Source organism: Camelus ferus, chromosome 10 (genome assembly GCF_009834535.1).
Source record: "Camelus ferus isolate YT-003-E chromosome 10, BCGSAC_Cfer_1.0, whole genome shotgun sequence".
NCBI lineage: Eukaryota > Metazoa > Chordata > Mammalia > Artiodactyla > Camelidae > Camelus > Camelus ferus.
The window spans coordinates 29,666,347-29,719,524 of record NC_045705.1 but is presented as its reverse complement, the minus strand read 5'-3'; the positions used below and the strand labels follow the sequence as shown (position 1 = coordinate 29,719,524).

The window sequence follows — 53,178 nt, the reverse complement described above, 5'->3', positions numbered from 1 at the left end:
AGAGGATCTCAGATGTAGGCCTACCGCTGGAAGCTGTATGGGCTGGCGGGGTGGGGGTGGGGGGTTGCTGTGAGTGACTTACAGGACGGACAACCCATCTCCTACGTCATCATCGTCATCAATATCACCATCATCTACCGCACTCTATATATATACATCGTTAGAACATTCTACTTCACCTGCTATTTATTGAGTGCATTTTATATGCCAAGCAGTGTGATGATACCTTTACAGGACTGTGTCATTTACTACTCTCACCTCAGCCAAGTTGCATTCATTTCAACAAACCCTAGTGAAAGAGCTGTTATTCTCATTTTACAAAGAAAACTGAGGCTGCTGCCGGGTAAGTGACTTGTTCAGTATCAGAAGTCTAATAAAAGGGTTCTACCCGATTATTCTGAATCGGAAGCTTCTGCTTTTATCCACAAAGCCATACTTCCCTCTGCCCTGAGCAACCTGGCGTTTACAAGTGGTAGAGTTCAAAGGGTGGGGAGAAGTGCCCTGATGTGCAGCAGCAGAGGGGTTGGGAGTGGGGACTGGAAATGTGGAGGTCGTGGGTTGAGCTAGTGACTGTGCCATCAGATGAATTTTTCTTTTAATTCTATGTTTAGTAGACTCAGTAGTACCTCTTTATGCAAAGCACTGACCTGGAGTCTGTGTGGGATTCAGAGATGTGGAGGACTGTCCCCTCTCCTCCTCAAGGCAGACAAGTGGAGCTCTCTTATTCTTCTGGAGTCTAGCAGAGAACTTACTGGTTGAATGAATGAATGACAGGAGAAGCATATGAACACCTCAATGAAGCCTTGATGGTGGGCTAAGCTAACCTAGTCAGGTTGACCCTCTGGGGTTATCAAGTGAAGAGTCTGTCTCAATTTGGCTCTTGGTTGTGCCCATGCCCAGAACCCTTCCTGAACTTGGGAAATAGCAATGAAGAAATTTAGCAATTCCGTCAGCAATTTAGTAGCATCAATTGGCACAACTGTATAAGCCAAAGTGTTGCTGCAATCCTAGGCTCTCTCATTGTCATTTGCTTTGTACAAATTGTTCCCTCAAGCCTGGATCACACTCAGCACCCCACCCCCTTTTACCTCCAGTTTGTTCTGTGTCACTGCTCTGTGTCACTGCTCACTTGCTGTCTGGTCACTGCCTGCATAGTGCCTCACTCATTCTGTGCTTCCTCTTATCACTGGCCTTAGTCCATGGTACTTGAATTTCTTTCTTGTCTGTCTGCCTCATTAGACTATAAACTCCTGGAGGGCAAGGGTCGTGGCTCATTTACAGCTGTATTTTCAGGGTCTAGCTCTAGTGCTTGGCACTTAATGCTCAAGGATTATTTGAATAAAAATTGGACAGGGGCTAGAATTTCAGATTGGCAGAAACCTTTAATGATCTATACCAGTCCTAAACCTGTCCTTATTTGGGGGGGGGGTAGGCAGTTAGGTTTACTTACTTTTTAAACGGAGGTCCTGGGGAATGAACCTAAGACCTCGTGTGTGCTCAGCATGAGCTCTACCACTGAGCTCTGCCCTCCCCACCTTTGTCTTTATTTTTGAATCCCATCGCCAAATGCTTGCTGAGTGAGGAGATGCTACAGCTCATTATTTTTCTTTTAAAAAAAACTATGTATGTATTTAAATTGAGGTATAGGTAGTTGATCATTACTTTTCTTTTGAAGCTTTTTATTCCCCTTTCTCTCCACAAGTTTGATGCTCTACTAGGAATGGAACAGAGAGTGGAGGGAGATAGTCCTTCCCTGTAGCCTCAAAGATGGGTATTCTCTTTTTCTCCTCTGAACTCCCATGATGCTTTCTGTATAGAGTGTGAGCTCCACGAGGGCAGGGACTGTGTTTATCTTGCTCAACAGTGTATTCCCAGCCCCTAATTTGGTACCTGATATGTAGTAGGTGCTCAATAAATATTTGCTGAATGATTGTCATTTATCTCTTTCTATCCTATTAGGCTCTTATGAGAGGCAGTGTGGTATAATGGTTAAACTCAAAGTCTTGCACTTTTGGACTCACTGCGTTCAAATTCTCATACTGCTTTTATTTTATTCTATGTGACCTTGGGTAAACTAGTTGACCTTTCTGTTCCCCCCTTTCTTAATCTTTACAGTAGAGATGATAGTAGTAGCTAGGATATAGTAAATATTTAATAATAATCAGCTACTGTTATTCTGGGCAGCAGGAACAGTGTCTGCTTTTGTCTTGCCACACTTCGCCCTGAGTCTTTACATATGAGTGCTCCATAAATTTCTGAGTGAATATAAGATTTTAATCAGTTTTTTAAAGTCCTCAAAATTATACCTATAATGAAAAACAAAGAGAAGTAATCACTACCAACCCCCTAAATCAAACAAATCAATTATTTTTTATCTTCATGTTGCCTCCAGATTTTGTCCATCAACATCAGAGTCCTACAGCTGTAATCAAGGCAGAGATGCAGTGTTACATGCATTTTTAAACAAAATATTAAGCATGTTTCATATTGCTATGTCACTGTGTTTGTTATTTTAATGACTGTGTAGTTCCTCAGCCAAGTTGATAAAGATGAATTATTTTATTGAATGATTGAGTATTGTTTGGATATAACAACAGGGAAACATTCAAGAATCAGGAAGTAAATCTGGCACTTGATAGAATTCTGGAGTGCAAAGTCCACTTTTAGATTTTACAGTTCAGAAGGGACATAGAGATATTAGAGAGAGACCAAAGAAAGCTGTAAATCTCTAAGTAGGTGAAATATAATCATATACTATTACATCTTTGAGAAAAATGAGAACTGTGCTATACATCTTGTTATTTCTTCATTTATATATCTACACCCTGTTACTTACAAGCATCTCTGAAGAGTGGTTGCCATGAGGATGCCAAAAAGCCCTTGTTTCCACTAAGGGCAGAACAAAAGAATGTTTACGCTGTAAAGAGTAAGAGATTTAAGGAAGGACTTTATACTAAGTGATATAGGAATGAGAGAAATTAGCCAAATAGCTGGGGGTTTCTTTCTTTGCCGAAGATATTTAAGAAGACAGAGGTCAGTTCCGTTTTGTCTTTTTGTTGTAGTCTTACATGGAGACTGGATTAGGCAATTTTTTACATTCCCTAAGAACTACGCTTTGGGTAAATATTTGATGATTGGTTGAAATGTAACCAGGGGTAGGAGGGAGGAAGGGATGTCCCTGGCGAGTTTAAGTAGCCCGCGCCCTCTAGTGGTCAGACTGGGAAAGAAGCGGCCGCTGTGCTTCAGGCTGAGCCGGGAGCATCCGGGCGCATCCTGGTCTCTAGTTAGGCGCAGTGTGCAGCCGCAGCCTTTCTATCTACAATTGACTCCAAAGCTTAGAATTTGAAAACTGGTGGCCAGAGGGGCAAACTAGTTTTGGAAATTAGGAATTTGAGGCCTTTTGCCAGGTTCACTGCCCCCCAGTTTGCTTCAGGCTCCACCTGAGTTGGACTCTGGGAAGGTGAGGGGACATGAAAAGAACAAGAAAGTGGTCATCTTCTTCAGAGTTCAGGCAAGTAACAGGCAAGGGAAGACGCCAGGGTGCAAGTAAACAGGTAGCCCCTTGTTAGTATTACTAAATCTAAACTGCACCCTCAATATGTAAATGAGTGAAACTGAGGCTGCCCTGGTTGAAGCAGAAATGGGGACTAGGAGCCCACTTGACTCCCCCTTCTGCTCCAAGGGGGCTCCCTAACCTTCCTAGAGGCACTAATCTCATCTAGTTTCCTTCCCCCTATTTTATAGATAAGAAAACTTAAGGTATGGGAGGTGGGGGTGACTTTGGACGCACAGCTGAAAACCAGTGTATCTCAAAGACAGTGGAAAGTGGACCTTGCTTCACAGGGTTATGTTAGGATTAACTGAGATGAAGATGTAAAGAGACTCGCTCAGGCCCTGCATACAGCGGGCCCTCAATACATTCCTTCCCTCCCTCTGATGCAGGGGAATGAAAAATGAGATAAGGCAGGGACCCTGTGCATAGCGATCTGGAGAGGAAGCAGAGAGAGTTTCGCTAGCTGGACGGGAACTCGTTAATATAACTCTTCTGTGACTGCAGAGCAGCCTGGGAGCCAGACTGAAGGCCTGGTGGAAATGCAGCTGCCCCCAACCAGCCCCACCCTCACCCCACAGTCTCTCTCTACCTGCCTGGGGCTCCTCTAGGACTATTTCCTCCTCCCAAGACAGCCCTACCTGGACCTGATGGGGAGTGGGAGTTGTAGAAATAAACAAAGACCACCCAAATGAGAACAAACAGGATATTTACTCAGAGCTTGCTATATAGCAAGGGAGTCAGCCACCATCGCTTGTAATTTGGCAAGGATTCGAAGGCAGGCAGACGAGTAGGAAAGCTTTACAGTGAGAAAATGGAAGGCTTCAGGTAGGTCCTGATTGGGAGCAGTTAAACTGATGGGGAAACCGGAGGTAGGCTAATTAGAAGGGGGCAGGGAGTCTTGTGTGATTGGTTGGTCCTCAGTTGGGACTAGGGGGTAGAAGCCAAAAATAGGGAAGTGGGCAGTCATTCCCCAAATGACTGTTCTAGGTTCACTGATGCGGAGGTAGTGGTTTGGCTTCCAGGACTGATTGCTGCAGAAGCTGTGAGTCAGAGTTCTATTGTCATATATGGTTTGGCCAATGTCTGTTGTAATTCAGTCTCTGAGTGTTCCGAGAGGGAACCCAGCTATGTGATTTGGGACACAGTGCTAACTTCTTTGTGCCTTGGTTTCCTCATCTGTGAAATGGGGATGTTAATAGTACCTGTCTCAGAAGTTAACACATGTCAAGTCTTAGAAAAGCCCCTGGCATGTGATGAGTAGCTAACAAATGTTAGCAATAATAGTAACGGTTATTATTATTTTTTTAACAATGATGATGATGGTGGTGATGGTGCTCAGTAGAAAGAGCACTGGCCTGGGAGGAGGGGAGCGGGTTCTGCCCTATCACCCTGTGGCCTTGGGCAAGTCAGTCACACATTCCGAGCCTCAGGCTTGTCTGGACTCTGGGGCTGGACTCTGATTTCCAAACACATTCCCAGCTTGAACTTTATAAATTCCCCACTGGTGCTCAGCGACATCCTGCTGTTGCCCCTATACCAGTAACCACCAGCCTTTCTCCCCCACACCACCCACAGCCTTCCGTTATCTAAGCTCCTGGCACACCTGGACCAGGTGCTTCAGTGAAGCAGGCTCTGCTGTCCCCATTTTAGCCGGTTTCAGGTCCTAAATTTAGCCCTTTCACGGGAGCCAGTTTGCGGTGGGGGCAGGCGCTGGGAGAGGGCTGTTTCTGGTGAGGCAGCTGTGGAAGCAAATCAGACAGGAGGGCCAGGAGGGCAGAGTACCACACTCTGTTTTGTCCTTGGTGCCTCAGTCATTCAACCCTTTGGGGTCTCAGTTTTCTCATTTAACAACTAAATTTCATGTTTGTTGGCTCTTTAAATCATCTTGTTATCTCTCATCTGCATCAAAACTGGGGTCTTTGGCCCCGCATGGATTCAAACCCATCCAGACACACTGCACATCTTGCGCTTTTATGTGTGGACTGTTGCACATAAGGCTGTTCAGTTGTGTCCTGAGAGCTGAGGCCACCTGAATTTTGAACTATTTAGGTTTCTCTTAAATCTTGTCCAAGTGCAAATAACATTAAGAGTGTTGTCTCGGAAGCTGGTGATGGCTTTTAAAATAGATAGAATTAAGTCCGGATTGACCACGGCATTCAAGGCTGTTCACACCATGGCCCACCCTCATTTTCTATCCCTCCCCTAACCACCCCTGCCAAAACCTCTCACCACTCCCCAGATGTGCTCTTCCCCCAGCTTCACCTTGTTTTCTAGTCTATCTTTCCTCCTGGAGTCCCCTACTCAGCCAGTAAGACTCAGTTCAAACATTCTGGCCCTTTAGAAGACTTGGTCTCTCCATCTTCTGAGACCTCAGGGCAATATGTTATTACTTCCATTATTTCACCTGTTATTGGGGCCTTGACGTATATTTACATGCAAGCCCCTCGAAGCAGATTTGGATCTTCGTATCAGTATGAAGTATGTGCCTGGCACATAGAAGATGCTGAAAAAATGCTGGATATAGTTAAGGGCACTGTGGTTAAGTACCCATGTTCTGCAGGCAGAGACCTCCATCTGAATCCTACTGCTGCCTCTTCCTTCTGTGTACCTCCCTGAGCCTCGGTGTTCTCATCTGTAAAATGGGGGATCAGTGATGGCGCCTGCTTCAGAGCACACAGGAGGCTGATTTGAGCACTCAGCAGGGTCCTGCCTCCAGCAAGGGCCCTATAAATAGCAGTGATTACTAATACAAAACTTGAGATCTGGAAGGAGCCCTGGTATTTGGATCAACCCTTGGCCAGAGGGAGAACAGTCTCCTAGAAAGCTGTCCTGCTGGAACCCAGGCTTGGTGATGGCAGGGGTGAGCTTTCCCACCATTTACAGACCCACTGCTTTTCCTCAGAGCCTCGTTCCTAAATCCTGTCCAGACCCTGCCTGTTCCTTCTTTCACTCACTCCAAACATGCAGGATTGTCCTACTCCGATTTTTAAATAAATTGCACGCAGTTCAGGGCATTGGGGCTCACCAACTTCATTAGAAACCACCTGGGATTGTGGGGGGAGCTGCGAGGGAGGGGTGGTGAGAAGACTCACTCTCCACAGCCTTTTGCCAGAGGGACTAAAAACATCAGGAGTTACCCTGAAGAGCTGGGTGGAACAAAACGCCCAACAGAAGGGACAGGAGCGGGGAAAGCCACCCTGGGGCCAGGAGGGTACGGCGAGTGGAAGAGAAGTTTCTTTCAGCCCTAAACTCAGGGAAGATTGTAATTGTTGGCTTAACACTTTCATCAGGGTCAGGCTACAACACCTGCCCTGCAGGGACCTGGATCCTGGGGGGCCCCGCACAGCTGAGGTGGAAGGCTCTGAGCTGACCCTTGCGTCATCAGCCCCCTTGGGAGAAGCAGAGGCAGCTCCCTGGCTCCACTTCCGGGAGGCTGTTACCTGAACCAGGCAGCTGTGCCAGGTGCTGGGAGACCTGAGCGCCAGTTTCCCCACAGGGCAGAGGAGTGAGGCGGGGAAAACCCGTGTCAGGGACTAGGGGAGGGTGTTAATGACCCTGCTTAACCTGTGAAAGACACGCGGTTCTCCCACGTTCAAACAGTGGCACAGACAGTGTGGAAAGGGCGCTCTCCCACGATGGAGCCCATCCCCAGGCCGCTTCCCGGCAGCCCCTGCGGGTGCCAGGGCCAGGCTCGGGTGCAGCTGATCCTTCGCCCCTTTCCACGGGGCCTGCTGGTCTCAGTGCAGAGAAGAGGGAACATTTGTCTATTTCCTCCCTCAGCCCAGCCCATGCTTTCCTCCAAGGGAAGGCTGGTTTGTGGAGCCAAAGCTCTGTGGCTTGCCTGGGACGTAGAGATGTGAGGTTTCCCGAATCCCAACAGTTGGCCTGTGGTGGGGTCACAATCCTATCTCCCCTGAGTCTAGGTGAAGACTTAATGGCTTCAGCAATACTGTTCCTTAAAGGTTGTGGCCTTTCCCCAACCCTAAAGGTCATGTGGAGGTAGAAGGCCCTGGAAGAGGGGCAGGAAGGGCTGCTTCCCCTACCCTCCTCCCGGGGAGCTGGTGCTCTTCCGGAGAGCCGACTGGCTCTTCTTGTGGGGGTCCCTCCTCCCTAGGGGAGGACAAAATCCCAGAAATAGGAAAGGGGGTCAAGACAGGTTTGGCAACTTTCTGACATCACTTGGAAACACTGGTTCCCCTTCAACCACGGGATTCCCATCAGGTCTGTAAGGCCACCCTCTCTGGATCAGAGAGACAGCAGCATTGTGTTCATGGGCCTTCTACCTGGGCAGGCCAGGCCACCCCGGGGACTCCGGAGAAGCTCACACCTCCACGTTACTCTTCTCGTCCTCCTTGGGATGGGCTCCTCCTGAACCTTCTTCATCTCCCGGCCCCTGACCCAGGTATAGGCGGAGGAGCCCCCCAGCACCATCATGTTGCTCATCCACCAGAGGAAGCTCTTGGTCTCCTCATAGTAGAGGACGGCCAGCACCGTCTGGGCACAGGCTTTGGCAGTACCAGACACGTTGTGGGTCAGGGGACTGGTGAACTTGATCTGCAGTCCTGTCACGTAGCCGATGGCAAAGCCAAACAGGCCCCCCAGCGTCATCACGACCCAGAAGTGGGCGCTGCCCAGCTGGGGGAAGTCGCAGAGGGCCCTCAGCTCGCCCAGCAGCAGGAGCAGGGGCAGAAAGAGGACGCAGGCATTGACGTTGTTGTAGAAGGTCAGGCGCCAGATGCTGTCGTCCACCGCCGGGAGCACCTTCTTGGTGTAGATGGCGTTGAGTGAGACGCAGAGGCTGGCAAGCACCCCAAAGATGGTGCCCATCCAAGACAGGGTACCCTCTGCGCCCTCCTGGTCCACACCAAGCCAGAAGCCACCTGCAGTGGGGAGAGGAGAAGGGCAAGGGATTGAGGATGGGGAGGAAGAAGGACAGGATTTTGCCACCAAAGTTCACAAACTGTGTAATGCTGCCATGTGTCCAAAGTCTCCACTACAGGCCAAGCACCACACAAGGGCTGGGGAAGTGGCCTGGGACATGAACCCTTCCTCACGGAGCTCACATTCTGGCAGAGGAGAAACACATTAAAACGATTCATTTTCCAATCACTTCTTTAATTACAATTGTAATGAGGTCCATAAAACAGTACAGGGTGCTGTGAGAACCCGTAACTGGGTGACTGTGCTGGCCTGGGGCATCTGGAAAGCAACATTTACAATGAGTGCTGAAGGATGAATACCGCTACAGCACTTAGTGATGAAGGTGACCTTGGGCAAGTGACTTAAGGTCTCGGAACCTTGGCTTCCTGGTCCGTAAAATGGGAGCCTACAATGAGCTAGAATCACTTGGGGCCTGAGGTTTTTGGGGACAGTCACTCTTTCTGAGACTCTCATCTTCTGATACCTCCTGCTCACCGACACTCCATGGTGCCCTGCTGCCCACCTTCGAGTCTACATCCCACAGCCTGGCACGCTGGGCTTTCCACACCCCAGCCAGCCCTGTCTCTGTACCACGATCGCCCCTAGTCATTTTTCTCATCTCCCTGCTTCTCACACCAGGGCTCAGTGTCCTTGTTCCTTTCCTGCACCAGGAACACCCTCCTCCTCCCTGGGAGATTCAACTCATTCTTCAAAGTCAAAGCCAGCCTCTCCAGGGTCAAAGTCTTCTTGATCCCCCAGCACCCATACCTCTTCCTGGCCTCTTCCTGCCTGCGCTTTCCTTCAAGACCCCTTGCCTACCCTGGGCTGCTGGGCACCTGCCCAAGGGGACAGTACAGTCTCTTTAGTTAGACCCCACCTCCCCAGAAGGCAGGGGCAGAATCTCACACATGCTGTATCCCCACCGTAGCAGCTGACACCGTGGTTTTGGTGTCAGAGAGATTTGGGCTCCAATCGGGTTCTGTCATTTAGAGGCTGGTGCCCTGGGGAGAATTCACTTAACTTCTCTGGGCTCCCATTTCCTTCAGCTGTAGAGATGTGGGTCACGTTCCTGACCTCCTACTCCAACCAATCTACTGTCCACCTTGCCACTGGAATCATCTTCCCAAGGTAAGAGCTGCTCCGGTCTCATCCTGGCTTAAAGCCCCTCTGTGCTTCCCCACTGCCCTCAGCAGATAGTCCATACTCATTTAACTTGGGCAGCCTCATGGCTGGTGAGCCTCGCTCTGGCACAGCCATGCAGAAATGCACATGTTCTTTCTTCTGCCTAGAGCATTATCTCCTCACTCCTTCCTGACATCCATCTCGTACTTCCTCCAGAAGGCTGCTTGGATGACCTCTGCCCTTCTCCTCCCCCACCCCTCCCCACCCCCCCTCCCAACCCCACCAGGATTCCCGCAGCATCTTCCTGTCCCAATCACAGCTCTTACTCCTCAAATATAACTCAGTTACTGCCCTGCACCAACCCCATGCCCTCCGGGAGCAGAGGCGCTGAGTCTACCTTTTCCGAACTTGTATCCCCATAGCATGGCACAGACTTGGCCATCAATTAACATTTGTTGAATGGCTGAATGAATGAATGGAAGTTGTTCTGGAGATGGTTGAGGATGAAAGGAGACAAGGCACCAACTACATTGTAAGCATTCACTTGCAGTATTCTCTTTCTTGGCAGAGCCTTTGCAAACAGGTACCCACAGATCAGCTCTGGGGGCACAGTGAAGGCCGGGTCCTAGCCAGAGCACCCCCAGCCCTCCTGCTGGTTTCCTTCCGAGTCCAGAAGACTGCCACCTCAAGGTTCCAGTCTTAAAGCTCCAGAAGGAGCTTTTAAAGATACTGTGTGACCTGGGAGGCAGGGAGAAGGATGAGGCCTGGAGAGTCATAGGAGACCTATTGTCCCCCTCAAGGAGGAAGGAAAGGGAAACACTGTGGAGGGGGGCCAGGTACTGGGCCATTAGGCAGGCCAGTGAACGCACCTGCCCAGCAGCTATATCACCATCAGCTACTTTGATTACTTTTTTTTTGTAGATATATATTTTTTATTGAAGTATAATCAGTATACAATGTTGTGTCAATTTCTGGTGTACAGCATAATGCTTCAGTCATGCATGAACGTACATATATTCGTTTTCATGTTCTTTTTCACCATAAGTTACTACAAGATATTGAATATAGTTCCCTGTGCTATACAGTAGGAACTTGTTGTTTATTGCTTTGATTACTTTTCAGACTTGGGCCTAGTTTCCCTACCAACCTCACCTGTCTGTATGCAAATTCTCCCACGAGGAGCCCCCCTCCCCCTCCCTCTAGGGTCAGCAGGACTGAAGTGGAGATCCCTGGGGCATTTGGCTAAGTGAGGCCTGGGACCCCATACCAGCTCCCTTGGGGAAGAAGTGGGGAGCAGCTGGGCCAGATCTGCCAGGGGTCTTAGTGGCCCCTCCCACCTAGACCTGGCAGCCCTAGATTCCGAAGCTGCTCAATAAGGGGAACGTTTTCTAGGACAGGTGGCCTGGGGATGGCCCTTCCCTGTCAACCAGTGCAACCCAGCCTGGGACTCTGAGACACCAATGAAGAATATGTAGGTCAACCAAGATGAAATTTGCAGCACCAGGAAGAACCCAAACAGGTTCAAAGAAAGATCCCATTCCTGGATGACAGAGCCCCAGGAAGACTGAAGGGGTGGGAAGCTGGGGGTCCTCTTACCGAGCAGGCGGCAAGAAAATATTCTGTGATCATGGAAATGTTCTATCATCTGTGCCATCCAACACAGTAGCCAATGGCCACATGGGGCTCCTAAGCACTTGAAATGTGGCTACAGAATCAGGTCATAACACCTGCAAGTGAAGAACTGAAGTTTTAAAATTTCATGGAATTTGAATTGAAATAGATGCATGTGGTCAGTGGCTATTGTATTGGATAGTGCAGTTCTAACCTCTAGGGGACAAGAACAGAGCAGAGTGGTTAGAAACATAGGCCTGGGAGCCTGGCCAATCTGGCTTTGCATCCCAGCCTAGTTACTTCCTAGTTGTGAGGCTGTGAGCAAGTGGCTTAACCTCTCTGAGTGTCAGTTTCCTTGTTTGCAGGGAGTTGATCATGGTGATGCTGCCATCCAGGGGACCTCTGGGGAACATAAGGAGATGCTATATGTGAATGATTAGCACAATGTCCCCATCAATAATTCTTACTTCCTGAGGATCAGGTCTGGAAAGACAGCTAAGTTATATCAAAGCATATCTCTTCCCACTGTCTCAGGCATTACTGTAAGCGTGCAAGGTCACAGGGTGATGGTATATTTACTAAAAGATACAATGTCCTCTAGAAAGAGCACCAGATGGGGAGTCAGGACACTTGAACTCTTGAGAAGCAAGAGAGTATAGTGGTCAAGTGTTAAGGAGCCAGACTGCTTGAGATCAGATCCCACCTCTGCCATTTATTAGCTGTGTGATCTTTGATGAATTACTTAACTTCTCTGTACCTTGGTTTTCCTTCTGTGAAATGTAGATTATAATCCCATCTTGTGTGAAGGGCCCTGACTGGGCCCCTAACTTGCTAGGTGGCCTCCAGAATCTCTCTGGACCCCAGGCTCTTCCTCATAAGATTTTCACAACAAGGGAGCTGGGACAGATCAAGTCCAAAGGTGTTTGACAGGGTTGTTCTTTCGGGTTTCGGCCCCCATTCCTACCCCCACCCCCATGCCATTCCCCATGGCCCTGGCTGGCCACTCACCAATGATGATGCTGCAGGTGAGCAAGGCATAGAAGGAGGTGGTCTGTTTGAGCAGCAGGTAGGAGAGCAGCACATTGAAGACGGTGGTGAGTGAGCGGCCCACATTGTAGAAGGCCACGCCCACATACTTGAGGCAGAGGTTATTGAAGGTGATCATGCCGATGAAGACCACCGACAAGGGCAGGACACTGCGGGCCACCCTGAGGTCCAGGCGCAGGGTGGGGAAGTCCACGGCACCAGGGCAACAGGCGGCCAGTGTGCTGAGGCCCTTGCACAGCAGTGCAGTCACCAGGCATTGATAGAAGGTGACGAAGATGGGGGTGTCCAGCCGTAGGGAGGGGCTGTCCAGCAGGTACTTGTTAAGGAACACCATGGAGATGGACGTGACCCAGTAGAGAGAGACTACCAGTGCGATCTGCAATGCCCGCAGCACAAAGGGCTTCTCCTGGCTGGCCTCTGTCTCTCTGGAGGGGTCAGAAGTCCCCATCAGCGCCATGTGCAGGATCCTTGACCGCTTCAGAGAGGCCCTGTTCATGGTAGCAGAGGAGCTCGGTCACCCTACAGCCGGACTGATTTCCTAGAGTCCAGGATAGTGAGTTCACTTCTGCTTTCTGCAAGCTGAAGTCCTCAACTGTCACACGGGGGGTGGTCTGGAGGCCTCCCACCCTTCTCTTGGATGGAAAGGTTCTGCTCTGGGGTGAGCCCCACAACCTGCTCCCACCATGAGGGGGCTCATGAGACAAGACACGGGAATGAGATGAGGGATGGGGCTAAGGTTGGAAAGAGACGACCTGTTAGGGGAGAAGGGGCTGGGACCTAGCAGGGAGGAGTCACAGGAAGAAGGGAGGGGGAAGAGGAATGGAAAGAGAAGGGAGAGGAGGAGGAATGAAGCGCGAAGGTGCTAAAAAGGGCGGAAGCAGCATAGGGGAGAGAGGCAGAGAGAGGGCGGCACGGGCTTCTGTTGGAGAGAAGGGTTTGCAGGCCGAGAGGGGGAGGCAATGCAGGGAGCTGAACGGACGAAGCGCGTGCGTGGGGTTTGTAAAGAGGGGTGCAGGCGAAGTCAGAGGCGCTCAGGGCCCGGGTTCGAAGGACACAGGAGGAGGCTCGGCCGGCGCAAGCCCACGGCGAGCTGTCTTTCCGGGCGCCAGCCCCGGCTCGGCCCCGGAACCTCCGGACTTCCAAGGCCGCTCCCCCAGGCGAGGCGGGCCAGGAACTCATTTCCTGACACGCCCCGGACACCCTTCTTAAAGAGCCCGCACACCCGGTGTCTCCCTTAAAGCCACAGCTTCGGAGAAACGGCCTTCAGAGTCATGCTTGCGTCGACGCCCCGGCAGCCTCCCATCCCATGTGCGCTCCCCGCCCGCTGATGGTGGGGGAGGATCTCGGTAGACGAGGAAGGTTCCTGTGGGTGCTAGAGTCTCGGGCCCCTTTCCTGCAAACCCTCCCGCGGAGCCCCCCTCCGCCCCTGCTCCATCTCCTCCAGACCCTTGACTCCCCTCTACCTGGCCTATCTGCAGGTCCACCCCGCTCCTCATCCCCGGGCAGGGCTACTTCCCCAGAACCTTGGCACCGCTCCGCGTCCCTCGGCGTCTAGAGAACTCCCCCAACAGCCCCGCGTCCCTATACCTAACCCCAGCCCACTCCTCCAAAACCTAGTTGCAGTCCCCTCCTTCCCCCTACTTTCACCTCCCCTATCCTTCTCCGGAGCGTGAGACTTACAGCAGCTGCCCCCACCGCAGATTCGAAACCCCCCCAGCTCCCGGGTCCGAGCCTCAATGCAGCAACCCCTCCCCTCCTCGCAGAAAACCCTCTCGGTACGCCGGGCCCGGCGGCAAGCTCTGGTCCCAGGGCTGGTGTTCCCTGGCCGCGAAGGCGACCCAGCGCTCACCTCCACCTCGGCACTGGCTGCCCGCCCCACGCCACACTGCGCCGCACCTGCAGCGCCGCGCCCAGGGCCGAGCCCGTGGGAAACGACTTCCTGGTCCCATCTCCCGGCGCGGGCGCAGCGCCAACGTCGCCGACTTGCTTCCCACGTGGGCCCGGGGCAACGGCGGGGCACCCCAGGGACTGGCCTAACCTTGTCCCCGCGTTATCCCGCCGGTCGTGGGAGCAGGTCCCCTTCCCTTTTCAAGGCCACACTAGACCCCGTTATCCCGCCCAGGATTTCCCATTCCAGTTACCGTGGTTTGCACGTCCCAGGACCCGGCTGCATCCGTGGTCCGCCGCCGCGCACTCAGCTTGTGCTCCAGAAGTGGGGAACAGCCAGGATTCTTCCTGCCGGCAGTTAGTAGAGGGTCCCCCTCCCCCTCCCAGGGATTGGGCCTGGGCAGTCACTTCACCAGTCAGGCAAGGAGGACCGACCTCTTCCTGGTTCATCAGCGTTGGGTGGCTCACTTTCCCGGAGTTATCTTTATTGTAAAACCGGGGAGCTGGACTGTACCAGTCAGCCTCAACCTCCTTGCTCAAAACCATAGCTGATACGGTTGAAAGTAGGGACTACTACTTGTAATATTTCAAACACCATTTAATTAGTACCAATTAATTTATGGGTGAGATGTTTGAGATTTGCTTCCAAATTCCCAGAATACTCACTCCTCCAAAAAGAAAACCCCCAAAGGCTGATAGATAAAAGAAGACAGACAATTATTGAAGCTAGGCATAGGTACATGGAGGGTATAGGAGTCTCCTTACCTCTGTGCATCTTTGAAAATTTCCATCATAAAAAGGTAAAATCTGTGGTGTACATGACTTGCTAACTGCATAAACCCTTACCCCAGTTTAGCATAGCCCTTTGTGGGCTATGGGAACTGGAAGGGTTACAGGACACAAGCACTGTCCCACAGCCCTGGGGCAGGTGCAAACTCCCCAAGGGAGCTCTGCTCCATGTCTGTCCTCCTCCACTAACCCTCTGGCTCTTATTCTGTAACACCAGCATTACTCCTTCTTCCAGAAATGGGTCTTCCTGGTCTGGTCTTCAGGTGGAGGTTGCTATCTGATCACCTCGTCACGTTTGGGGTCAAATTACCCTTTTAGGGAAGGAAAGGCTTAAAGTGATTAAGCTGGCCACCTTGGAGAGTCTCATTCCAGGGCCAGACTTAAAGGTTGTGGGTTTCAGTTTATTAAGAGCAACCCTACCTGCTCTTCTCTCTTAGGCCTGATATTTCACTGTGACAAATACATTATTGACATACAGGGAGGGCGGACTTGTCTCTGAGAGGCCCTGGTTTCCTGGAAGGGCCTTCCCCCTTGGCACACTAACAGGTACTAGTGTACCTGATGAATGTGCTGACACCCGGATCCCCTAGTGCAGAGATACAGACTGCATACACACCAGAGGCATTTCACTAAAAGATCCAGAGACAGTCTATGCTGGATGTGTGGGGCACAGTCTGGGCTCTCCAAAAGGCAGGAGACCAAAGTGTATCCCTGTGTCCAATCTGCCCCTTTACCTTGCACCTGAAATTCCACCATTAGCTTCACTCCCTCGCATTAAGATTGCAACAGGCCAGTACAGTAAGTTTCACAGGTTCCAATCCTTTTTGTTCTTTCTGAGGGAAAGGGGAGGCGGGGGCGAGGGGGATGTTTCTTGGGGGTCTAAGGCCTCAGAAATTGTGCACTTTGCACAAACTGCTTGTACATTTTTCTTAAGGATTGTTAATTGTTTCAACCATTCGCAAAGGATGAAGTTTTAAGTCTTGTCAAGAGTAATTAGCCAGGGTGTGAACTTGGTGTGAGGTGGAGCATAAAATCATTAAGGTGGCAATTGGGCCCTTTATGGGCGTAATCTTATTTTCTTGCCTTGGCTAGGAGCTACTAATGATGTCAGAAGAAGATGATTTCTACCAGACAGGTGAACAGAACTAAACTCCCAGGTGTGAGGGACAATGGATTGGTACCTGTAGGGCCTGAGAACCCCTGGGAACACGCAGATATTGACTATCTCACTATGTGGTGGATGGTAACCAATTTTCTACCAGAATTCATTCTTCCATTGGTCCAAAATAATTGGATGGTTGCCCAGCCAGAGACCACATTTCCCTGCCTCCCTTGTGGGTAGGTGAACCATATGACTTTGTGGATGGTGAAGGGAGGGGAGTGGTGTGCTGTACTTTCCATGTCTAGGCTTTAAAACGTTAGATGGGTCTTACTCTGTGTTCTCTTTTTCTTCCTGTAACCCAGGACCCCATTGTGTCTGTAACCCAGCTGCGACCGCTGAGATGAAGTCAGTGTCTAGGGGATGTGGGAGCAATATGATGGAGAGAGTCTCTCTCTGGTCTCTGTGTGGAGCAGAGACACCTGCCAACTTGCCCTGTCCACCTGGAGACTGTTATACTAGAGGGAAATCAACTTACGTTCTTTCCGCACCTATACAGTGATGAAAGGGTCACTTTGTTATAGCAGTTAGGCCGTTACACATACTCACCAACTCTGTATTCCCTTTTCCTCACATATATGTGTATTCTCTAGGCAAACTTGAAAGCATGACATGTTAATCTGATCTCTCTCTCTTGCTTTCTCTCTATTTATCATCTGTCTATCCATCCATCCTAGACAGGACCTAGCACAATTCCTGCCCCAGTACCTCTTTGTAGAATGAACAGAAGTCAGACCACTGCTAAGAGTACCTGAAAATCAAAGCTGATTTAACATCTTTATTGGCCCTCTGCCTTGAAAAGCTTTCCTCATTCATCCCATATGGAATTCAAAATAAAAATTAAAACTAAACTGTTAAGTAAGTGTAAGCAGAGAAAAAAATAGTTCTGATTTTTTTTCATGATGATTAGAATGTTCTTTGGAAAATAATATATTCTTTCCAGGAAAAAAAAAATATGTCTTTCCATTGCCGGTACAGAGACACTACAAATTGCCTACTCCAAGAGTTGGCAAACTTTTTCTGTAAGGGACCAGAGAGTAAATATCTTAGACTCTGTGAGCCATATGGTCTCTGTCATCGCCATTCAATACAGCTGTTGTAGTTTTGTAAACAAATGGGTGCTGCTGTGTTTCAAAAAAAAAACTTTATACAAATAGACCGTGGGCTGGATTCGGCTCACTTTGCTGACCCCTGGTTCACCTTATATGAATTTAACCTTTCTTACTAACATTACCCATATACTGTTTGTATGTAAATGTGAACACCTAAGAACACTTATTCCCCAGTCTTCCTTGAAGCTAGATGTGGCCACATGACATATTTTGGCCAATGAGTTATAACCTGAGAATTCCTGGGAAGCATTTGCCTTCTTGATATAGGTGCAGTCTTGGTTGCGTCTTTTTCTTAAATGTTCTGTCTATAATGCAGACCAGAGGTCTGGAAGGGCAGCAGACATCTTGTAACCTCTACCAGAGACATCACCTTTATGCCCGGGTCTGGCTTCTGGGAAGCACCTAGATTTGGATGGTGCAGGCCTTTTTGGTTCTTTCGCGATCTAGAAGAGCCAAAAGCTTTACTCCCCAAAGCTCCTGTAACATGCACCTGGGTAATCTCCAAGCAGGAGTGGTGTTTCCCCCAGATTAGCATCTAACCCTTGGGGAGTAAGTTAGTCCCTTCTAGTGGAGGGTGTGCCACTGACAGCTAATGTTTCTCAGAGGGTGGCTCCATGCCCGGGTTTTCCATGTACAACATGGCAGTCCTCATAACAACGCTGTGAGGGGCAGCCTCTGGTTACAATCCCCACTTTACAAATGAGGAAACAGACCCCAGACATGTTGGATCACTAGCCCAAGGCTCCCCAGTGAGGAGGTGAGAGCTGTATTTGAACCAAGACCAATCTGACAGCTGAGCTAAAGTTTGTCCTGTTGCACGAGCCTGGCTCCTCCTGAGCTCGGGTTCCTGGTTGGTCTCCTGGGTCACTGGTCCTATGGGGTGACCCTGGCATCAGTGTCCTCTGTCCTGTTGCTGAAGGGCAAATGTGTGCCTAGGGCCGCATTGTCCACTGAGACTCGAGAGCCCTCTGGCTGATCCACTGTCCAATCTTTCTAACTTTTTCACCTATTAGCTTTATCTCCCACCTAGGTTGTAAACTCTTGGTGGCAGAGCGGAGAGTTATACAGTAGCTAATCATTTATCAGGCCCTGCTTTGTGCTATGCCCTGGCCTCAGTACTGCATGGACGAATTCTTCAAACCTCATGATAACTTTGAGAGGCTATCTTATTATTCCATTTTATGGAAGAGAAAACTGAGGTCCAGATAGATAAAGTAAGTCACCTAAGGTCATAGGGGATTGTAAGTGGCTGAGCTGGGATTTGAACCCAGGCCGACTGACTTACTCACTTAACTATTAATGTTATACTGACTCTCATTGTGTGTACAGCACTTTGCAGTTTGCAAAGCATTTTTACAAACATTAAAGAAAAATTCTCAGCACATCAGATCTTCAAGGTATGTTAGAGATTGTCTATTCTAAACCCCTTATAGAGAAGGAAATAGGTCCAGAGAGGGAGCAGTTCATGAAAAGGTGAGATGGGACAGGACCTCCACTCTCCTTACAGCCCCGCAAACTTCAAGCTCCTTCCCTGGACTGGAGCTCCATCCAGGAGCACGGGGGCTGTGCCATCGGCATCTCTAGTTCTTCAGCACCTAACACGGCACCTGGCACGCTGTAGGTGCTCAGGGAGTGAGTGTTAAATGAATGTGAGTCTGATTATTAGACACACCATTTCATCCCCATATGTCTTTGGTACCCCTCGTGGCATGTACATGATGCTTGGCATGTAGTTAGGGTACTGGGTTGGATTGTGTTCAACCCCCAAACTCATTTCCAGAACCTCAGAATAAGAACTTATTCAGAAACAAGATTTTTGCAGATGTAGTTAGTTATGTTAAAATGAATTCATACTGGTTTAAGGTGGACTCTAAATCCTATGACTGGTGTCCTTACAAGCAGGGAGATTTGGAGACAGAGGGGACACACAGGGAAGAAGGCCATGTGAAGATGGAGGTAGGGGTTGGAGTGATGCAGCTACCGGTCAAGAAACTCTAACGATAGCTGGAAAGCACTGGAAGTTAGGAGAGAACAGATTCTAGAAGGAACCAACCCTGGACACCTTGATTTTGGACTTCTGGCCTCCTGAATTGGGAGAGAATAAATTTCCATTGTTTTGAGCTAGCAAGTTTGTGGTCATTTGTTATGACAGCTGTAGGAAATTAATATGGTAGATCTGTGAAAAACAAAACCAAAAACTCTTGCTTGACTGATAAATCCCAGCAAGACCATGAGAGCAACAGCTTTTTCTCAGTCTTGACTGGGGGTGAGGGGAGGGCGGGTTTCAGCAGCTTACTGAATGCTTAACCTCCTCCTGGAGCGACATAGAGGCATAGAGGAAAGCTCCTTAGATTTCTGCTTCTTGGCCTGGTTACCTCAATCTTGAGACTTTGGATAATTTCTCTACCTCTCCAGATCTCAGTTTTCTCATCAGTAAAGTGGGAGGGGAGTCAAGCTTGCTGGTCCCTAAGGTAAAAGACTGGTTCTTGTCCTAGGTGGTATGTGGAGGGGCAAGGGAGAGCTTGGTGAAACAAAATGGAATGTACTGGCTCATGTCACTGAGAAGTCCAGAGGGAGTGGCTGGCTGTAGGTGCAGCTTGACCCAGCATCTCAAACAATGTCATCAACCAGATCCTGGTCTGGGCTCTTCTCCAAGTGTTGGCTTTATCCTCAGGCTCCATGAGACGGCAAAATAGCTTCAAGCATTCCAGACCTTACACCATTCGGGTTTTTTTTTAAAATAGACTTTATTTTTAGAACACTTTTAGGTTCACAGCAAAACTGAGCTAAAGGTACAGAGATTTCCCATAACCCCCCTGTCCCCACACATGCACAGCCTCCCCCATTAACATCGCCCACCAGACTGTTACCTTTGTTAGAATCAATGAACCTACACTGACGCATCGTTATCACACAGAGTCTGTAGTTTACATTAGGGTTCGCTCTTGGTGTTATACATTCTGAGTTTGGACAAATGTATAATGCATGTAGCTACCATTATAGTCTCATACAGATTTCATGCCAAGTCATAAAACACCACTCAATTTTAAGTCTGGTGGGGAAAAAAAAAATCACTGTTTCTCAGAAATCTTGAGGTTTACTCTCATTGGCCCAGCTCAAGTCACATGACCACCCTTGACCAATGATTGTGACCAGGTGGATAAATCTAACCTCTGGCTTAAGCCCTGCCTAACAAGCTCCATTCCTGGGACCCAGAAAAGGTGGTCTGAGAGCAGCAAAGCTTTGGCTGGGGAAGTAAAATTTAGGAGGTGTTGCCAGAAGAGGGAGGATGGACACTGAACTGGCAAACTGCCGGTGTCTGCTGTGGGGGATCTGTATTGGATGGGGAAGAGGGTATATGGAAGGTTGCCTAAACCTCTTCATTCCTCCTTTGTTCCTGTGGTTCCGCCTTGTTCCGTGCACTCCCACCCACCCTATACCTGGCTAACTTCTTGTCCGTAGGACTCAGTGCAGACATAACTTCCTTAGGGAGACCAAGAAATTAGATTAGTTCCCCCTGTTCTGCACTCCTGCCATTTCCCTTTGTCGATGAGGTGTGAAGACGGGATACACAGGAGGCATCTGTTCCGTTTTTGGGTAAGACCATCTTCATCTCTTTTTGGGAGTGCCCCTTCTTAGCCTCTTGCAGTCTTTGGGGAGCATCAGTCTACTGCTGGCTTTCCTCCAGCCAAAGGGATGGGTATGACCAGAAAGTCCATTGCTTAATTTTTTCCTTCTCTGAAATGGAAAAGAGACAACAACACAAAATCTAAAATTGGCTACTGCTGATTCATGGTGGCAGCAATGCCCAGAAAGCCCACTTACCATTTCCTGTCACTGAGACCCCTCAGAGCTGTCCTGCTTGATGTGCTCCCCAGCCTTATTCTTCAGTTTTCCCTTGGTTCTGCAAGCAGTCTTGGACTCTTCCAATGGCCTCTTTTTTTGCATAAGTTGGCTGGAGTCTATACCTATTGCTTGCAATCAAAGAACCCTAGATGCTACTGTGGGCACTTCCTTCTGTCCGAGAGGAAGGGTCAGGGCAGGAATCGGCCAGCTCCAGGGAATGAATCTAGCCAGCCTAGCCCCACTTCTCCCCATGTGCTAGATATCCAAGCACAGGGTGGAAGAAAGGAAAAGGGCAGGGCAGAGGAAGTGTAGATCAGGGTGTGTAAATACTGGTATGTTTGCAGAAGGGCTACCAGCAGGTGGATATAGGTCAAGATTGGCTTCTTTCTCTGGTTCTTTGCTGTAAACCTGGCAGGTGGGACATGCTGGTGAGGTGGGCTGTGTGGATACCTCAGAGTTGAAATTGGTTTAATTTAACAAACATCTTCTGATTGCTCTTTCTGCTCGATGCCCCACTGCACCCCCTCCCCAGCTCCAGCCCTGACCTCTCTGCTGGGTTCACTGTTCAATTCATATGATTTATGAGACACCTTACACCGACATGCTGATGGCATTATTGGGGTCATTAATGCAATCAAATCTATCTTGTACACTATAGTGTAACTGGTTACTTCTCTCTCTCCAATCAAGCTCTCTCTTGTTCGCCACCATATCCCTGGTGCCTAGCACAGAGCCGGGCACATAGTAGGTGTTCAATAAAGATTTGTTCACTGAGTGGAGGAAGAGCTGTCTCTGACATGATGGGAAGCCAACTGCCCTGCTGAGTTCATGAAAGAGACATCCCAATCTTGTGGAGAACCATTGTGAGTCAGCATGCACTGAAGTTCAGTTTCAACCTTCCAACTCAGCCAAACCCTTCTAGTTAATCTGGCTTCAGCCTTTGGAAAGTCAAAGAGTTGAATGCCTGTTTTTGTGTCATTCCTGAGATCCTTGAAATTGTGCAAGATCAATCCAAATGATCCTGTAATCAGGAAAAGGACCTCATATTTAACCAAAGTGAATACAAATAAGACAGGTCATATGGATTTATTATTAATATTGGAACATTTTCAAACATATATAAGCATTGTAGGAGTAACCCAAACTGAAAATTCTTTTGTGCTTTATATACTGAGATTATTTCAATCAGTTGGTAAATACACATATATTTATCATTCCAGGATAAAATGGTACAATAATTAGTGATAATGGATAACTTACTTTTATGTGCAAAATAATTGTAGTTTCAAATATTTAAATCAATAGGAAATAGACTGATAGTTCATATGAATACTAAGAGAGGGTGTTAGCTCGATAACTTTAGAAAAAACGTTTTATTCTTTTGGAACCAATAAATGTTTATACAAATTTAAATAAGAGTACTAGGAAGAGTAATAGAGATTCAATTATCTTTTGTATTTCCACTCTTTATGGAATTGTTTGGCAGAGTAGCATTTTTAATGTTAAACAAAATAGCTTTTAAGAACTTTATTTAACTTGTGGTTAGTTATTTAATTCCATTCAGACTATTAATCTTTTAAGAAAAAGTCCATTTAAGAATTATTCATATCTTGTGGGATCAATTAAAAGCAAAATGTCTGTTTTGCCTCCTCAGAATTTTACAGGGAAGAGACATTCTGGTATCAAGCACAAGAAAGTCCATGATAAACTAACTTCCATTCAGACAAGACAAAGAAGATAAAAAGTGTGAAGGAAAAAGAAAGGTGGTTAAAGTTAAAGAAGTATCTTGCACTTTTATAAATACAAATATCTTATTCTCCCACTAACCCCAGTAGAAAATGGGAGGCTACTTAGTGTGGCAAATGTGCAGCATATAATTGGGACAGCAGTGTAACTGCTGATTACAGGGAAAGCAGAATTCCTGCACATAATGTCCAGTCTCTTTAAAGTTAGGTTTATTGTGGGGAGAGGGTATAGCTCAAGCAGTAGAGCACATGCTTAGCATGCGTGAGTCCTGGGTTCAGTCCCCAGTACCTCCTCTAAAAACAGACAGAACCTGTCCCTGACAGCCAAAAAAAAAAAAAAAAAAAGTTAGGTTTATTGCGGGGAGAGAGTAGAGCGCATGCTTAGCATGCTTGGGGCCTGGGTTCAATCCCCAGTACCTCTTCTAAAAACAGACAGAACCTGCCCCTGATGTCCCCCCCAAAAAAAGGTAGGTTTGTTGAGGCATACATTATGTACAGAAAAATTTATATTTTAGGTGTACAGTTCTATGAATTTTGACAAATGTTTACACTTGGGTAACCACCACACTAATCAAGATAGAGATGGAGGGTATAGCTCAGTGGCAGAGCACATGCTTAGCATGCACGAGGTCCTGAGTTCAGTCCCCAGTCCCTCCATTAAAATGAACAAACAAATAAATAAATAAGCCTAATTACCTTCCCCTCCTTTGCCCCCCAAAAGATAGAGAATAGTCCTGTCATCTCAAAAACTTCCTTCTGGTCATCAGTGAATGGGTTTCTGTCCCTATAGTTTTGGTTTTTCCAGAATGCCATATAAATGGAATCAGATAGTATATAGCTTTTTGTGTCTGATGTCTTTCACTTAGCATAATGCTTTCAAGATGCATCCATGTTGTCTGTACCTTAATTTGTTTATCCAGTCACTGGCTGATAGACTTCTGGGTTGTTTCTGTTTGAGGGGGTGGGGCTTGAATAAAACTGCTATAAAGATTTGTGTACAGGTCTTTGTTGGAGGTCTGTTTTCATTTCTCTTGGGGAAATACTTAGGAGTGGGTTAGGTCTTATAGCAAGTGTGTTTTAACATTTAAAGAGACTGAGAATTTGTTTCCCAAAATGGCTATACCCACCAGGAATGTACGAGAGTTCTTGTTGTCCTGTGTTCTTACCAGTGCTTGGTTTATGCCAGTTTAGAATTTTTATCCATTCTAATAAGTGTGTAGTGATCTCTTACTGTGGTTTTAATTTGCATTCCTCTAATGGCTAATGACGTTGTCTTTTTATGTACCTATATGCTATTCGTGAAGTGTCTGTTCTCATCTTTTGCTCGTTAAAAAAAAATATTTATTTATTTAATGGCAGTACTGGGGATTGAACCCAGACCTCACGCATGCTAAGCAGGCACTCTACCACTGACATTTTGCTCATTTTTAAATTGTTCTGTTTGCTGTTCACTGTTGAGTTGTGAGAGTTCTTCGTATATCTAGATAAAATCCTTCATCAGATATATGCATAAAACATATTTTTTTCCAGTCTTTGGCTTGTCTTTGCATTCTCTTAGCAGTGTCTGTAGAAGTGCAGACGTTTTAAAATTTGATAGTCCAGTTTATTAATTTTTTCTTTTATGATTTGTGCTTTTGCATCTGATTTTTAAAATCTTTGCCTAACTCAAGATCACACATATTTTCTCCTGTGTTTTCTTCTTTATGGTTTAAGGTTTTCCGTTTAAATCTATGATCCATTTTGAATTAATTTTGTATGTGGTAAGAAGTGTGAGCCAAGATTCTTCTTATTTTTTTACATAGGTATGTTGAAATGTTCCAGCATCATTTGCTGAAAATATGTTCTTTCTTCTTTGAATTATCTCGGCACCTTTGTTGAAAACCAATTGACCATATGTATGTGGGTTTATTCTGGACTCTATTCTGTTCTAGTGATATATATGTACACCACCCCACATATATATATCCTTTTACCATAAACATAAATAATAATAATATAATTATATTTATATAATAATTAAATAATATAAGCTTTTTTTTTTTTTTAGCTTTGCATTAAGTTCCAAAGTCAGGCCTCCAACTTTGTCTTCTTTTTAAACAATACTTTGACTAGTAGGTCCTTTGCTTTTCCATATAAATTTTAGAACAAGCTTGCCAGTTTCTATTAAAAAAAAAAAAGAAACCGCTGGGGCTCATTTGAGATTGTATTCAACACATAGATAAATTTGAGGAGAACTGATGTCTTAATTTTAAGTCTTTTAACCCATGAACACACATCTCTCTATTTGGGTCTTCGTCTCATCAGTGTTTTGTAGTTATTAGCATACGAAACTTGCATAAAGTCATTAAATTTATCCCTGATTATGTCAGGGTTTCTGTTACTACTGTAAATTTCAATTTCCTCTTATTTATGTCTGCATATGGAATACAATTGATTTTTGTATATTGATCTTGTATTCTGCAACCTTGCTTAACTCATAAGCTCTAATAGCTTTTTAAAACAGCTTTATTCAGATATAAATCACACATCATCCCATTTGCCCTCTTAAAATATACAATTCAATGGCTTTTATATTCACAGAATTGCTCGACTATCACCACAATCATTTTAGAACCTTTTCAGCACCCCAGTGAGAACCGCTCATACCCTGTGTTAACAGTCACTTCTCATTTTCTCCGGTCCCCTCAGTCTTAGGCAAATAATAATCTACCTTCTATCTGCATAGACTTGCCCATACTGAGCATTTCATATAAATGTATTCATACAATATATGGCCTTTTATGATTGGTTTCTTCTACTGAACATAATTGTTTTCAAAGTTCACTCATGTTGTAGCATATATCAGTACTTGATTTCTTTTTATCAGTACTTGATTCCTTTTTATGGCTGTGTATTAACCAGAGGAGAAACAGAACCAATTGTACATACACAATATATATATATATATATATACATATATATATACACACATATATATATATATATATATATATATATATATATATATATATATATATAGAGAGAGAGAGAGAGAGAGAGAGAGAGAGAGAGAGAGAGAGAGAGAAAGAGAGAGAGAGAGAGAGAGGGAGAAAGATAGGAGATATGTACTATGAGAAATTGGCTCATGTATGCATGGAAGCTGAGACGTTCCATGATCTGCCATCTGCAAGCTGGAAACCCAGGGAAGTTGGTGGTGTAATTTAGTCCAAGCAGGAAGGCCTGAGAATCAGAGATGCTGATCAGAGAATCAGAGATGTAAATCCCATTCTGAGGGCAGGAGAAGATGAGATGTCTCATCTCAAGCAGTGAGGCAGAAAATAAAAAGGATGAGGGGCAAATTCCTTCTTTCTTCATTCTTGTTCTATTTGGGCCTTCAGTGGATTGGATGGTGGGCACCCACATTAGGGAGGGCAAACTACTTCACTGAGTCTGGCAATTCAAATGCTAATCTCTTCTGGAAATACCTTCCCAGACACACCTGGAAATAATGTTTAATCTGGACTCCTTGTCACCAGTCAAGTTAACATAAAATGAACGATTGCAGGCTGAGTAACATTCCAGTGTACGAATATACCACATCTCATTGATCTGTTCATCTGTTAATGAGCATTGTGTTGTTTCCAGTTTTTGAGTATTATAAATAATGCTGCTATGAATGTTTGTGTTCAAGTTTTTGTGTGGACATATGTTTCAATTTCTGCAACTGTTGAGTAGAGTTTTCTATATAAGTTGGTTTTATCTAGTTGGTACATAGCGTTAAGTCCTATATTTCCTTATTAATCTTCTGTCTATCTGTTGTTGCTCTATCCATTAATGATAGTAGGATGTTGAAATTTCCAACTATTATTGTAGAATGCTGTTATGGACTCATGTTTTCACCCTCTGCAAATTCGTATTTTGGAACTCTAGTTCCCCCAGAGTGGCTATATTTGGAGATGGGGCCTCTAAAGAAGTAATTAAAGTTAAATGAGGTCATAAGGATAGGGCCTTGATATGATAGGATTAGTGCCCTTCTACGAAGAGACACCAGAGAGCTCTCTCTCACTGCATGCACTCAAACAAGAGGTCACGTGAGCACACAGGAGATGGTGGCTGCCTACAAGCCAAGAGAAGAGGCCTTGGAATGAAAACTACTTTGCTGGCACCTTGTTCTTGTACTTCTCAGCCTTCAGAGCTGTGAGAAATAAATTTCTGTGGTTTAAGCCACCCAGTATGGGGTATTTTGCAGTAATAGCCTGAGCAGACCAGTACAATGATTTCTCCTTTTAATTCTGTTAGTTTTGCCTCATATTTTGGGGGCTGGGTTTTTTAGACATGTATATGTTTATAATTGTCATATTTTCATGGTGGATTGACTCTTTTATCAATATATGTCCTTTGTCTCTTGTAAGTTTTTGTCTTAAAAACTCTATTTTGAATATTAAAATAGCTACCCCAGTTGTATTTTAGTTACAATTTGCATGGAATATCTTTTGCCATCCTTTTACTTTCAATCTACTTGTGTCTTTGGGTCTGAAGTGAGTCTCTGGCAGTCAGCATATAGTGCATACTGTTCTTTTCTTTTTTTTTAGTCCATTTTTTCCAATCTCTGCTTTTTAATTGGAGAGCTTAATCTATTTACCTTTAAGATAATTACTGTCAGAAAAGACTCCTGTCATTTTGCTGTCTGTTTTCTATATGTCATATATCTTTTTTGCTCCTCAATTCTCCCTCTATTGAATTCTTTTGTGATTAGTTGGGTTTTTCCCTAGTGTGCTATTTTGGTTCCCTTCTTTTTTTCTTTTTCTGTACATATTTGAATTTTTTCCTTAATGTTTACCCTGGGGATTGCAATTAAAATTTTATTAAATCCACACTAAATCTAAGCATCTAAACTAAATACTAATTTAGTTTCAATAGTATACAAGAACCCTGCACCTCTGTAGATCTGTCTGCTTCTATTTATGTTATTACCACTAATTACATCTTTATACATTGAGTGCCCATTAACATAGATTTATACTTATTGTTTTATATATTTGTCTTTTGACTCTTATAGGAAAAGAGAGATTATAAATGAAAAATGCAAACATACTGGCTTTTATATTTACCTATGTACCTACTTTTACTATTGTTTTAAAGTTTCTTTATATGGCTTTGAGCTGGCATCCTTTCATTACAATCTAAATTACTTCTTTTAGCATTTATTGTAGGACTGATCTACTAGTGACAAATTCCCTCAGTTTTTGTTTATCTGAGAGCATTTTAATTTTTTTTTTTCATTTTTGAGAGACAGTTTTGCTGGACCTAAGGTTCCTGGTTGACAGTTTTTTCTTTCAGAACTTCAAATGTTATCCTACTGCTTTCTGGCCACCATGGTTTGTAAAGGAAAAATCAGCTGCTAATTTTATTGAGGATCCCTTGCATGTAATGAATCACTTCTCTTTTGCTGCTTTCAAGAGTCTTTGTCTTTGCTTTTTGACAACTTGACTATAATGCATCTTGATGTGGATGTCTTTGATTTTCTTGCTGGGAGGCCACCAAAATTCCAGGATTTGTAAATTCTTCCCTTTCATCAAATTTGGAACATTTTCATCCATTATTTCTTCAAGTGTAATTTCTCCTCCTTTCTCTATTTTTCTTTTGGGAGTCCCATTATGCGTATATTGCTATACTTGATGGGGTTCTACAGGCTCTGTTCATTTTTTTTTTCATTCTTTTCTGTGTCTTCTCCTCAGATTGGATAATTTCAATTGACCTGTCTTCAGGATCATTGATTCTTTCTTTTGCCTTCTGAGATCTCCTGCTGAATCTCTCTAGTGAGTTTTCCATTTCACTTATTGTATATGTCAGCTCCCAAATTTCTGTTTGGTTCCTTTTGGTAATTTCTGTCTTTTTATTGGTATTATCAATTTTGTGGTGCATTATTCTGATTTTTTTTTTTTTGTTGTTGTTCTTTGCCTACTGTCTCCTTCACCTGTCAGAGCATGTTTAAGACAATTGATTTAAAGGCTTTTTCTAGTACGTCTAATGGCTAGATTTTCTCAGTAACAATTTCTATTAATTTCTTATTTTCCTGTGAATGGGCCATACTTTTTGTTTCTTTGTATGTCTCTCTCTTTTTTGTTGAACACTGGACATTTTTAATAGCGTAATGTGGTAACTCTGGAACTCACATTCTCTTCCTGGAGTTTGTTGTTGTTCCTTGTTGTGGTTGTGGTATTTCATTGTTATGTTAATTTGCAATCCCCTAATGACATGTGGTGCTGAATCATACCATTATTTCAATGATTGTTTACCATCTGTATATCTTCTTTGGTGGAGTGTCTATTTAGATAATTTGCCCATTTTTTAGATGGGTTGTTTGTTTTCTTCTTGTTGACTTTTAAGAGTTGTTTGTATATTTTGGATACAAGTCTTTTATCAGATATGTGTTTTGTGAATATTTCCTCCCATTCTGTGGCTTATCTTTTTTTTTAACAATCTCTATTGCAGAGCAGCAGTTTTTAATTTTAATAAAGTCCAAAGTATCAATTTTTGTTTCATGAATTGTGCTTTTGGTGTTTTAATTTTGATGCACAGGAATTCCTGTCCACATTTGATTGCTGAAGAAACAGGTTTGAAGTGATCTGCTTGGGGTCAGTCAGTGCAAACTCCACCCTTGTTTCCTCATTCAAGGCATTCTTTACCTGTCACACGGGAGGTGGCAGCAGTGGCATGTGTGTGTCCACATGCATGTGCATGCCTGCAAATATACAGGTGTAAACACATTTGATGTTCTTAACAAGCAGATTGTTAGATAAAAAGCTATTTGATTGACAGTGAGATGCAATTTCTTACCTCCTAGAATAAAGGAAAAAATTTAAAAGCTGACACTACAAAATGTTTCCCAGAATAGGGAGCAACTGGAATTTTTATACAGCTGGGGGCAAGTAAAATAGTATAGTCACTTTGGAAAATAGTTTGGCAATTTCTTATAATAGTTAAACACACATATTTCACATGACACAGTGATCTCATTGTTAGATATTTACCAAGAGAAATGAAAAATTATATTCAGACTAAAACCTATGCAAAATATTCACAGAAGCTTTATTCATAATAGAAAACATTGGAGACAATCCAAGTGTTCATCAAGAGATGAATGGATAAAAAAAAGAGATGAATGGATAAACATAGTGTGGTATTTTCATACAATGAGATACTACTAAAAATGAAATAACTGCTTGGTTTAAGCAACAAAATGAATGACTCTCAAAAATAATTTACTGAGTGAAAGATGACAGACACAAAAGAGTATGTAATGTGTAAGCCCACTTATATGAAATTCTAGAATAGACAAACATAAACCCTGATTATAGAGAGCTGACCATTGGTTGGCTGGAGGTGGGTGGATTGGTTACAGAGAAGCACAAAAGAAATTTCTGGGGGTGATGGAAATGTTCAGTCTTTTATGTCAATATCAATCAATATCTTGATTTTAGGGTTGTTATACAGGTATACATATTTGGCAGAACTTAAACTCTACACTTAAAAATCTGTGCATTTTATTGTATGCAATTATACTTCAATAATGCTGGTATAAAAGAAGTTGGTTGAAGTGGTATTTCTAGCCCTTGTTTTTTTAAGTTTTATCAATGTTTATGTACCTCAGGGGTATCCCTGAAACTTTAAACTTGTATTTTAGCTTTTATTGTCATGTCTTTACTTTCCATCCTCACCTCCAGTCTTTTGGGCTTTTAATTTCTAAATAATTTTCCGGCAATTATGCCTTTGCCTGACAAAGTTATAACAAATTTCAAAGTTTTTCTTCTGGGTTCCAAGTGAATCAACTGAAAGGAATTTGGTTGGAAATGAATGTTTACAGCCATCGCTTCATGTCTTGATAAGGTCATTGCACCCTGGGGTGATTTTGCAATTTTCATATGCATTTTGAAAGCAATTTTGTCTGCCTTCTAGGTTATTTCATTTTAAAAATTCGTTTTCAGTCATCCATGCCCACTTACCTATTTAGCTATGTTTTTGCAAATTCCACAGAATATTCCTACTGTCTTAGAGAAGAAGACAAAATTGACAGTTCACAGAAACATTGCCAAACAAACAGAGCAGGCATAATGGGCTGCAAATAGATCAGGATGTTAAATTAAAAAGCAAAAATCTGAAGTCTGAAAGAGGACTATAAAAATGCAACTATACTGCAACACGAATGCATAAAAAATGATTTCACTAAGTTCCCAAATTTTGTCACTAGCTTGCTATGCGACCTTGGGCAAGTTTAAGCTCTTTCGGCCTCATTGCTTGGCCTGAAAAGTGGGGGTAATAATCCCTTATGGATTATCACGAGGATTAAGTGAGAAAATTCATGTGAAAGGCTAGAGCCCAGCGCCAGGCATATAGTAGGTGTTTAATAAATATTTGTAGTTAGTATTATTATTACCTCCGTGATGTGTAATTATATTGGAAGAAAAGAACAGTGAGTGGGCATTTTGTCAACCTTTTTGATCTTTTCTCCTGGGGTCGTACTGAGGGTGTGCTTGGCTGGCTGAGGGTTTAGAAGGTGATTTTGTTGCTGGATTGGTGTAAGGAAAAGGAAGGGTAGTTGCAGGGTTGAGGAGGCTCAGAGGCTTCATATTAAGAGCACTTTAGATCTTAAGTCCCTAAGTCCTGAATTCTTCCGTTTAGTTGCTCAACAAATGTACTGATGCCTCAGTGTCCCATGAATACAGGTCAAGGATCTTGCTCACAGGCTAGTGGGGTGCTGATGCCAGGGTGGACATAAAGCCTAAATGGCCTCTAAACTCACATCTACTCCTCAGATCAAAGAGGAGGCTCAGAGGCTGAAAGTGGCTTCAAAAACACTTGGGCAAAGCCAGGCGGGAGCCTGCCACCGGTCCCCAGCCTGAGCCATTCTTCCTGGCACCTGTGATCATAGTAGCAGAGGGTAGGAAATGTTGCCGAGGCCCTAACAGGGGAAAAGTCGCTTTCATCCTGGAAGTAGTGACATTTAAGTCTGGCAGTGACAGATGGGAGTATTTGGGCACATCTGGAGGAAGGGCTCTCTAGGAGGCGAGATGCAGAGGCAGAAGAACAAGGGCTGTATCTGGGAAACATCTGATACTCTCCCTTGTATCATGGGACTTTCCCTTCCATCCCAGAAGGGCTTCCTGGAGGAGGAGGAATTTCGGGGCTGACACCAGAATCTATCCAGGTTCAATGAAACCACACCCAGCAGATTCTTAGCTGAAACCGGGGCAGCATGAGTTTCTCTCCCCTGCTACCTCTCCCCTCCCCATAAACACTTATTGGAACCTGGTGCTTTTCAGAACTCACGTAATGAATGAAAGTCTTTTGAGATGTAACATAACGTGGGAAGGACACAGACATTCTTGTAGCAGAATTAGTATGAAAATTACACAAGTAAGTGAATTTCCCCCAGGAAAAAGTCCTGAATGCCCTTTACACAATTTGCCTTGAAGCCAGGTCACTAGGTGAGGGTAGGTGAGGGTCCTACTTGCTTTCCTCTGCCCTCATGATCCAAAGTCCCCGCCCCCATCCTTATCCTCATTCCAATCTGAGTCAGAGCTGGAAATCACTGGCTCTCCAGGAGGGAGGCTGGACAAGGGCAGGAGGTCTGGCGGGAGGGGAGGAGCTGAGAAGGCAGGGCTGAGAGAGCGGAGGGAGAGGCCAGGGCCCTTCCTCTTTTGTCTGCGTGGGTAGGCCCTGCTTGGATACTTGGAACACGCTGACCAGGCCACGGGCGGGGACCACGTTACCATCCTGGTACCTGCCCCGGGAACATCCATCCTTCCCTGTCCAATCAGGAAACAGGTCCCAGTAATCAGGTGTTGGGGATACAGAGAGGAAAGGCTGGGTGCCCCTGGCCCTCAGGAGCCTCGTGGTCTGCTGGGAGATAAGAATTCGAAGAGAGGACTAAAACAGCAGGAAAAGGGCAAGAATGGGCGGGGCGTGACCTCCAGCTTTTAACCTGTGGCTAGGTGCCGGGGGCTAGACCATCCCATTATCTCCTCCCGAAAACCTGGCCCCTTCCTTCTCCAGCTATCCCGCGGGGTCCCGCCTCCGGTGTCTGGGAGCCCAGCTAGCCATGGTCTCAGTGCTCCTGGGAGGGGTACCCGAAGCAGCAGAGGAGGAGAGAGGGAAGGGACCCAAGGGGAGGGGCGGGGCAAGGGCAGTGGGACAGGGGTCCTGAAGATCAAGCCCAGGATGTAGTCACTGCCTTGGGCCTGGCGACTCCACGGTCTTCTTGGGGGTAAGGAGAGGGTGCTTCTGAATCCACCACAGAGGCTTACCAGGCAAATTTGCAGATTCGCTGGCAGTGCGGGGAGGGGCGGGCCCAGTGGGAAGGGCTGGTCTGAATAGATCACCTGGAGGGTGAAGGCCCCCCCCAGATACCTGTCCGTGTCCCTCAAGTCTAAGAGGTGGCCCAGAGGCAGAAGATGAGTTGACAATTGAGCAAAGCCAGAGCTGGGAACCCCTGCCTTCTTGGGCTGAGCATTTCCCAGCACATCCCCACTGGTGAATCTGTGAATTGGTGGGCAGAGTCTTCCTGGCTGGGTCACTAACATAGGACCATTAATTCTCTGAGGGGTGGGACTTCCAAGATTCTGATGCTGACCCTCCGACATCCGGGACTCTCAGTAAATATTTGTCCCATCCATTACTCTGTGCTAGGTGCTTTCACCTGGGGGACTGCGTTCACTCTCACAGTGGTCCTGGGAAGTAGGTGAGGTCAGTATACGCATTCGACAGAGGAGGAGACAGGCCCAGAGGTGGGGAGTGTCTTGGACAGGGGCTGGCTCAAGGTCAGGTGGAAGTGGACTCTGGACAGGAGTCCCAGTGGGCGGGTTCAGAGCCTGCCATTAGCTGCCCCTGCTTTCTCCTTCCTAGGGTCTGATCCTCCCACTCCTCCCTCTTCTTGAATGGCTTTCAGGGAGTAATTCCAGGCAGAGGAAGGCCAAAGAGACAATTTACAGGAGTTGTACTGAAAGGAGCAGGACCCTGTGGGGACCTCCCTGGTACAAATCCTTTCCATGTCCCCTGTTTCTTGTTTGTAAGAAATAAGCTTCATTCAGCCTCCTTAACCTCTCCTAAGTTCCAAAGTGTGGATTCAAACAGTTGCTAATCAGGCAAGGGAGGGAGGTCAGAGACAAGGGACAGGCAGGCTACAAACAACAGCACAGCCTCAGGGCAGGGTCCGGATTCCTCCCCAAGGAATAGATGTAACAATATCTTTGAGTTCTTCTGCAGAGACTAAGGGCCCCACCCAGGTGGGGGACAACTTATGGCTGAGCACAGGATTCCTGAAGCACCACCCTGTTCCCTCACCACCAACCAATCAGAAGAAATCACACATCCTGCAGCCTTCGCCTCAAATTTTGCCTACAAATACTTTTCCCCCCAAACCATCAGGGAGTTTGGGTTTTTGAAGCACAAGCTTCCTGTCCTCCTTGCTTGACCCTGCAACAAACCTTTCTCTGCTCTAAACTGCGGTGTTTTGGTTTGTTTGGCCTCACTGTGCCTGAGCACACCAACTTCTGTTCAGTAACAGTACTGAGAGACCGTTCTTGGTGATGTGAAAAGTCTGATAGTCCTGCAAATGCTTGAAACAGAGAGCCAGTTTTCCTCCATCCCCCTTCCCCCAACATAGATCCAAAGCCCCTTCGGGCTCCTTCTTGGGGAGGGAAATGCTGATGGAGAAAGGGGGCAGGAGGAAACAGGAGGACTCCTCCCAGGAGACACCCTCTGCAGCCAGTAAGAGAAGTCACTTGAAGGAGGGGTGGGGTCCCCGGTGGGGTCCCACCCAACTATGCAGGGGGCCTCTGCTGATGCCGATCCAGAAGGGAGCCAGCCTAGTACGAGTTGGGTGGCTGGAATTTCTGAAGTCTGCATCTGTGGTTGTTGGGTGTGGTTGTACATTCCACCCTTCTGGGGTTGTGGACGTAGCAAGGGAGATGAGGTCATGGTTTAGGATACCTTCAACTATGCGGCTTTGGAAAGATGCAACATAAAATGCTAATAAATGTTTATGCACTAGGTTGGCAATAATACAAAGCCTCTCAGTTAACAAAAATTGTCAGAATTGCCCAGTTTCCTAGAGTTGGAGGAGCTAAGTGAGTTGTTAACTGGGAATTGTAAACCTGCCATATGGTAATGTTGCTCCAGTTGTTAAATCGAAATTCCTGCCTTCTATATGTGTGCACTGTTGTTTGCATGCATCTGAATGTCTAATTTCTGCTGGGGATTCTGGAGATGATGGTGCCACTTTCTCAGCATTCACAGTTATTATAACTTTAGATCTTTTATCTGTGTCCGTAACAATGTCATCCTAGTGTTCTTTAAATGGCGACACTGAAAAATGCACCTGAAAATCAGCAACATTGGAAAGGAAGTGAGATGTGATAAAGCGTTACGAAGAAGGCCAAGCCGCCGGCAGGAAACGCTGCACTGTTAATTTAGCAGATAGCGTGCCGTGAAATATTAGAGATAATGCCGGGAAAATAAAAAGCGGCATTAAAGCAAAACTGTGCCACTACGGGGGTAGAGTTATGCAATACATCCTTTCCACTTTGAATTCATTTCTATGGCAAAATTAGTCTGGAATTATGCACATTTTGAATTATGCAGGGTCTTCAGGAACACACGCTTTGCAGAAGATGCAACTGCCCTGTGCTTATCAGTGGGGGAGGTGGGGGGGAGGTTCGATTATTCTAGGTTTTTTTTTTAGGCCAGGCAACTTTACTATTCTGTCCTGGCTTGGGCCTCAGTGACTTCATCTGTAAAACTGACTAGTTGGACTGTCTTCTCTCGCTCTCTCTATGAGACTTTGCAGAGACAGGTACCATCATTTTCTGCCCTGACGGTGTCTTTTCCCGGATGGAGTCCACAGCATAATCTTAACACATCTTTACTAACTTTGAGGTTGGCCTTTCAAATACTAGATATCGTAGAGGGCCCCTAAGTCATCTGAATCCAAAAGGGATGAACCCTGGAGACACGATCCCTTTACCTCCACCCCCACAGTCCCACAGAGATGTGTCCTGGTGACAGGTGACAGGAGACTGAAAAGGCGCACTGGTGAGCGGGAGAAAGCCGGGTGCGATGGGGACTTGGCACCACAAGAGGGCAGCACTAGCACACAGCTGAGGCGGCCTCTCCCACTGCCTGGCCAGGAGGGAACGCTTCATTGCAGTGTCCCTGGCGCCACCTACCGTTCTGGGTGCGAGTGATACCGGGGGGATCAGGACACCCTGGGACCCAGGTCTTGCGAAGTTTACATTCTTTCAGAGGAGTCAAGATAAACATATAAGGACATTCATAAACGAGGCCGTTTCAAGTACCGGTAAGTAGCAATAACGTGATGCAAATAAAATAGTGATGGGGTGCACCAGTCGAGGAGGCCTGTCTGGGGAAGTGACAGCATGAGCCCGAATGGGGAGGAAGAACAGAGAGCCGAAGATCTGGATGCACATGGATACAGGAAAGGGCCTGTCCAGGGACCTCCAGGGGGGTTGGGGAAGCGCTGGTGAGGGAGAGCAGCATCCTCACAGATGAGAACACCGAGGGACCGAGAAGCCAAGGCAGTTACTCAGGGTCACAGTAAGTAAGGGACAGTGTCTGACAAAACCTCAGGAGAACTTACCTTCCATTTTCCTAACTTTCCCTCAACCCTTACACTGCATCCAGAACGGTGACGATGATGCCCCCTCCTCCATCCCCATTCCTGAACATAATCCCGGTAGGACAGGGGTCTTTGGCTATGAGCTTGGACAAGTCCCCTCCCTCTGTGGGCTCAGCTTTCTCAGTTATAAAACGCAGGATGGGTCCCCATCACCTTTAAGCTCCGGATTCTAAGTGCCAGCGCACAAGGACTTCTGAATTCCAGCTCTTGCGCGCCCTCTTGTGGGCATCTTTGGAATCACATGCTCAGCTGGAAAGAACTGTGGGAAACGGTCTGCGCCAACTTGGGAGAGGTTTATGGATGCTAAGGTGTCACCACTTGAGTCCTTTATTTGCATATGCGTGCACACATGCATCCGTGTGCATGTGTGTGCGGGTCTGTGTGTATGTACCTGTGTGCATGTCTGTGTGTGCTGGTTTGTGGGTGCAACTGTGTGTGCCCGAGTGTCTGTGTGTGTGCGCGCCAGCTTGTGTTTGTTTATAAGTGCACATGTGTGCATCTGTGTTTGTCCGTGCTTGCATCTGTGTTCTTTTGTGTGTGTCTGTATGTTCATGTGGACGTGTATTTTAGCAACTGGGACTTACAGGCTGACACGAGACGCTTCTGTCTCTCTCACAAAGTGCCCAACTACTTTCCCTGCAGCAACTTCCTCTCCCCGTGTTCTGTCTGTACCACCCTCTCCGAGTTCCCCTACTCTGGGATCTCACTCTCCTCGCTCACTTCTGACCTGCACTATTTCAACAACAGTCTTTGTCTATTTTTTCTCTTTTGTTTCTCTGAGACTTCACTTGGGTCTCATTTGAATGTACCAGATCATGGCTCAAGAAATGATTCTTCTTTACCCACTCAAACCACTAGATTTATAGCCCTTGAGTGGGGCTGATCACCCACTGCCCTGATGTAGGGTAGCAGAGACCTGGGGACGTGTACACAGCGATGCTCGGGAGGGCTGAGCAGAACCAGGCACACGGCAGCTAAGCCACAATGGCAGGTCAATGAAATGCTCCAAACTTCCCATGCACATGTGTCATCTCATTTGACTTACATGATGATCCTTCAAGCTTAGGCAAAGCAGGACTTATTATCTCCATTTTACAGATGAGGATGGTGAGTGAGGCCCAGACAGGGAGATAATAAAAATGGTCCTGCAGGAACTATTGAAGCGATATGCAAACTCTCTGATCCGGTTTTTATAACATCTTAAGAGGCAGTTTTTTATCAGTTCCCTTTTTCAACAGACAAGGAAATTGAGGCTTTAAAGACATTAGGGAGTTGAGTGCCTGATACTGCCCAGCCCATCAATAGCAGAGGCTCGAGGTCAAAGCCAACCACTCCCCCGCCAGGGCAGGTGTGAGGGCTCCCTGGCGGTCACTGGCTCAAGCTCTTTTGGCTGCACCGGGTCCCCTGGCCGAGCCTCCAGGGCTCATTTCCTGGGAACAGTCACCTTAGCACTCGAGGAGAGGGCCGCCCCCATTTTGGGTCCCCTGTTCCTCTTCCAGAAGGGGTGGGTGTCATGTTACCTGAGCCGCTTTTAGAAGCTGCTGGATTAGGGGCTGAGCATTAATTATGCAATAACCTTGCTGCGGTGTGCCTAATTGCCTGATAACCATAATTGAATCTTATGGATTACACCAATATTATTGCAGGGAGCCATTTAAGGCGGTTAACGGGAAGCCGCACTCGCACTGTGATATTTGCTTCCTGTCTCCCAACTGGCCCGACTGTGAGCTCTTTCCCGGGGGCTGGGGGGAGGCTGAGGGTGGAAGGGCGGTCAGGGGGTGAGAAACAGCACAAAAATCACACCCCTTTATTCCTATCTTGGCCATCTTCTTTGCCAAAAAAGTCTGCAGGGCGAGTGGAATTATTTTATAAGTCAGTGTGGCCTCGGAAGGTTGAGAGACTCTCCTGATTTCATTTTTGATCATTGCTGCAGATCCTTATCAGTATCACCTGGGACCTGTTAGCACGGCTGGACCTCGGGCCCCACCCTGGACCTACAGACGCAGCCCTTGCTTTAATAAGATCCTCTGGTGATTCACTTGCATGTTGTAGTTTGGGAAGCACTGGGCCCTGGTTTTAGATGATTTTTTTTTTTTCCTACATATGATCTGATTCCCCCCAACCCCTCATCGTGGAAACAGCACTTTGATTTTCTTTGGGGAAACAGCCCTTCCCCCTATTCCCCCAGCCTATGAAGTTTGGGTGGGACCCATAGCCCGCCCCTCCTTTCAGCCCCTCAAGTCACAGTGATTTCTTCAGGGAAGGGCAGTGACCCCAAGCCAGGTGGGTGAGTCCATTCCAACCTCTTTGAGGCACTATTGGGATAGATGTGTTTGATCAAATTATTTAGTGATAGTCTGCCTTCCCTTCCCATCCTCGCCACGGCTGGCTGTGGGTGAGTGTTCTTCCTCCTCCCGGCAGTGGTGGCCTTGAACCTCTGACTTGTTCAGGTCAATGGAATGTGGGTGGAAGTCACACTGTGTCAGTTTCTAGCTAGGCCTTAAGGAGCCATCTCATGTTTCCACTGACCCCTGTTGAGCTCCTGGCCTCTGCCACGAGAAGGCATGCCCAAGAAGGCCATGGCCTTCATCTGGAGTCCAGGGTGGAGAATGTGGAGCAAATGGAACCCAACCTGAAGACCTGAGTCCAGCCTAACTTAGCCGAAATTAGCCAACCCGGCCAATGCCTTGACTAACCAATAGGTAGACCCGTGAGTATGAAATGAATGATTGCTACTGTAAGCAACTGAGATTCTGGGGTTGCTTATTACACAGCATCATTGCAACAGACACTTGATGATAAAAAAGAGATGCTTTCTTCCCATAGAGGTTGCTAAGCTGAATTTGGACTAGGAGAGCAGAGCCTGACTAAGGGTGAAACCAACGCAGTGGGAAACAGAGCTAAGCAAAAATGAGAACCCTAATCTTGTTGATGACTTTGTTTCCATGGATCTGACCTTACTGGAGTTAGTCGGGACTGTTTATTCCACCATTTAAACCAGAAAGGGAATTAACGGCTCATATAAACCAAAAGTCCAGAGGTGATTCAGGTTTCAGGTGAGGCTTGATCCTGCAGCCCCCACTGAAGGATCAACATCTTTGTCCCTCCATTCTGCTTCCTGTTGTGTTCTTCTCAGCTAGAGACTGGTTCCTCTTGTTACATGGCAAGATGGCTTCCTCATTCAGGTCTAATAAGAGAGTAAGTTTCTACTGAAATTATGGAAGCTTCTTTCCCAGGAGTTGGTCAGCTTTGGATCTGGAAGTCTAAAAGCAAGATGCTGGCAAGGTTGGTTTCTTTCAGGGCTTCTGAGGGAGAATCTGCTTCATGCTTTTTTCCTGGTGTTCTGGTGGTGGCCAGAAAGACTGTGCTCCTTGGCTTGTAGACACATCACTCCAGTCTCTGCCTCTGTCATCACATGGTGTTCTCCTTGTGCGTTTGTGTGTGTCTTCATATGGCCTTCTTACAAAGACACCCATCTGTCACTGTATTTAGGGCCCACCCTAGTCCAATATGACCTCATGTTAACTAATTACATCTGCAGATAAACTATTTCCAAACAAAGTCACATTCTGAAGTTCCAGATGGACATGAATTTGGGGGGAACGCTACTCAACCCAATAGCGAAGACAATCAGCAAATGCTCACTGGATTATAATTCTTCTATACAAAACTAGGACTGTAATATCCTTTCGGTTTAACATTTTTTAAGTTGGAAATAATTTTAGACTTGGAGAAAACTTGCAAAAATAGTACAGAGTACCCTTAATATCCTTCACTTAGCTTTCCCTAATATCAACATCTTGCATAACCGTAACACAATGATCAAAACTAAGAAATTAACATTGGTACAATACTGTTAACTAACCTACACTCTTTGTGTGGATTTCACTGATTTTTCTATTAATAACCTTTCTCTGTTCTGGGATCCAATCAGGATTCGCACCACATTTAGCTGTCAGGTCCCCTTGTCTTTTCACTTTTTTAATAATGCCCTTTGAAGCGTAAAAGTTTTACATTTTGATTAAGTCCGATTTATTATTTGACTTATCTTTTGTTGCTTGTCTTTTTGGTGCCACACCTAAGAAACTATTGCCTAATCCAAGGTCATGAAGATTTACAACTCTGTGTATAGCAGCATATTTTTTTTAATATTTTTTATTGACTTATAATCATTTTACAATGTTGTGTCAAATTCCAGTGTACAGCACAATTTTTCAGTTATACATGAACATACATATATATATTCATTGTCACATTTTTTTCTCTGTGAGCTACCATAAGATTTTGTGTATATTTCCCTGTGCTATACAGTATCATATTGTTTGTCTAGTCTACAATTTTGAAATCCCGTCTATCCCTTCCCACCCTCCGCCCCCTTGGCAACCACAAGTTTGTATTCTACGTCTATGAGTCTATTTCTGTTTTGTATTTACGCTTTGTTTTTTGGTTTTTGTTTTTGTTTTTTAGATTCCACATATAAGCGATCTCATATGGTATTTTTCTTTCTCTTTCTGGCTTACTTCACTTAGAATGACATTCTCCAGGAACATCCATGTTGCTGCAAATGGCATTATGTTGTTGGTTTTTATGGCTGAATAGTATTCCATTGTATAAATATACCACATCTTTAACCAGTCATCTGTTGATGGACACTTAGGCTGTTCCATGTCTTGGCTATTGTAAAATAGTGCTGCTATGAACATTGGGGTGCAGGTGTCATCCTGAAGTAGGGTTCCTTCAGGATATAAGCCCAGGAGTGGGATTCTGGGTCATTTGGTAAGTCTATTCCTAGTCTTTTGAGGAATCTCCATACTGTTTTCCATAGTGGCTGCACCAAACTGCATCCCCACCAGCAGTGTAGGAGGGTTCCCCTTTCTCCACAGCCTCTCCAGCAGTTGTCATTTGTGGATTTTTGAATGATGGCCATTCTATAGCAGCATATTTTTAATAAAACTTTGACTGCTACTCATGGGAAGAAAACATTATGAATTCGAGCCAGCATTCCCATACGTGAAAACATTCCCATACATGTATATATATATTTTTTGTGTTTCATAAAAAGTTTTATGGAACAATGCTTTACCTATTTTCTATTCCATTCTCTTTCATTAAAAATAATGGTAGTCAAGACCCACTCAGTTAATCCTGTGGCCCATTTATCGGCTAGGACCTGCAGTTTGAAAAATTAAAAAAATACTGCTTAGGAGTTTACAAAGTGTTTTTGGGTACTTGACCTCATTATCACCTCAAGCCTAATGTGTGAAGCGGCCAACATTGTGTCTCTTTTAAAGATGAGAGACTGAGGCTTAGAAGGATTGTGAAAAATGCAGATTTGCAACTGTAACGGCAGAGATTCTGACTGTATCTTTGAGAAGTATCTCCTGGATCAGAAGACAGTGAGGGGAGCTGTGAGTTTGTGGAAGGGGCTCTGAACTAGGAATCAGGGGACCTGGCTCGCCACTTGCTGGCTCTGGGCTGGGCTTCCACGGCTGTTCCCTGTGACTGAGCACTTCTGGCGCTGCCTGGAAAGATGGAAGGGGACGAGAGGGGCTGCCCTCTTGGGGCAGGTAGCAGGGGACAAGAGGGGCTGCCTGGGGAGGTGGCAGGGGATGAGAATGCAGCCAGCCCTGGAGCTCTCAGGGACTCGCACTTCAGGGAGCACACTTCTGAAGGGATGGGATTGGATTTGTAGAGGTTGTGGACTGTGGTCAGTGGCTAGAATCAAGAAGTGACGTTTTATTTGCCTGCACAGTGTTTGTTCATTCTCTTCCAACGCTGAGCCAACATATACAAATAGGGAGATTTCTTCTCGTAATTTGATTTCCAGCATTTCTTGAAAAGTCAGAAGATCTGGTGAGCCTGGGCTTGTGTTGCTGCATGACCGAGTTGGGCTGGGGTTGAGCTGGGCTGGCCCTGCTCAGTTCACCACAGCCCCCCCCCCCCCAACAACTCCCTATTGTGTTCCGCCTCCACCAGCCCACCTAGAGGCTGCCTCGCCCCTGTGGGCATGGGAGAGTTTGCCCCTGACTCTGTCCTCTTCTCTGTGCTCTTTCTTTGTCCCCTTTCCCTTGTCTGTATGCTTTTCTCAGAGAGATGATGTGGTGATACGGGAAACCCACAGGCTCTGGAGTTAGGCAGCCCTGGTTCCAATGCCAGCTCCCTCATTTCCTTACTCATGGACCCTGGGCAAGTTAAATTACCTCTCTGTTAAGTCACCTCAGTTTTCACATCTGTGAAATAGGAGGAACATTTCTCACCTACTGCTGCTGTTTCCTTCCATGTAGCGGGAGCATCATTAGAGTAACATTCTTGGCTTCCCCACCCACCAGCCCAGCCTTCCCCAGGGAGAAGGGGTGGTGTATAAATGGTGAATTTAGGACAAAGTGTGCAGCCCCTTCTTTTTGAGGGTCTGCCCACCTACAGAGAGATGACTCTTCTCCATGCTCTTCTGCACCCCAAGTTTTACAGGGACCAGCTCTGTCTAGGCCGGGAGAAGCTGGGTGGTGGGGTGTCTAGCAGTCTAGGAATGAGTGGGTTTATCTAATCCTGGGATTCAGAATTCAAAAACCACAGACCTAAGGCATACTGTCCCAAATCAGCTTTCCCAGTATTAAAGAGGCCATTTGAAATTCATCTGCCTGTGTCAGTCTCTCTGGTGGTTCTGAACAGGGGCTGGGAAGTGGGGTTCTCTTTACTGGGTACCCACAGGCCCCCTCATATAGTGGTTCCTTTGGTGGTTATTGTGAGAGGCCGTGCCTGTCACACAGTAGGTGCTCAATAAATGGCAATTGTTGTTTTTAAAAGTATTATTCCTCCTGCTTAGTCATACATTCAGAAGGAGGAAAACAGGGCCAGTGCCTGGGGGTGGGTTCAAAGCAACCGAGAGATAAGGAGGCTCGGAGAGCAGCCTTGATAATACTTCACTTGAAAATTGCCTTCCAGGTCCTTATAAATGTATGCAAATCACATGCAAATCCCACACATATTGATTAACAGCCCTCCTCGGGATGTCTGCCTGCATGTGGCCCTGGGGAAAACTGGGTGGAGGTCACTGAATTCCAGTGAGTTTGTGGTCAGACCAGGGGAGCATTTGCCTGGGAATGGGGTGTGGAGGGAGAACAACGGGGAGGGTGGTGGTAGGAGGAGAAGGCGGGGTGAGTAGGGTGGGGCTGGGATCTCCAGGGTGCGGGTGGGGAAGAGGCCAGTCAGGATGGAGACAGGATGCTATGGGAAGGGGGAGACCTGAGTGGATGCACCAGGTGCCATCAGTGGCAAGGGCTGACTTGCAGCTCCGCATCGTGCAGCTGTACTCCTGGACCTGCATCCTCCCATCAGCAAGGTATGGGGCTATGCCTGGGCCCCAGGTCCACTCCTTTGCCATTCTCGAAGCTTAGAAAGACATTGTGGGGCACTGGTACAGGCCTGGGCTTTGGCCTCAGACAGACTGCGGTTTACCTCCAGCTGTGTGACTGTGGGTGAGTTACTGAGCCCCAGTTTTGGCTTCTGAAAAATGGGTTAATAACAGTCTCTCCCTCACAGAGCTTCTGTGAGGATCGCGTAAGGCTCAGCTCCGCTCAGACCTGGGTGAAGAAGGTGCACAGCAAGCAGGACTTGTTCCAGCTGCTCCACACCCTCCACAGCCAGGCTTAGAATTCCTACTTCACATGATCTTTCTCATTTATTCTTCATGAGCTCCTGTGTGTAGGCCGTTATCATTCCCATTTTACAGGTGAGGATGCTGAAGTCCAGTGAGGTCGAGAGCCAGGACAGAGCCAGCTTAGCAGTCAGGCTGATGCTGTTTCTCATTATGCTCTACTGCCTCCTCTCAGAGACAGGCAACTTCTTCGTTTTATAAATGAAATGAAGCCCAGAGAGGTTGGATGACTTGCCTAAGGTCACACAGCTAAGTTAGAGGCAGAGCTGGAGCTAGACCCTAGTGTCCTCTTTCCTGCACATCACACAAGACCCACCCTCCCAGCCGCCCAGCCTGACTGTGTGGGCTCTGGTTCCCCTTGGCCTGGGGCTCATCTCACAGGATGGGTGCTGGGTTGCCTCTGGAGTCGAAATGTTGTCTCTCCAGGGGGGCTCCCAGGTCCTACCGGCCCAGCCGGGGGTCTGATGGAGCATTGCCCCCTGGGGGCCTTTGGGAGTTCCTGCTTCCTGCTCACCTCCCCTTCCCCCCTCCCTTGGCCTCTCCATCCCTGCTCATCAGCTGTCCCTTCCCCTTTCCCAGCTCCAAGGCTGTCAGTGTTTGTGGGAGATTATGCAGTGTTGACATTGGAATATGAATGAGGCAAGAGAAGCAGCCAAATATTGGAATTAGGGAAAGCAGGAGCCCAGGCTGGGATCCAAGAGTGGCTGGAACATCTGTGTCTTGGCTGTTCCAGATGCCTGACCCTGCCGCCCACCTGAAGACGACTGGTCCCCGAGCCACAGACAAGTGCTGCCGCAGCCAAGGTCTGGTCCTCCACTTGCCAGCCGAGGCCACAGTTAGGAGTCCCCCAGACCTCAGCCTCATCCACCCTTTCAGTTCTGAGGCCCCGAGGAAGCGGGTGCATCTGTTGTGACTTGAGGGACTGAGGGAAGACTCTGCCCAAGGATGTATCCTTCATTTGAATGACTGAAATCCCACCTTTAGTGTTCTGTATCTATTGGTCAGACCAGTATTTGTCAAACTGTATTTCATGGAACATAGATTCTGCAGACTCTTGATCAGTTTTCCATAGAAGAGGCCATATGTCAGGGAAATGTTACGTTAAACAGTTACTGCAGGACTTCTCAGAGCCTTTGACAATTTAAGAGGCATGGTGATTCTTCAAAATGGGGATAGAGTTTGTAGTATTTCCCAAACTTGTTTGACGGGTAAGCCTTTCTTCCTGCAGAACTTTTTGGGACCCGGGGTAACAGATCTGACTTTAGTCTGGCAGCTGCTGGTACCGCTGTCCAGGGGCTGGCGTGAGGTCGACACTCAACTCACATGGGTGGAATCTGAATCAGAATCTGTTTCTTGCATTTGTACAATGGAGTAGCTGCACCTGCCCCGGGTTTTTATTTAATTTATTCTCTAAGTTAAACGAGAGGACTTCGTGTGTAGGAGCGTGCTGCCAGCTGCATCCCTGTGCACGTTTCAGGGAGGGTGACGGTCAGTTCCACTTCCTCTTCTAACTGATCTGGTAAACAGAGGAGCACTGGCCGCTTGGTGATAATGTTCCCTTGGGGGCTTTCCCATTTTGCTCTCCAGGAAGAGGGGCCACGTTTGCCACAGCATTTCTCAGTGTGAACCCTGTGCCTCCATGAGCCTTCTCACGTGGGATGGTTAGGTGGCAAGTTCAAAGGCACCTTACTGTGTGGCAGGACAAGAAGGCACTAGGTTCCGGGTTTGACTCCTGAGTCCAGTGCTTTGTCTGAGCCACTGTGATGCCTGACCCCTGGCAGGGGGTGGGGCACCAGAGAGGCAGGTGACAGAGGCATTTCCTGGACCAGCTCCTTGGGGCACCATTCCCACTACCAGCCACCCCTCCCAGGACCCCAGCGCTGCCCAAGTTCCCTGCAGGCCAGCCATGCCCAAGTTTGTTGCCTGGAATGCTCCCTGTCAGGAGGCCTGGATCTCTGAGTGTGACCCTGGCTGTCCAGACATCAAAGGGTATTGTCCCCTTCTTCCCCGTCCTCTTCCTGCGGGGCTGCCCCACCTTTGCTCATCTCCCTCAGGTGGGTATTTTCTGAATCAGAAGTTAAAAGAGGCCAGGTCCTAGAAGGACTGAGTCATCTCCTCCAAAAGGCCCAGAGACAACTCAAAGTCATAAAAACCAATGGCCAGGAATCCCTCATCTCTCTTATCTGGGCCTCAGTCTCCCCATCTATACGCTGAGGAGGCCCACCCAGCTCCGACTGAATGTAAGTCTATGGATTCCTAAAAACATCCCCTCCTGCCCTTCCTACTTACAAAATACTTCCAGGAATTCCTTGTTCTGTCCTCGGGTGGGTCCTCATCACATCTCCCTGTGGGAGGGATTCCAGCACCTCTCAAGGGGTCTCACTGCCTGGGGTGCTGCTTCCCTTGAGTCCACCCACCACCCAGGAGCCAGAGATACTGGTCTCGTTTCCACTCTCCACATACCCCTCTTCTGTTTCCAAACTTGGGATGGTTTCCTACTGGCTCCGTGGGAAGTCTGAGGCCCCAACCCTTCTCTACCACCACTGCACAGAGTCCACCTGGAATTCTCGAACACACCTGGACTTCCATCCTTCCCAGCCTTTGCCCTTGCAGTCCCTTCAGTTTAAAATGCCTTTCCTCTTCTCCTCCTGATGCAATCTGGTGCAACCTGCAAGACCTCACTTCTTCCCCCTCACCATCCTTTTCTTCCCCTCCCTCGAGTGTGGTTGTTTGCATTGTATCATAACCATCAATGCACACACTTTTCATCTCCATAAATCTCATTCTAGTACCAACCACCCTATATGTTCCCCAAATACTTAGCGTTCTCGTTAATTATAAAACTAATACATGCTCTTGTAAGACAACCAAAAGGTTCAGAAGGAAAAGTGAAATATCCCCCTTCTCTGATCTTATTGGTCAGTCCCATTACTCACGGGTAATCACTGCTAACAATTTCTTGTGTTCATATGGAATGTTAGTTCCATCTAGTTAACTAGCCTCCATGGGGGGACGTTCAGGGTATTTCCCATTTTTTTACTGAGACAAATAATGCTGCAATGGCCAGTTTCAGATGCAAATATTTCTGGAGGCAGAGTCTTAGAAATGGGATTGCTGCATCACAGAGTACATGCGCTTAAAATTTTAACAGATGCTGTCAAATTGTCTGCAAAAAAAGGTTGAACTATTTTACACCTGCCAGTAACAGTCTTGAACTGATGTTTAAATGTCTGGTTCTCTCATTTAAGAACAAGGCCTGGGTCTTCTTTATCACAGCATTCCTGGAACACAGTGGTCTCAGTAAGTGCTTCCTGAGCTAGCGAATTGAGGTTTGCCAAGCCCCCACCCTCTCCTCTGAAAAAAGTGGAAGCCTTTCTGTCCCTGAAAATTCTGCGACGTCAATTGTGGGACCAGAAGACCTTGCCCCATTCCATTCAGCTCTCTGAAATGCAAAGAATCTTGAGGTGTCCTGGGTACTTCTTTGTAAGTGGTGAGTATGTGGTTTTTGTCTGCAAAGCTGGCCTCAAGGATCTGGGTTGCCATGACAACTCTTGAGCAGGGCCGCCTTTTCCCTTCCCTCCATCTTGGGAGCCTTGGTTGCCATAACAACTATTGGTCCACTCCTCTTGCCTTAATCCTGCCACAGGGCTGCCAGCTTCCCTGATGTCACTTGACCCGTGTACCTGGAGACCCTCTTGAGAGGACATCTAAGTGGGGCCACTACTTGGGGGGTTGTTGTCAGCAGAAAGCAGTATGGCCACTGGGAAGGGGAGAGGGCCCAGGTGAGGGAAGAATGAGAGTCACTCTTGCCCCTTCCAAGTCCAGTAGGGTCCCTGTTGCTTGGTGACCAGAGGATGAGCTTCAAGGGTGGTCTGGGGGATCGATGAGCTACAGGGGTTGTGCAGCTGAGTGTGCTTCCTCACCACTCCCATATTAGGTGGCAGAGCAGATGGGGAGGATGCCACGGACCCCAACCTCTGGAGGAAGCCTTGGAGGGAGCAGGAAGCCTGGCACATGGAAGCCACCTACAGGCCCTGCCAAGAGCACCTAGGAGTTCATCGCAGTCCTCTTTGGAATGCCCGGAACAGAATTCCAAGGAGGCAGAATACCCTGCATTTATTAACATGATGGAATACTCTGTGGCCAAATTAAAGCAGGACATTTGAGGATTCTGTTGACACTTGGAAAATACTGCTAAGAGACAAAAGCAGGACACAAATTGCTCTGTGGACATTGACTGCAGCTCTGTGATACTGACGAGGACTTCCCAGAGCCTGGGTTTGAAGGACTGTAATATAATGCAAATACAATTTCCCTATACCTGCTTCTCCTCTAGCATCTCCCCATCTCTGTGAACAGTCTTGCCACATGCACTGTTGCCCAAACTGGAAACTTGGGGTTCAAAGTAGACTCCTCCCACTGCCCTCATGCCCCATTCCTATTGGTCACAGGTCCTGTCAATGCTACCTTTGAGTAGTTTTCATGTGTATTCCCCCCTCACACAGTGACTGCCATTGCTCAAGTTCACTTCGTTGGCATTTCTCACGTGGGATCATATCCCCCCGTGGGTCTCTCTCCTCCCAAGTGTGTCCACCCCTTACTCCCTCAGCACTCCTGGCATGCTGCTCCCCAAGTGGCCAATTTGGTCATGTGGCTCCTCTTATGCTCTCTGTTTCCCCCAGGATCCAGGACAAGCTTCTTGGCACATGCAAGGCCTTCATGACCCACTGCCTTAGCCCCTATCCAGCCTCTCCTCCCTTGAGCTTGCTTCCAGCACACAAAGCTGTAGGCAGTTTGCTTTCATTCCTCTTGTCTGTGAACACACCATTCCCTCTGCCAGGAATAACTCTTCCTGCCTCATCTGCCTGGTAAACTCTTATCCACCTTTGAGATTTAGCTCAAGACTTTCCAAGATGGTAGAAGAAAGATGTTTCCACTCCATTTACCCCCTGAAAACTGTACAGAAACCACCAGGACAACAGGACAAGAAGCCTGAATTTTGTCTTTGATGAAATTAGGAGATGTCTATACCCTTTGATTTCAATACATGGAGGGGGAAAGCCTCTAGAGGAGGCATAAAAGACTTAGCAGAGAGGAATAATGTCAAACCTCCATACTTATAGGTGGGAAAGGTACTGAGGACAAGCAAGCTGATTCCCTCTACAGTAACCCAAAGAGGGTCAGGGATTGGAGGCACCAAGTGCCACAGGAAGTGAGATAGAGACGGGGGCCCACAAGAGGGAAGTAATTTGGAAGCCTATGTAAGGAGCAGGTAGACCTCTAAGTCCTCACCTATATCCTGTGCAGCAGATGACTAAGCCTCTTACTCTCATGAGAGACCAGAGGCTCTGGTCTCAGGGAGGCCAGATGTACACAAAGGGAGAGGTAAGGATCCTACTAAAAGCAGGGGGATTGGGTCTGCAGATAAACAGAGGGACTCCCAGCCCCCTTCTCCTACCCAACTGCAGAGCACCAGAATCAGGCCTATTCTGTCATTCTACCCCAACCCCACAAGAAGATGGAAGAGTATTTCCCTGGAGGAACTAAACAACCCCCCCAAAAGACCAATAGATACTTACACTTTAGGAATCTATAGCAGATGAGCTGGCAGGAGCGATGATTGTCATAGAATGATGCTCATCAAATCGACATGTCAAACCCAGGCACTCAAAGCCTCTGGCTGGCCTTTTGGTGGTCTCCTCTTACATGTGAACACCCAGCCAAGGGTTACTGACATTTGACGGATGCTTTCCCTCATTTTTCCTTGAGGAAAATATGAACCAAGGGGAAATGGAGATTTTGCAGTGAGCAGGATGTAAGGCGAAAGAAGCCATTATTGATATCCTTCGAGAGATAAAAGAACATGTTATGGAAAAATAATAGAGTGGAATAAAAAAGGAATAATCAGAACAAGAGAGAACTCTTGGAAGTAAAAACTCTGATAGAAAAAATTTAAAAACATATCAAGAATTGGAAGATAAAGTTGAGGAACTTTCGCTGGAAATATACAGAGAGACACAAAGAGATGGGCTAAAGGAGAAGCAGGAGAGAAAGCATAAGAAATTAGGGACCATTCCAGGGGGTATAATGTTCATTTAATGGTGTTCTAGAAATAGAGAAAGGAGAGAATGAAATTGTCAAAGAAATAATACAAGAAAAATTTCCAGAATCAAAGTGTGAGAGTTTGCAGATGGTAAGGTCCACTGAGTATCCACCTCAATGAATGAAAAAAATACCCACGTCCATGCTCATCAATATATTTCACATGCAGAGATACAGAGCAGTTCTTCGGGAGGAGGGTATAGCTGAGTGGTAGACTGTGTGCTTAGCATGCACAAGGTCCTGTGTTCAATTCCCAGTACCTCCATTAAGTAAATAAATGAATGAATGAATGAATAAATAAATAAGCCTAATTACCTTCCCCTCAAACCAAATCAAAACCAAAATATTATTGTAAGAAAAGTCCTTCAAAGTTCATGGAGAGGGCTGGAATTAGGATGAGGCAAATGAGGCACTTGCTTTGTGTGCAAAATTTAAAGGGGCACCAAAAAACTCAGTGGTCAAGATAAAAACATGAATGGACTATTTACAGCAATTTAAAATAATTCAGTATAATCCATGATAAACAAAATAGCAATATTTAAAATCAAGACAAGATCTGACAGGGCTAGCATTAGGATGAGGCAAGTAGGGGTCCTGTCTTTTCCTGATATTTATTCAGCATGATTTTTTGCATTACCTTTGATTTTCCAAAAATATGCATTAAATATTATATATCTTGATCACTGAATTTTTTTTGGCACTCCATTAAATTTTGCACCAGAGGCGAGTACTTCACTCACCTCACCCCATTCCCAGCCCTGCACACAAAGGATGGGAAGTAACAATGGCATCAAACTTCTCAACAGCAACATTGGATGTTTGAAGACAATGGAACCAGTGTCTTTAAAAATTCTAACTGAAAGCATTTTTCCACCTAATGCTCCATACCAACCCAGGCTATGGATTAAATGCGAGGGTGAATTGAAGATCTTTCTAGACATACAATGTCTTAAAATAACTTGCCCTCCCATATACCTTTTCTCATGAAACTATTGAAGGATGTGCTCACTAAAACCAGGGAGCCAAGAAAGAAGATGGGAGATCCAGGACACAGGAGAGAGGAGGAAAGGGAATTCTTCGGATAATGGCTAAGGGACTATCAGCGAACAGCTGTGCCTTGACCCAGAGAGCAACTAGACCTGATCAGCAGGATATCAGAAGGCTCTAAGGGGTGAGGGAGTTTGTCCCCAGGAAAATAAATGAGACTGACAAATTATCTGACAGGTTTGGTCATGTGGAAAATTATGTTGAGGGCATGGAAAAATTTAGTCAATTGTTTTTAAAGAAACAAGCCTAAGTTGATGAAAAATGAGGTAATTACTAGCAGGAAAAACAAAAAAGAAAGGAAATAGAATCATAGTCTACAACTCAGCCCATGAATAAAATCTATTTACGTGGTCATCACAGTGAAGGTGTAGAGTAAGGATTTTTAAAAATTGAGATATAAGTATTTTGGGGATGGAAGGAAGGGAAGAGACAATGGAAGAAAAGCTTGCATACTAAGACTTTGATCAATGTTTAAGAAGATGACTCAAGAGACTGAAGGATACACATGTTATTTAGAAAGAGGGAGGTAAATAACAGAAGAAGGAGCTCAAGAAAACAAGGTGAGGAAGATGGGGTAGGGGATAGAAAACAAGAAACTTCTATTTTCAATGATAAGCCTTTTAGCACTGTTTGACTTTTCAAAAGATTTACAAGTAATACTTGGTTCAAACCAAAACAAATTTAAAAGTCGATTTGATTCATCTTTTCCTTCTGTGAAGCCTTCCCTGACCACCCAGTCGTCCCCAGCGCTTCCCTCTGGGGGCCAATTGAACACTGGGACTTGTGTCCTCAGCAAGGGTTCAGAAAAGGGTCCTGGAGAATAAGTGAATGAATTCCTTTAAAAAAAATTGGTTAAGTTTAGATGAATTAAAAAAAAAAAACTTTTGAAGAAGTTGAAGTGACAAAGCCACGCTAACATGAAAGGAGATTTGTCTTTCATTGGCTGTCGTGGGTGGTAATGACACCTTTTTTTTTTTTTTTCATTTTTGGGGGTGGGGTGGGGTTGGTTGAGGTCACAGGCTGGATAAAAGCAGGTTGGGAGTTAGCAACAGACATACCTGGGACCCACCACTATCTCCACCATTCAGTGGCTGTGAGTTCAAGACAAGTTAGTTACTTCACCTCCCTGAACCTCGGTTTCCTCATCTGGACAGTGGGGAGAAGAAGAGATAAAAAATACTTTGTCAGGCTGTCAAGGATTAGGAGACTATAAGCAAAGTGCCAAGCGCACAGTATATGCCAGTTAAATGGTGGATGGTTTTATTAAGCTGCAGGGTATTCAGTGACAGCAGAGATTCCCTTGACCCTTACAGAACCTCCGGGAAGCTCTGGCCTCTGTGTCAGATGCCCCCAGACACAGACACTGGGCTCTGTGTGGGCAGACCGTACACTAGCAGAGGGATTCAGAGCACCTACACATTTGTAGGGACATCTGAGTCATTCCATTTTGGGAGCTGTGCTGAGATGGTTTCAGTGGCTTTGCTTGGTCTCTAAACAAAAATTATTTAGGTGGGAACAGATTCAACTTGAGGTTTCCAAGATTTTCACATGACCTTTCAATACCCCAGATTTGCAGTTTCCTTCTTTCTCTAATGAAAGTCTGGATCATCTTGTTAAAAAGAAACTTAAATTGATGCTGTTGCCCTGTACGCGTCCTAGCTTCCCTTGCTCCATTTCATTGGCTCCACTCACCCACTCACCCGGCAGCCGGCCTCCATCCAGCCATCCCTCCGCTCCGTGGGAACTGCTCGCTCAGAAATCACCAAGCACCTCCCACTGGCCACATCCCGAGACCTTGCGCAAGTTCCTTCTTCTGGCTGCATTTAACCCCTTTCTTGAAATGTTCTCCTGCCTTGGCTTTGGGGCACAGGGGTCTCCTTTTTTGTTTATTATTATTTTTTAACTTCTT

General features: G+C 46.2%; 1 protein-coding gene across 3 annotated transcripts; it reads right to left on the bottom strand.

Moving 5' to 3' along the window:
- Positions 1-4,242: 4,242 nt before the first annotated feature.
- SLC35C1 (solute carrier family 35 member C1) lies at positions 4,243-14,562 on the bottom strand. Of its 3 annotated transcripts, none has more exons than XM_006184337.2 (3): positions 14,395-14,562; positions 12,215-12,741; positions 4,243-8,433 (listed from the first exon to the last, which is right to left on the bottom strand). In XM_006184337.2, exons 1-3 carry the CDS (start codon positions 14,424-14,426, stop codon positions 7,799-7,801), a joined length of 1,194 nt encoding a protein of 397 aa, XP_006184399.2. In that variant the 5' UTR covers positions 14,427-14,562; the 3' UTR covers positions 4,243-7,798. The 3 variants fall into 3 exon arrangements, with proteins under 3 accessions (XP_006184399.2, XP_032344416.1, XP_032344415.1); XM_032488525.1 differs by lacking the exon at positions 14,395-14,562 and adding an exon at positions 14,103-14,287; XM_032488524.1 differs by lacking the exon at positions 14,395-14,562 and adding an exon at positions 13,934-14,087.
- Positions 14,563-53,178: the final 38,616 nt, after the last annotated feature.

What these genes read in the sequence shown, in the direction of transcription:
- SLC35C1 (XM_006184337.2), bottom strand. Translation starts at nt 14,426, where the DNA reads ATGCAGCCGGGTCCTGGGACGTGCAAACCACG. An exon ending in CCTGGGACGTGCAAACCACG is followed by an intron (nt 12,742 to 14,394) that starts GTAACTGGAATG and finishes TACCATGAACAG; the next exon opens with GGCCTCTCTGAAGCGGTCAA. An exon ending in CACCTGCAGCATCATCATTG is followed by an intron (nt 8,434 to 12,214) that starts GTGAGTGGCCAG and finishes TCCCCACTGCAG; the next exon opens with GTGGCTTCTGGCTTGGTGTG.